The sequence below is a fragment of the Vigna unguiculata genome, chromosome 4 (assembly GCF_037176805.1).
Source record: "Vigna unguiculata cultivar grain cowpea cultivar isolate G323 ecotype 2 chromosome 4, ASM3717680v1, whole genome shotgun sequence".
Classification (NCBI taxonomy): domain Eukaryota; kingdom Viridiplantae; phylum Streptophyta; class Magnoliopsida; order Fabales; family Fabaceae; genus Vigna; species Vigna unguiculata.
In genome coordinates, this window is record NC_140795.1 from 16,716,084 (window position 1) to 16,777,286 (window position 61,203).

Consider the following 61,203-nt stretch of genomic DNA (forward strand, 5'->3'; position numbering starts at 1 on the left):
TTTTGACACTTAATTAAAGAGGGAACCGTCTTAAGACGGGCGTTGTGGGGTGCTAATACCTTCCCCACACGTAACCGACTCCCGAACCCAAAATTGGTTTCGAAGACCATTCTTTTAAGGTTTTTTCTATAGTTTTCCATAATAAACTATGGTGGCGACTCCTCTGTACTATTTAAAATTATTTTCGCCGTCTCGCCGCGATCTCGGTTGCAACAAATGGTGACTCCACTGGGAAAGTTTTGGAGAGTCGATCCTCTTGGTTAAGTGTGTGAAAAGTATGTTGTTTTTATATATTCGTTTTCCCCTTATTTTCGTTTTATTTCATGTATATTTATCTATCTTTGTTTGTCTTGATGCCATGTTTACTCTTTAATGTCCTCATATGATTATATTGTTTAAATTATTGAACCCTAGGGTAGAAGACAATTGTTATATCTGTCTAGGAATTTTCTGGTTATTTTGCATGTGTGGGTTTGGGTAGTCTTAGGTTGCTCCATTCACACACTACACATGGTAGGCTAGTGCATTCATTTTAATATTGGGGTCCTATACCCGGACTTGAGTTAGCCGTAAGGAGTGGAGGTCCAACAATTATTATGCTAGATCTCGGATCTACTTGACTATTGGGAAGACTTCATCTAGAGTTTGCTTCCTCTTGACATGCCACATCTGTTAGGTTGCCTATCGTTGTGGATTATGTCTTGAGGTTGACTTCAGCTCTAGAGGCCTGTGAGATAATTTAGAGCTATCTTTGGAAGAATCATATAAAAGCTCATAGACTAGAAAATAGATTTTCTCTACACCTTCTAAGACACAAAGGGAGCGTGCATTATTTCTTTATTTTTTTAATCTTTTCATTTTTATAGAATTAAGTAGTTAATTTTCAACTGTGTCATATTTGCATCAACGTATAAATAAGGGCCTCTCGAGGTGCATACATGCATTACATCCACATCTTGTTTTCATTCATGCATGGTACCATGCACATAGTTTTAAGGTAAATAACATTCACTTGACACGTAGCATGGATTCACTTTGGATTCATGTCACAATGTATAATGCATAATATTTATCCCATTGTTTTTTCATGCCACCTTGCATCGTACATGCCATACATACACTCACATGCATGTGTATAGGTAGTTTCCAAATTTGTAGCATCTTGCATTCTCATGTCACTTTGCATAACACATAACATGCATCAACATATCTTGAAAAGAAATTGCACTACAATAATTTTAAAAATCAATTGTTTCCCAATTTTTTAAATTCATGGAATCCTGCGAAAAGTGAAAAAAATAAGAGAAAATAAATTATTCTTTGGTCAAATCAGTTTGTTGAATAAATGGATAATTTTTATGAAAAGTGACACACTTTTGAAACTTTGCTCTAATTTGTGTACATGGAATTGCTAAAATTCACTTCCTTTCCCATCCCATTTCCCATCACCTTTCTCCAATAAACCTTTTCTTTGTATTCTATGGAGGATCATCATAAAGGGGCATGTGCCTTAAAATGAATTAAAATTGAAATAAGTCTTTGAACACAACAAAAAAGGAAAAAAATGAAGAAAAGTCTACTACACTGAAAACCCAAAAGGGCGGTCTAGGAAAAAAGTAAGACAACAAAAAAATAGAAAATAATACAAAAAGAAGTAAGGGCAAAGTACGGACAACCTCTAATGTGATTTTTTTTTCCTTTTGGATTAAAGCTTTTGAAATTAAAACAATCATGAATTGAAATGATGTGTGGCCATGTTTCTTTATCAAGAAAAAATGATATTCCTTTGTTACCCATTTTGAGCCTATAAAAAAATTAAAATTTCTTTTTAATTACCCTGAACAAGGGTCATCTTCCCACTAAAGTTAAAATGATGTTTGTATCTATTTCATTTGACTTGTAATTCACCAATAAAAACATAAAAAAGTTTGAAAAGACAAAAAAAATTGGTTATGCAAAAAAAAAAAGAGAAACAAGAGTTGGAAAGTGAAAAAAAGTGGTGAACAAAGGTAGTCAAATGAATTTTAGGTGCAACCTTAGATAAATACCTTTGTTTGAAATAACCTTTATACCATTTACTTTGAGCCTTCACTATCCATTTTTCATATCCCTTAGCCTTGGCTACAATACAAGCCTAATAAAGTCCACACAAATTAATGATTGGTTATTGTTTTTCGAAAACTTTAATTTAGAGGAAAATATTTTGTCAGATATCTTGAATTTGAACAATTATTGACTTTGATTGTCAAGATTACATTGGGGCAACTAGTATGAAGTCTCTCATTATTTTCAACATTCTCATGTTATCAACAACTGGGGCAAGCTCAAACACATTTTGCACCCTGAGACCAATCTACATCCTCAAATTGGGGCAAATTTTGAAGTCTCCATCTATTTTATCAATAATTGGGACAAGCCCAAACACACCTCATGTCCTGAAGTCAATTGATAACTATAAAATTGGGGAAACTCCTTAGTCAATTATCTCATCTAATCCCTTCCAAGAGATTTGGCAATTTCATGTATGTCACTCAAATAGTGTTCAAAAAGCAATGATACAGAAAAGAGCTTCTCAATAAACTGATTAGACCGAAGAATATTTTTCAAAAAAAAATCAAAATAGAAGGTTTCCATAAATATAAAAATAACAACAAATTGGGGATCAATTAAAGTAAGTTTGATACAATGTAAAAGGTGAAAAATACACAAGGGTATGTTTCATGCATAGATTCATTCACTTGTGTCAAAAAATAAAATTAACAAACAAAGGAACTTTCATCATGCATTCATACATTAATTCATACATCAAAGTTTCAACTGTGTTCATGTAAACAAAAAAAAAATCATCACATGTACATCATACACTAATATTGTTAGTTTTCAAAAAGAAAATTCATAAGTCGTGCCAACATTATCATTCACCATGCATGCTCGAAATAAACATAACAACATTATGACACATCATAATCAAAATTAAAAAAATAATAATAATACATAGCATGTGTCAGCATTTTTATGCACATATAATGTAAATGTTAAAGTCATAATAAGCATCAACATACTCATGCATTCATAAAAAGAAAATTCATACAAGGTGTTAGCATTTGCATGTATTCATACACATATCACATCAATCATCAAATAGAAAATATCCAAACACATGTTAGCAAAATTAGGCTCTATGTAGTATTTGGTTCAAAAAAAAAACAAAGCATATACATGCCAACATATTCATGCACATTTCATATTAGCATATTCATGCACATATCATAGCATATTCATGCATGCACAATCATATAAATGCTCAAAAAGAAAAATTCATAACATGTCTTAATCATCAGGCATCATAGTTCTTTTTATGAAATTAATATTTTTTTGTCACTTTTGGGATCAAAATCCTCTACATTCACATGAACGGTTGTCGAATCCTTCTGTTTCAAAATGAAGAAAATAAGAAAGATACAAAATTTTACTTCTTTAGTATTTCTCGGATTGATGGTCCTCTTCATTCATATATCCTCAAGCATAGCTTTGTCTAGCCCCCAAGCCCAGTTTCGCACTGGCCCTTAAGCCTAGCTTTGTCTAGCCCACAAGCCTAGTTTTTGCATTGGCCACTCAAGCCTAGTTTAGTCTGGCCCAAGCCCAGTTTTGCACTGGCCCCTAAAGCCCAGGTTAGTCTGGTCCAAGCCTAGTTTCGTCTAGCCCTTAATCCCAGTTTTGCACTAGCCCCAAGCCTAGTTTCGTCTAGCCCCTAAGCCCAATTTCACATTGGCCCCTAACCCTAGCTTTGTCTAGCCCCCTAAAGCCCAAATTTTATCTGGCCCCTAAGCTTAGCTTTGTCTATTCCACAAGCCCAATTTTCGCACTGAACACTTAAGCCCAGTTTAGTTTGGCCCAAACCCGGTTTCGCACTGGCCCCTAAAGCCCAGGTTAGTCTGGCCCAAGCCTAGTTTCGTCTAGCCCATAAGCCCAGTTTCGCACTAGCCCCCAAGCCTAGTTTCATCTAGCCCCTAAGCCCAGTTTCGCATTGGCCCCTAAGCCTAGCTTTGTCTAGCCCCCTAAAGCCCAGATTTATCTGGCCCCTCAAGCCCAGCTTAGTCTAGCCTAAGCCTAATTTCGCGTTGGCCCCTTAAGCCCAGTTTCATCTGGCCACCTCAAGCCCAGATTAGTTTGGCCCAAACCCAGTTTCGAACTGACCCCTAAGCCTAGCTTTGTCTAGCCAACAAGCCCAGTTTCATCTGGCCACCCCAAGCCTAGCTTTGTCTAGCCCCTAAGCCTAGTTTTGTCTAGCCCACAAGCCCAATTTTATCTGGCCACCCCAAGCCTAGCTTTGTCTAGCCCTCAGGCCTAGCTTTTTCTAGCCCCCAAGCCTAATGTCGCACTGGCCCCCTCAAGCCCAATTTAGTCTGGCCCAAGCCCAGTTCCGCACTAGCCCTTTTAGCCTAGTCTCACCTGGCCACCCCAAGCCTACCTTTGTCTAACCCGCAAGCCCAGCTTTGTCTAGCCCAAGCCCAGTTTATTTGGCCACCAAGCTTAGTTTTGTATAACTCTCAAGCCTAGTTTTGTCTAGCCCTCAAGCCCAGCATTATCTTGTTTTTGGTATTAGTCATCGTTTCTACGCCTTTCTATGTTGCCAAGCTTTCCACACATTGTTTTTGTGATAGTCAAGGTTTCTACACCTTGTCAAGGTTTCCACACCTTGTCAAGGTTTCCACGTCCTGTTTCTGTATAGGTAAGGTTTTTTCACTTTGTTGATGTGTTAATCATGGTTCCCACACAAATCCATTTGTCATATCTTGTTCTTCATGTTTCTAACCTGGGGCAACTTTTTGGGTTTCATTTTTTTCCCATCTAGAGTTTTAGCATACAGTGTTCACATAATCTATCAATAACAAAAATGAGTCTCTTTCATTCATGAGTTTTGTTTCTCACAAAATTCAATTCGACTTCCACATGTTGATTAGAACCCTCTTCACAAAAAGGTTACAAACTTTCATTTCAATATCAGCCCTCTACGAGGTAATGGTCGAGTTTAGGTTTTCTTTTGGCATATCGGCCCTCTGCGAGGCAATGGTCGAGCCTAGGTTTTCTTTTGGTATCTCGGCCCTCTGCGAGGCAATGGTCGAGCCCAGGTTTTCTTTTGGTATCTCGGCCCTCTGCGAGGCAATGTTTGAGCCCATATTTTCTTTTGGTATCTCGGCCCTCTACGAGGCAATGGTCGAGCCCAGGTTTTCCTTTGGTTATATCGGCCATCTGCGAGGCAATGGTCGAGTTCTCTTTTTTTTTTTCATTTTTTAAACCCGAACGAAATTAGTGTTTTTATCTTTACTTATCTTTTACTATGATAATATGAAATTTTCACTTTCATATTATCTAGTCAAATATAAGTAAAGAGGGGCAGCTGTCAACACCTAATTTCGTCCGGGTAAATGTATTTGTTTGGTTAAAGAAATAATAATAATAAAAATAATATATAATATAATAATAATAATAAAAAATAAAAAAATATGTTTTGATTGATGGTAGGTTTTTAAATTTTAATTCTACCATGGGAAAATAAGAAAAAAAAAAGAAAAAAACCAAGAGAAGGAGAATCTAATTTATTTTTAATTATCACACTCTTTTCATGAGCCCAAATGTTTTACATATTTTTACCCCACTGTTTGTTGTTTACATTTTTCACATGACATGTCAGAAAATGACGTTTCATAATATTAGGAGCGATATTTTTTATAATAATTTAAATAAATATCTTGCATTTACACTGGGAAGGTATTATTTTAATTAGAAGCAAATATTCCCGATAATAATGCTTTTAGAGAATGATACGATTTTAATATTTAGAAGAAAGTATTCTTGGTAATAATTAGAATCAATTATATGAATAATATGTTATGATTTGATTACGATCTTTATGTGACAGAAAATATGATTCTAGTAATTACAGACAATATTTCATTAATAATTATAATCAATACCGTGGATATTATGCAACGATTTAATAAGACCAATTCCTTCCCCATATATTTTATTATAATTAAAGACTAGGATCTCAATGCCCCAAGGGGCCTATATAAGCATAAAAATTTCTCTAATGCAAGGGACAAAACAAAAAAATCGAAAACCCCCTCTCTTTTTGTTGTTATAGAGCACACATACAAAAAGGGGTCACTTAAGGTAAATTTTCTTTGCTCCTAATGCTTTTCATGATTCTCTTATAACATCACATATATGATCATTTGAATTGTTGTATGATTAAATGTGTTCGGTGTTCTCATGTTAGATGATTTTGGGTTTATCATTGATGTGCTCAACCTTTCTCTTTTCCTTTGTTTTTTATCTGGGTAATTAAAAAGGTGTTTTTTCGTAGACTTTAATTCTCTAAAAAAAATAATAAATAAATAAATAAATAAAATAAAAAATTATATTTTCTTTTATATAAGTTGTGAATGTCATGTCAAGTCTCGCACTTGCTGGATAATCAAACACTCTTTTATAGCCTTTTAATTCTTTTTTTTTGAAAGAAAATTAGAAATAATAAAAAATTATAAAATTATAAAATAATCTTAAATATCATGTCAAATCTCGGATTTGCTTAATAACTAAATATTTATCATGTAGAATCTTGGGTTCTCTTGATATTAATAAAATATACATATACATAAAAATCTAGAAAATTAAAAAAAACAAAATAATAATATTAAACAACAATTTTGTTATAAAGAACTACGTTATCCTGATTTTTCAAATGAAAATATGTAGGAGCGAGGTACAATCCTCGTCGGGCCAAAACAATAAAAAAATAATTTTGTTTGAATCTTTAATATTTTTGTATGTGTTTTTTTATTTTGTTTGATTTTTTTGGGGAATAACAAATATTCTAAACATCAAAATTTTACTTTTCACACTTAATTAAAGAGGGAACCGTCTTAAGACAGGCGTTGTGGGGTGCTAATACCTTCCCCACACGTAACCGACTCCCGAACCCAAAATTAGTTTCGAAGACCATTCTTTTAAGGTTTTTTCTATAGTTTTCCATAATAAACTATGGTGGCGACTCCTCTGTACTATTTAAAATTATTTTTGTCATCCCGCCGCGATTTCGGTTGCGACAATAGGGAAAACAAGGATTTTGATACTTTAACAAAGTTTTTGTTAACAAACTTTGACAAAGTATTCACAAAACCTTTATCTTCTCTCTTTAAACCATAATAAATTATTTTAAAAAAATTGAGCTAATTGAGTGGGGACATGTGGACATTGTTAAAACTTTGTCAAAAAGTATCAAAAAAATTCTTTTTCAGAAAACAATTGGCTTTGAACAAAATGCATTTCCACATTTAGGAGAGATTGAAAGTGAGAGACTAAGAGTGAGAGAAAAAGAGTAAGAAGGGATTGGTTTGGAGGATGACTAGGGTTTAATAAAAAAAAGTGAAGAGTAGGTTTTGGAGGGAAATGAAAAGAGGGTAATAGAAGTTAGACACGTTCACACTTGAAGAAGCCACCTTCACTTTTTTCATATATATATATATATATATATATATATATATATATATATGGAAAATGATATATTGACAACCGTTATTTGACAATTTCTCTAACTACTTGACGTGACACTGTTTTTTCAATTTTAATTTATTTTTTTTGCACAATTTTCACGTTGGCCATGCTTGAGAGCGATAGAGAAAGGGAGGTTGATTTGTGACAGAAGTGGGTGAAGGGCAAGGAGAGAGAGGAGTGAAAGTCGTGAGAGAAGAGGAGAGCAGTTTGTTATTTCTCCATCCTCAGATTTGTTCTTCCTCCTTCCCCCAAGTTTTTTCTTCCTCCATCTCTGAAGTGTCTTCTTCGTCCATTCCCCTAAGTTTCTTCTTCCTCCATTCCCCAAGTTTTTTGTTCCTCTGTTTTCGAAGTTATTTTTCGACAGGGTTCGTCATTTTCCCGTTGGTGGAGCAAAAAAAGTATTGGGTTTACCCACTAGAACAAATTCGTGGTTTAAGGTTTAGGTTTGTGTCGAGGAGGCATTTTTGTTTCCCTTTTTGGAGAATATTTGATAAAGTGTGAATTTTTTTTGTAACAATATTGTTCAAGAGCGGAAGCGGAAGGTCAATTGTAGAAAATAATCACTCTAAAGCGGAATCTACAGGATTTGTGTTTCCAATTTATGTGCGAAGTAGTGGGTTCGTAAATGCAAACCTGCATTTTTCTGCATTACTTTCTAGTTAAAGGATTGATGTTTAAAAGTATCACTAAACTCTAGACATTCTAATAATTTGCACTTAAAAAATTTATTTGCAAGGCAAAGAAATATATCAAAAACAAAATAAGAACGACTAAAAAGGATATTCACACGTTTGTTGAAAGGATGTTCCATAATTTTATAAAATACAGAAAATATAATTTTTTATAATGTTTTAAGAATAAAAAATATATCTAACATTAGTTTTAATATCTCTAAAGTCAAAATAGCAAGCTAACAATCACATTTCAGCCAAAATGACGCCAACCAAGTCTTTCAGCCCGATCAATAGCAATTATAGCCATCCTACTTTCTGAAACGATAATAATTATTAATATGAATGTTAATCAAAAACCTCAAATAACTTTGTAAGTAATCGTGAAAGATCCCTTCACTGAAAGCATAATAAAAACTTTTTTGGACAACTCTATCAGTGTTACATTCTGTAAAAATTAAATAAAAGTGGATGCCAATTAAACACAACAATTTTGGTGATTGTGTGTGTGTGTGTGTTTGTGTCTCTGTGTATGTGTCTTTGTGTTTATGTCTCTATGTGTATTTGTCTTTGTGTTTATGTTTGTGTATCTTTGTCTATGGGTGTTTGCGTATCTATGTTTTTGTGTTTTTGTGTCTATTTACGTGTTTGTGTTTTTGTTTGCGTTTGTGTCTATATATGTATGTTTGTCTTGTCATTGTGTGTTTATGTTTGTTTATTTTTGTGTGTTTTTGTGTATAAATGGGGAATACAAGAAAACTCTTACAATGACTCAACACAAAAAGCTCTTACAAATACTCTACAAGATAGTTCTTACAATGGCTCAGAGAAAGATCTTAATCGCTCGACGAGAAAGCTCTTAGAATAACTCAGACAGAGTTCTTAATATGGCTTAAAAAGAGCTCTTATAATGGCTTGACAATAAAGTTCTTACAATGACTCAAAGAGAGCTATTATAATGGTTTAACAAGAGAACTCTTACAATGATAGAGTTTTCACAATGGTTCAAAGAGAACTATTACAATGAAAACAAAATATAGGTAATAGAGGTTATACCTTTATATATACATATAAGGGTATTTTGGACATTATACGTATTAATCAGAATAAAATTTTCAAAATTCACAAAAAAGATGAGTGCATATAGCCAAAAAGGTGGGTTGGCATGAAAGGATTTTTTATAGATGACTCTGTCGGCACTATTCAACTTAGAACTTCTTTTCAATTTTGTTCTATATTCCATTTCATTATGTAATCCTTTTTGTTAGTAGACTTTTCAACACAAGCGTTCCAATTGGTGTGATCAATGTACACTCAGCACATGATCCTATAATTTAGGAGTGGAAATTCCGTGTATGTAAGATGCACATGAATGAAAGAGAGAATATTGAACCTTAAACAATTCTTCTTGGTTTAACTTTCTCACTAACGTTTCTCCTATTTGAAAGGAGTCCCTAACTTTCTTCTTTATCAGAGTCTAGCAGCAACAAGATTATCCAGTAGATAAGAGAGAATAAGATTGAAACAATTTTAGTAAAAGAATCGATACTTGAAAGTTTTCATGGTAATTGTTGACTTCTTAAATTGCTAAAAAAAGGATAAGGTTGTGTTCTTAGGGGACCAGATTGTATTCCACAAATCTGCTGGATGGTTCTAATGCTAAGTAGTCGGGTGAGATCTCCTTGCTCCGATGGGACTCCGATGACGGCGCAGGTGTGCTTGCAAAAGACACTCCGATGCCTAAGTCAGTGTTGATGATGTCAGTGAATTCAGAGAATATTTAATGCGTAATCAATGCATAGAACAATGTGCTATTTATACCTTTTTACCTGTGGGTCCTACCTGAAATGGGCTTTCTGGCCCAACATTCCCTTTCTGGTCACTTTTGGATCCAGTGGTAAGGAGAGAAATTACCAGGAGGTCCTTCGAGGGTTGGTGGTAATCATTTGTGGGCTTCTATTGCCGGTTACCGTATACCTGTGGGGATGGATTCTATGTGGGCGGCATTCGATACTCGGTCATGAGGATCTCCATGAGTGGGCACTTCTCGTCTGCCTTAACCATCTAAGCGGTAGTTGGATTTAGGTTGCTTGCCTCTTGGACTTTAGTGTAAAACAGGTAGTCTAGGGAGGGGTACTTAGTGCAGGGTATGCAGCCCAGGGAACTGTTGGCAGCCGCATACTGCAGAGGAGGACTAATATAGGGTATGCGGCCCAAAGGGTTGCTGGTAACCGCATACTGCAGATGAGGACATCTAGTACAGGGTATGCGGCCCAGAGGGTTGCTGGTGGTCGCATACTCGTAGAGGGAGGTATCTAACGCAGAGTGTGGTTGTTGAGGGCCATATACTGTTAGGGGGTAGTATTCGGCATAAAGTATGCGGCCAGAGGTCTGCTGGGAACCATATACTTAGGTGGGTCATATACTTAGGTGTGGTTGGGACATGTTGCTTTCAAATATTTAAGTTTTCTAGTTCAAGCAAATCCGTCAAAGATTTTAAATCGAGGTTGCTAAGAGAATGTGCTATTAGCTTTTAACAAATCTTCAACTTCCTCACAAGTCTTATTGAGTGTTGTAAACAACTTTGGGATCAACTCTGGGTACCTGGGTTTCTCAGCTATGTTCTTGCTGTTATGTGAGTAGTTGGAGGAAAGGGAACGTGCTACTAGTCATTTAGCACGAAAATCTTCAAGAAATGCATTTGATAACTGTTATACCCTTGTACTCTTGCTATATCTATTAAATCTACACATTTGTTTAGCAAGAGTACTGATAAGTGGGATTAATTGTTTATATGTAATTGTTTAGCAAGAATATTATTGAGTGTTGTAAACAACTTTGGGATCAACTCTGGGTACCTGGGTTTCTCAGCTATGTTCTTGCTGTTATGTGAGTAGTTGGAGGAAAGGGAACGTGCTACTAGTCATTCAGCACGAAAATCTTCAAGAAATGCATTTGATAACTGTTATACCCTTGTATTCTTGCTATATCTATTAAATCTACACATTTGTTTAGCAAGAGTACTGATAAGTGGGATTAATTGTTTATATGTAATTGTTTAGCAAGAATCTGTATTCTCACTTCAATAGTCAAATTGAATAACTTTGACATCCTCCTATTTTCAAAATCGAAGTGATACTACTTTTGATAATAATATTAGTTTTGTATAAGTAAAACCAATAATGAATTATATAACCACAGAGGAACATAGATAAAAGGAAGGTGACAAAAGAGGGTATTTATCCTGATATGTACTTGACAATTGTAGGATATGCAAATGAATTTGCTGCATCATGATATGATTACCTTCTAGTCCGAGTAACCAAAGTGCTGCTGACAATAGTGTCAAGTAGATTATTATGGGATCAGATGTGAAAGATATACTACATGAAAGAGTTTACCATGCTCATGTTTCTGTATTTGTTTTTATGTTTTTGGTGATGTCTGTTGTGTTCTACATCAGTTTTGGTTGTCTTACTAGCATTTTCAGCATCAATAATGCATCTTGGTGGACTGCAAGATGATCTGGTCCAGATGGCATGACACGAGATTATGGTATGGCTGAATCATGAGTGAAGAACAAGTCTTGGTAGAGCCTGGGACCAAACATTTCATTTATTTAAAAGAAAAAAAAAAACATAAAACTTACCCAGCCTGCTATTGTGTACAAATAATACATTTATAAATTGTTGTAATAGGAACGAACAGAGAAAAGTGTATAATTGGTGCAATAGGAACGAACAGAGAAAAGCAGATATAAAACAAACAATAAGACTCTTCAACAAAAATCCTAAGTTTTTTTTCATTAAAGATCAAAGAATTTGTTTGAAGAATAAAATGTTTACAATGCTAATATACCAAATAAAACATTAGTTCTCTATCTAACAAAGTTACTTATTACAAATAACCACAACAGAGTTATTTACTGTCTTACTGATATATGTGATGCTACGTGATAACTTTTAAGGCCCAACATGGATAACTGATCTTCTCTTAGCATTCTCTACATGTGTAATTGCAACACAATGTCTCACGGCATTCCCATGGTCTTTTGATCATGAGTTTTTGTTGCAAATGATATCAATTTTGATCATGTGTTTTTTTTCAGGTGACATCAATTGTCCTTTTGGTCTTAAATATACACTTACCTCTTCTCATAGTCATTTTAACCAAAATTCATGAATTCCCCCACTTCAGTTCAATGGTGATATCTACATGTTGGATTTCCTCTCCCACCTGTTCTTGGTGTCAAGCCTACAAAATATTAATAACACATCAAATGATTATGAACCGCTCACATGGCAAAACAAACAAGAAAAATAACCATATATACACGGATAGAGCAGAATTACAATACTATAAAACACAACCAGTGACATGTGATGTCAACACACAGATTAACCACAACTACTAATGTGATAAGTTAACAACCTAATAGGCGTGATTCAGCTGGCAAGACAAACAGAGTTTGTGGGAAAGGACTTGAGATCAATTATAACAAAAACACAGTTTTGGGAGGGTCGAGGAGTATTCACTATAACAAAACTCCAGATCAAAATTGAAGATTAGTTTCATAATCAATCCAAAGAGCTTGAGAAAAGACCTCAAGCTTCCAACAGGAAGCTAAATGCCCTAGTTACGGTTGTTAACAAAAAAGTGACTAAATCTCGACAACTAGTCTCATAACCGACCAATGAATCAAAACCTATGGGAATATCTTAAAGTCTCACCTGGGTGCCAAAAGCCCTAATTACAATGATTATAGAAACAAACAAGGATTAGCTATTGCAAACTAAGATCTATGAACTAAAGTGTTATTATCGATACATACCCCCAATGCAATTTTCGCTTATTTGGCGCGGAAATCACAGGTATATCATCCTTTTCGTCTTCATTTCTAGAATCAATTTCTTCACAATCATTCCAGTAGCCTGATTCCTTGTGATCAACTTTTGAACCTTGAGCTACACTGTCTTGGCTACATAAATCATCACCATGTGACTTTTTGTTAGCCCCGTCTGCAGAACCATTGACAGAATTAGAATATCATAAACGAATGAACCATTACAATTAAGCGGGGATACAAAGAAAGAAACCTTTGGATTTTATTTTGAACTTTGATTTTGACTTCACTTGCAAGCGCTTCTTGTGTAGTTCCTATCACAATCCAATGTTCAGACAACGTTAACACCGGAGAACAGCAACAATCAAACGCAGTAGTAAAACTACACATACCCATGTTGAAAAATGTTTAAAAAATCTAAAATTATCAATAATTTTGAACGTGGGAAGTGTAAAGAATGACGAAAAGTGAATTGGATTGAAGAGGGTACTAACACGAAATTTTTCGAGCTGGTGCTGCGTGACGCCTTTAGGTTTGAAATTCGGTCGGAGGCAGGGTGTGGATGCGATTGCAGCTTCTCTTCTACGATCCTCTTCTTCTTTTTCCATTCTCTTTTCCTTTACATCACCTTTCGAATTGCTCTCTGAAATGCATATAAATGTATTAAATGTATTTGAATAAGAATACTCGTTCAGGATATTGGATTCAGATTTTAAAAAGATTATTTTGAAATAAAACTTTCATACGAATTTCTAAAGATAACACATCAATAAGAATAAGAATGTAAGGAATTATTTTCGTTGATAAAAATAAGATTGTAACTATTTACAAGGTTTACAAAAAATCCAATTTTAATAAATTTATGTTGATATTATAAAACTTTTAAAAATTTGAAAAGATTTTTGTTAAATAATTATTATATTGATTTGTTTATTACATCTCTATATTTTATATTTAAGAGTTTTAAGAAAAAAAAAGTGAACTTGAACCATAACACCTTATTCTAAAATTTAGAAGATGACTCTTATCACAATATTAATACTCTAAGCTACTAGATGTGTCTAAATACCAAACGGTCATGTCCAAAAAAGAAGTTCAATACAAAACCTTATGAGTGTCTACACAACAATAAACTCTTTGACGAAATTCATCATAAGGTTATTCATAACAAATACTTTATGCATAGTTGTAACTTTATTGTACATATAAAAATTTCCAATATGTTTTATTTCCAATTTTTATATCATTTGCTTTAACTTTTTGTTTTATTAGCTGATCTGAACTCTGTTTACTTTTTGGCCATAATTTTTTTCCGCGGAGTTTTTTTTTTTTATTCTAGTAGCATTGGATTGTATTTTTTTAGTTTTCAAATGAACATATGGTTTGCTGTATTTTGAGTTTTTTATTGATTTTTTTGAAATTGATAGATTTGTTCTATTTTTGTAGTTCTTGATGATTGTTTGTTAGAAAGGGTTGATGTTTTTAATTTTTAAAATTTTATTTTTTTTTTATTTTTGAATTACTTAAAAAATGGATGTCACACGTATGAATAGTCAGAGAAATACCAAAAATTAGAAAAGAAAATTGTTTTCAATATTTTTGAAAATGAGTGTCAATGGACAAACACAATAAAATAAAATAAAAACATTATTCATTTTTTTAAATTGTTTTATTTTTGTAATTTTTTTAATTTTCAAATATTTTGTTTTTTAAAATAAAACTAAAAAGAAAGAATTTAATTAAAAAGGAAAAAAGTGAAAAATAGAAATATGAAAGATTGAGTAATGAATGAGGTGCGTGAAATAAATGAAGTGTGTACAGTAAAATATGGGTTACAATCCAAATCAAACACACGAGAGTACAGGACTAATAAATATCAGGATACAACATGCCCAGAGATAACATATTAAACAGAGAGGTGGTTGGTTATCAAATATTAGGGTGCATGAAGAAAATAAAACAAGTCCAAAATAAATACATGACATAGTGGTGAAGAGTTAACAGAATATGGAGGTACGGGAAGAAAATAAAGAGGTCCAGCATAAAAATTGAAACAAATGGTGGTGCATGCGGTGTAGGACAGAGAGGTGCGACGAGCAAATCAGGTTCAGAAAGCAAACACAACAATCCAACCAAATAAAGGGGTGCATAGATTTAAAAAAGGGGGTGTGCGAGTAAAAGTGGGCTGAGCCCAACTCTTCAAACATTAAAAAATTAGGTTCCTCTTCAAACCCGAAGATCCTTTCTTCTCCAACGCAGAACCAGCCGCTACTGCACAACCAACGTCGCCGTCATCACCTCCGATCCATACCGGAGCCATCGCCACCCCCATGGCCGGCCAAGAGCATCGCCGGCGATGTCACCAACATTAGAGGTGCCGTCACCTCTTCGTTCTCCTTCTCGCGCGAGCCACACCAGGTTCTGGAGCTCGCCGCCGATCATCTCCGGACGGCCGGTATCGTCGCCGCTGCGGTGCTCGTGATCGAGACCGTCGCCGGCGCGGATGAGGACCTCGCGATTTCTATTATTTTTCGCTTTTTTTTTTCAACGTGCACGAGAGAGAGAAATGGAGTTGGTGGTTTGGAATGTGAAAAATGAAGCTTGGGCAGTGAATGTGATGAAAGGAAATGGAGATGGAATGCGAAGGAATTGGGATCTCACGTATGATGAAAACGTGAATGGGTTTTCTGTTTTTATTTGTTGCAGGAGAGGATGAATTTGGGGTTAGATGATGGTAGTGATTCTAGAGGGACGGTGGGTTCGGTGTTGGTGTGAATTAATTGTTTGTTTTCGATGCACACAAAAACTTCATGTGTTTATGAACGTGTATGATAACGAGCGTGAGTGAGTATAAACAAAATAATAGTGGGATGAACATCGCTCAACTCATGCATTCTTAAGCATCCGTATCAGACCATGGGCGAAGCTAACGAAGTTAAGAAGTTAGGGACACTTACCTTCTTGATGATGAAACCCAATACATCAATCACCTTCTTCCTTTTTGCAAAATCTCCCTCCTCTTGTTTCTCAGCCACCGCTACTGTGACTGCCATACGCTGCCATGCTACAATATCTAATATTTCCTTTTTTATGCCAAAACTTACAAACAGGGCAAAGCTTAAAAAAATAAACTCTTTTCATTGCCTGAATGAGGAAAAGGGGACAGTTGGAGCAGGAACTTTCACTTCTTTTTTCATTTTTTTTATATATTTTCTTATTATTAAAAAAAAGACAAAATAAATAGCAAATAAAAATAAAAAATAAAAAAATTATGATTAAAATAAAAGTAAAATAGGATGAAATAAAAATAAAATAAATAAAATATAAAAAACAAATTAAAGATAAGATAAGATAAAAAATAAAAATAGAAATATATATCTACCCTAAATTAAAGTTTACATTTTTTTTTATTTTTCTTTTATTTTCTTTAATTGTTTTCTAAGTAAAAAATAATAATTTTCATCCAAATAAAATTAGGTGTTGACACTTAGGAACCTGCACAAAGTCCACATTTAGAACCATTTTATTTTAAATTATAGAACATATATGTACATAGTCTACGTGTACTCTAAACATGGAAACTAAAATAGTTTGTTTAGTTTTTCGATTTGAGAAAGGACAATGATATTTTAATTTATTTTTTTTTGATCCATTTTTAATTTATTATTTTAATCATCATTAGATTATCACATCAAATTACTATAAAAAATCAAAATAGATGATCTAGTGATGATTGAAGTATTGAATTAAAAATGGGTCAAAAAAATGAGTTAAAATATATTTTTCTTTAAGAAATTATCTTTTCATCTCATTTTATCTCTTTTTCTCTCATTTTCGGAATTGCTTCTTTATTTCCTTCCCGTGTTCATGTTCTGTATCCATGGAAAACTAACTTTTGAAATCAATTCATAAAATCATGATCAAACCATTTGAATTGAGTACACATAGTAATTCATATATGTTCTGTATTGAATAATTAATATTCTTATTATATAATATCCAATTCAAAGTCATCTTTTAAATTAAGATTATATATTTTAATCTGTAAATAATGACAATAAAAAATTACTATAACGTAAAAATAGTTTTTTTTTTTATATATTTTATGGTTTTATTGATAAATTATATATTTTTTATAAGTTAAAAAAACATAAAAAATATCATTAAATTAACGTTAAAAAGATATAATGACATTATTAGAAGAGGTATATGTGTGATAAAATCTTCAAAGATAGTCTTGTCTTTGTTGCTATTTAATTGTTAGTTTTTTCGAAAAAAAAAATTGTTTTTATCTTTTATTGTTTTAAAATTTAAGATAATATATTTTTCACTTATACCCTCAGTTTAACTAAAAAGGAGAAACAAAAATTCAAATGAATAAACAAAATAGAATAACATGCAAATATATTCAAATGAAAATCTTAAAAAGATAAATAAATCAGTTTTATTGAAATAAAAAGGGAGTAATAAATTACTATGATGAATTTATGTAAAAGTAAGTCCTTGTTGTGTTGCTCCCTAGAAAGGCTAAGTGATATGTGGCTTCAATTTATTCATTCGACTTTTCAATATAGAAACTTTACTTAATTAATGTTTTGTCAGACATAATTAGTTAATGTCCTGATTAATGGTGTTTTGTAAATGAATGTCTTTTTTGAGACAATTATTTAAAGTTATGTTTAATCATTTTATTTGTAATTTAAGTTAATTTAAAATTAATAATTATAGTGATTAATTTCAACTTAATTAATGTGGCCAACAATAAAAAATTAAATTTTTATTAATTATTTTTTGTTAGCGGATATTATTGTTAGCGTATACGGATTAAGGTAATTAATATATATTAAATTTTATAAAAAATATATGTAAGTATATTATTAAATTAAATTTGACCTAATTATTATTAATGTAATTTTATTTTATTTAAAAGATAAAAATATTCATAATTGTTATATATGTGTTTTTATATATTTTTTTAACATTCATTAATAAAAATTAAAATATAATTAAATAATAAAATAAATATGTTTTAATGTTGTTAAAAATTAAATATAATTAAATATAAAGAAATTTAAATTAATAATACAACCATAAAAAAATAATGATAAATATTTACAAAATTTATAAAAAAGACAAAAATAAAATATTTTAGTAAAGACCTTCAAATTTCTAAAATTATTTTTTTATATCAGGATGTTATTGTTTAAAATTTTAAAAGAATGTTTTTATCTTTAAAAATTTATTATATACATTTATATTATATTAATTAATATATTTAATTATCTTAATTTTTAAATTGAAGAAATCGATACAAATTATTGATGTATTAGGATTCTCCTTGTTCTAATTCTGAAATTTATATTTCTCGTTTGACTTTTATGCATACAATTGTTCCTGGATATAGACCCGTCATCCCATACGGCTTCAAGGAAAAATATTTTTTAATAATATTCGTTAATTATATAGTTATTTATGAGTTAAAATTTATTCAAAAGTTTGTATTTATTCATCTTTTACTTTTTAATACATAAAAATAATTTGGGCTGAATAATGTGTTTCACAAAAATAAATTTTATATTTAATATAAATTTATTGATAAATATCGATTCATTGCAAAATAAGTATTATTATATTTTGTTTGTAGTACAGTAAAAAAAATCATTACTTTAGTATAAAGATTTTATTTATGTTACTTTTGTTCGAACTTATTGATAATCAAAGTGCTTAAATATGTATTTAATTTTTAATAATTATTACATATTTTTATTAAAATAAAATTAATGTTAAAACGCAATGATCTTGAAGGAATATTGTAAATTTAGAATTCTGAGTAGTTTTATAATTGAGTATTTTTCATGTTTGTTTGCCTTATTTTAAATGAAATTTTAAAAATTATAGCTGAATAATATTCACTATCCTAAATTAATTTGTCAAAATAATATTATATTCTTTTAATCAAATTATTAGTAAAAAATATATATATATAAATAAACAAACAACTAAAAAAATAAAGTCGAGGTTCTCACAACTAATATATATATATATATATATATATATATATATATATATATATATATATATATATATATATATATATAGATGCGCATGTAATTATCTTGATAATAGCTGGTGGGGAAAAGATACCAGGTGCTGCCGCTGTTTCACTTAACTTTTCTTACTAAAACAAGTTATTCAATGAAGTTATTACTGGCCTCTTAATTTAAGTTAATGTAAAATAGTTATTAGTAATACTCCTACATTTTTAAATAGCTGCATTGTAATATTATTGTACAGCTATATTAAAAATAACAATAAATATATTATTTTAAAATAATTTTATCAAAATAGTATTATTGTTTTATAGATATATAATAATAATAATAAAGATAAATAAATAAAAAGAAGAAAACTTTTGCTATCTAAATTTTATAATTATATTTTTAAAATTAATAAAATAAAAAATAAACTATGCTGACGAGCAAATATGTACACCACATTCATTGATGATTTTAAAATATGGATTATGTTACTGCTATATCATTGCTGTCGTCAATCAGTGTGGACAACGCATTCATTATCTTCCTTTCATATATTCTTATTATAGTTTATAGTTTTAAAATCTTAATTTATAACATTTGTGGAGAACGCATTCATTATCTTCTTTTCATATATTTGTGTTACGTTTATAGTTTTAAAATCTTAATTTATAACATTTGTTTTCAATATTCATTATCTTCTTTTCATATATTTATAATATTTTAAAATCTTAGTTGATAACATTTGTTTTCAATATTACAACTCGGTGATATACTTATAGTAATTGGCATCTAAATAAATTAAAATTCATAAAATAAATTTATTTATTTATTTTCAAATACATATTAAATGTAAATGAAAACTTTTGATTGTTTAGCAGATAAAATGAGAGAAAAATATTAAAGTAAAATTTGTTTATTTTATGTGATGATAAAATGATTTTTTTCTTTGAAAATATAAAATGATATTTATTTTGTTTTTACTTAGTATAATAGGAAAATCAAATAACACATCTTAACATCAACATCATTCACACATGCTTTTGAAAATAAAAAACATCTGCATCACACACTATTCTAAAAAATCACATCACCATCACATGACACCACGAAATGGTACCCTGTCAAATTAATTAAACTAAGACAAATCATCCACTGCATTTTCCCCCTCTGAGACTCTTCTCAGTTTCATTCTCTTTCTTAACTGTTCTGATTCCCTTCTTCTCCACCGTGGCTATGGAGGACCTAACACCGTTGTTAAGTGATTATGGGAGCCTCTTCCGTGAAGACACAGACTTTTACAACTGCATTGTGTTGGGCACCCTGTTGCCGCAGAGCGTGTGGACCCCACTGTCGCACTTCTTCCAGACATGGCTTCGGAACTACCTCGGCGGTGTCCTTCTCTACCTCCTCTCTGGTTTCATGTGGTGCTTCTACATTTACTATTGGAAACGTAACGTTTATCTGCCCAAAGGTTTTTCCTTTTTTCTCCTCTTCTCACCTTTATTCTTATTCTTCTGTGTTATTTCTCTGTGTCAACATCTTGTTTCTGTTTTCAATCACAATGGTTGGGTTTATGGTAAGGGACTAATCTTTTTTATTAAGGTTTGAATCTTGACTGAAAGAGATGTTTGTATTTAGTGTCTGACAAACATCATTGTATGCTAATGAGGATAAATGTATGCGGGGGACTAAAAGATTATGTTGTGTTTGGTTAAAGATAGTATATTTTAGCTTTGATATGAAATGGGTTTTCATTAGTTTTTTAATCTGGTTCCTTCTTGCTTTGGTAGTAACTTTTTTTAATCAAAAATAAAATTAGGGGATTTTGGAGTGTATCAGTGGGGAGTTAAAAATTTTGTTATGTCTGTTCATTTTTAAAAGATGGTATGCTTTGGCCTTGATATGAGATGTGATTTCATTAGTTTGTTACTCTGGTTCCGTCTTGCATGGTTTAGAAGAAAGGGTAAAAGATTATTTCTTTGGGTTTTGGTGTTCTGGCATTTGTTTTCATACCATTGTTACTTGTTTTGCGTTTTAGGATTATGGAGAGGAAAATTGGAGTTAAATTGGTTTTGGGTTTTCCAGTGCGATTTTCAGTGGTTATATTTTTTTAATAATTTATTTTAAGTGTTTAGTTGATTGTCTTTGGTGGATTATGCCTCTACAGTTATGCTGATGTACGTGATTCCCGCTTTTCCTTTTATAGATCTGTTCTTACTTTCGTGAATCATGTACTGTTCGGTGAACTGTATGATTGCATCTCCTAATTGATGTATTGTGCCTTCTAAGGATTGTTGGTGTTCTTGTTATGGTAGTAATTTGAGTGGACTTTTCCTATTTGTGTCTGTAATGTCTAATACATGTAACCATCTCACTCAGTGAGAAAAGGATTTTCTTGATGTCTATAATGGTTCAACGTCTTGGGAAAATGATGCGGAGAGTTATTTGTTTGGGGCAAAGCAAGGTTTTCAGTTTCAGTATCCATTAAGCAACCATCACAGACTTCTGTTCTTGTTCTGTAAAACTTCGCTGAACCAAATGTGATGCATGTTCTTGCAAGTTGTTACAACTCACTATACTATTGACATTCTGCAAAGTAAGGTTACAGAATTGACTGTATGCAGTGCTCGAATATTTTTGAAACTTGGACAGTTACTTTACCTTTTGAAATTACCACTCATCTTTATGCATTACTTAAGATGAATTTCATTGTTCTCTGCTATGATCTTTCCAAGAAGGAGACTGTTTTTGACGTATACAGGCTGTTTTCATCATTACAAATAACCTGTATGGTTTTAAACAACAGTATGCAAATGCATTTTTTGGTGTCCCTGGGACCACATTGTGACAGCAATTGTAGTCACATCAACCACATTTGTTTGCAACCTCTTTTACAATACTAAGGTTCAAAATGAAACTGTAGCTGTGACCACTGTCTAAAACATTGGGTTTTATCAGTTTGCAGCTCGAAGTTCTACAACAGGATCATACTGCCTCTACCACTGAATTGTTCTATACTTTACAGTCTAGTCAATCGGAAGATTGATGTTCATTCATTGTTTCATATATATATGAATTGACTAGATTCTCATTTAAATAGCCTAAAATGCAATTTTCTTTAGTTTTTCTTCCTATACTATAGTATACTTGCATGTAGTTTTTGTTGTTGTGCTTTTAATTGTAAGGTGCTTATAGGATCTTTTGTAACTTTCATTTCTTGATCTATTTAAATCTACCATTGCAGATGCTATTCCCTCTCAAAGAGCCATGCTGTTGCAAATTGGTGTTGCTATGAAAGCCATGCCTTGGTACACTTTGCTTCCAACTGTTTCAGAGTACCTAGTAGAAAATGGCTGGACAAAGTGCTATCCTAGATTATATCACGTTGGTTGGCTTGCATACGTTGTATATTTAGCTATTTATCTAGTTGTTGTAGAGTTTGGTATTTATTGGATGCACAGAGAGCTGCATGACATTAAACCACTTTACAAACATCTTCATGCTACTCATCACATCTACAATAAACAGAACACTCTCTCCCCTTTTGCTGGTAAGTACATTAAATATTCAACATTTAAACACTGCAGTCGTAGTTATGTCAAGCTAAAAACTCTTTTCAGATAATTATAATCCCTCACAAGAAGATAATTCATAATGTCTTTAAAATTAAGTCTATTATTGTGTTATTTCCTAAATTATGTGTATGCTGTGGTAGATGATACTGATTTTAAGGGTTGGAGTTTGATAAGGATCACAGTATGTGACTATTACTGAGTTTTACTGGTGAACCTTGAAGTTAATCATTCATAATGCACCTTTATCACGTGGACTGAGTTTGGCATGATATTTTTCACATGGCTCAAAATCATCACTAGCTCTAAAATGAAGGTAGTCGTTCTGAAACCAAGATAGTTGTATTTTGAATTGTATGTCACAAGTATATCACCGACTTAGAATATCTGTTTCATCTTTTCTAAGACACTCATGAAATACAGACATATAATTAAAGGAAGGACACTGACCAGAAACAGAGAGATTCAGTAAATATTTTTGTTGAGGATTTAAATCCATGAACAGAAACCAATCATATAGATAAGAGCTGAGTATATACGTAAATAGAGACAAAAATGTGTACATCTGTAGGAATCAAGGTTCTTACTTATATCCCATTTCATGTGACTTGTTTTGTCAACCAGTTTATTGTGGATATACTTCCCAAAATTGGGGTGATGGTTCAAGGTATTGTTATCTGTTGGCTTTAATAAGAAGTCCTAGGATTCGTTATATAACTTTCAAAACTTGCTATGCCACTTCTCACGTTTTAGCCATCATACACCAAGTGTTTAGTAGTAATACTGTCTTTTTCTGGAATCTTGATCTTGTCTGTTTCTAGTATTACTGTCTTTTTCTGCAAGCTGACAAGGTAAACTTTTGTAACATTCCAAGCAGTTGTTGGTACACTATTTTGGTGGTTGATAGATGAGCACTTTAACAGTCCTGATGCTACTCTAGTAAAGACATGCTATTCTAGTAACAAAACCATTAATTTAATATAGTTTATGTGAGTTACTTTTTGTCTCCCTACAAATGAGTATGACTCACTTTCATTGCTAGAAGCAGCTTTCCAATTTTGGTACCACTGTATATGGATGTTACTCTTTTTATTCATGTTCTAGTCTGATTCTTTATTTGTTCTACCATTTGTCTCTCTTATTGTCCTTTTGATCTTTAGATATTACCAATTTTTGTCCGTAACATTCAGACCAGATGAAGGGTGTACTGACTTTTTCCCCATGTATCTCAGGTTTGGCGTTTCACCCTCTTGATGGGATTCTTCAGGCATTACCACATATGCTTTCTTTGTTTTTCATTCCAACCCATTTTACTACACATTTAGTTCTGATTTTCCTTGAGGGTGTTTGGACTGCAAATATTCATGACTGCATTCATGGAAAGTTGTGGCCTGTGATGGGTGCTGGTTACCACACCATTCACCACACTACATATCGGCACAACTATGGCCATTATACCATTTGGATGGATTGGATGTTTGGGACTCTTCGCGACCCGGAGGAGGAAGATGGCAAGGCAAAGTGATGAACTACAGAGTAGCATTGATGAACAGTCCTTGGTTATCTTGTTTGGATTGTCGAAATCTGGTTCCTTGCATGTAAAGCTCAAATGTGTTCTGTATTTTTGTGGTCTGCGTCACAAGGTAATTTTATGTTAGAGAGACAAGGTAGAGAGGGTTAAAAGTGGAGCTTCCCTGTCTCTGATTTTATTGTTAGTGTATGTGGTTTAGGTCTTTTTCTTTCTCAGATTGTGTGGTAGAGATTGAGATGGTAATGCTGTTTTCTCCATGTATGAGAATTGGTCAAACTACTAATACTTGGATTTGTTTCACTTTCTTTCTCCCTTCTATGATTCTATGTTGAAATGAAGTGCAAGAAAACCATTCCTTCAAACTGGATTCTGTCATGCCTGTCTTTGGTCTGCGGAAATCGTTATTGACCAATCTAGCCATAATTTTTAAGATGGACAAAATATTATATTCAAATTAAACATAATGTAATGTTTCTCGAGAATTTGGCTCGATACTTGTTCGAATCAAATAAACTTGATTTGTGGATTCTTCTAATGGGACTAGTACACAATTTGATTTTCAATCTAAATAATAGAGTACATAATATAGGATTCAACGAAAAAAGTTTATTTGTAAATCATTTATATCTTGAATCAATTTTATCAACACATCTAATTCATTGTATTGCCTTATGCAAATATTAATTAACAATTGATGCATTGCTTCCAACAAATAGATCTTTAGAAAGCCTTATATAATCCTAAAATCTTAATACTTGAAGTCTTAACTTGCTTTTCATAAAATAAATCATAATGTTGAGGATGAAAGTAAATTAAAGTAGTAGCGTTTGAAACTAAATATTGCAAGAAAGTAAAATACTGCGAAAAACGTGAACTCACAGGAAAAATAAATGAACTATGAACTAGACAGGTAAAAATTTAAGAAAAGTTAATGCCAAAAAAAAAAAATAATTATCATGGACAAAACAAGAATTGATAAAATAAATCAATTAAAGTGGTAACTCAAATCGCTATAATCTTTACTCGAGTTGTTATTATCTTGTTTGCGACATTCTTATAGTGTTATTATTGTAAACATAATTTGTCACACGCTTTGAACACAAATAACATTTATATTTCCTATTCCTTTTGATAGTTAAGCCAAAAAGAAGATAAAAGAAAATTTACATAATGATTAGGATTACTCTCTAAAACCGTCCATGTTTGCATCATTTATGTTCATTCCATATTTACAACATTACTTCTATTTACCATTCCCTTCGATTCATGTAACTTCTCCTTTCATCTTGTTTCGTGAAAGCTTTTATTGATAAACTTTTAGTTTTTCTCCTTCTCGATCATTCCCCGACTCCTTAATTGTCCTCCATTAACTTGATCATTTCTCGATTTTCTATACCATCTCTCCATACTTTGCATAACTATTAATTTCTAGATATTCTACACAATTATTCATTTCTTGATATTCTATACATCCATCCATTTTTTATTGATCTTTCCCTCGAGTTCTTCATTTCTTTCAATTCCTCCATTTCTTTCATTTTCCTTTGGCTCAATTGTTTTTTCTCGACATCATATCCTTAACAAAATGCCCCAAGAGAATTTTAATTCATGACTTCAATGAAAAATATTCTTTTGATCCTCATCGAAATCTCGAAAATGAGTTAACGCTTTACATTCCTTAAACCTACACACACATATGCATTGTAACCAGAAACATCACGTCCACATGTTTGTTCACTAATCCCACATTAAAGTCCATTCACCAAGCCAATATGAGTGTAACCATCATTTCAAACAAATATTTAATATTCATTTTGTGGGCCTACCTTTTAGGCCCAATATAAGTTTTGAATTTTCTAGGAGCCTTTAAGAGCCTTTTCATTCCCTCTTCCAAGCTTTACGTTTTCTCTTGCTCAAGTTCATTCCTTCACTCACATTCCTTCCTCAGATTTCCCCTTTCTCTTCATTTAAGAGAACCACTTATCCTTTCTTCTAATCACTCAATTAGACTAATCTAAGAAACCCCACAATCCCTCCTGATGTGATCCCAACAAGGCTTATAGCTTGGGTCAACGCCTAGGTCCAAATCATGCTCAAGGCCCAATACATGGCCCACATTCATCTTCAAGCCCAAGCCCATCAAGAGGCCCAATAACAAGGAGCATGCTCAAAAAGATCCAATTAGGCTTCATTCAAGATAGCCTAAACCCACTTGGGCTTCTCTCACTCTTCACATTGGCCAAAGAAGATATGAAGATTTGAAGAGGTGTATCAAAGAGCAATAGAATAGCAATAAGATTGACCCATTGTTTAGGCCTTGCTTTCTAGAATAATAAGTCAAACAATGAGTAGTTCAATTGATAAAATTGGGCTTGACTAAGCCCAATAGGAGATTTGGCCATGAGCTATCAAAAGAGCCAAGGTGGACTAAGTGGAAGTCAACACTTCTTCCTACACCTTATGGATCCAAAGCATCCAAGGGTTAGGAATGCTTCCTCCTTTTCCAAGGCATCATCCAATGGCCAAGATCAAGCCTCCTTCTCCAAGCTTGATCTAAGGGCCAAGATCAAGGCCCACTCCATCTAATGGCTCTCCTTTCTCGTGTGTAAATGGCTTCATATAAAAGCCAAAATTTCACTCATTTATAGACACTCTTGAAATTTTATGCAATAGATGCAACTTGAGTTGAGAGCACTCCTCCCTCTATTGCCTTTGAGAGTCACCACTTTCTAGAGATTTTCTCTCTCTCCCTCTAGCCACCTTCCTTAGGCTAGCATAGATTAGGAAATCCTATCACCTCTTTCACCTTCCATTGCTTGCAAGTGCCTTCCAACTTGCCTCCATTCCTTCATCCATTTCCGCTGCCCATGGAGCTCTTCATGCACCTTTGGAGCTCCACCACCTCCTTTCCCCCTTTAATCTACTAGTTTTGTAGAACTAAACGATAAACTATTTGGCCTAGTTCAGGGCATGGAAGAAGAACCTAAAAAGATTTATGAGACACGGGTATTGATCCCTTACTTTATAGGGACCTTCTTTGTGCTTTCAATTGCCTTACTAAAGGTTCTCCCCTTCTCCAACATTTTACCAATTTCCCTCCTTCTGAAGAAACCAAACTTATCAACCAAAATCTAGAAATACGTATTGATTTCTACACCCAATCTAGTAAGATATATCAAACTAGACCTTTTGCTAAAAAACTACCTTATATCAAATGGTTAGATAGGGTTAGTGCTACGTCTGGAACCCACTTGAAGAAAATTAGAATTTTTTATCTGCTCCAACTCTCTCCATCTTATCTGAACTTATCGATGTTTACAGTGGTTATCCATTTGTGGAACAAAGAATTGAATGCCATGAGCTACTGATAACACTGTCGTTGACGCGATTAAATTAATACTACTTATCTATAACAACTTCAATATTGTTAAGAAAGTAGTCAACAAAATAGAAATGGTAAAGTAACCTAAAGTCGTTTCCCAATGAACACGAAATTGATTTCTAACAAATTAGTACTTATAAAAACTATACAAAAGAGTTAGTCAAATAAAATAATAAAAATATAAGAGGATTAAGATGAACAAAGAAAGAAATAAAATTGAAAAGATAAAAAGAGATAAATACAATAGTAAAGAAAATAGGTTGATTCCACTAATTTTTGTAAAATAGGATTCATCATTGGTTTCCTAAAGATTATTGTTATTGATTTCTTGTTTAAGATTTCAAATTAATCAATGTAATTTCTCAATTAATTTGTTGGCGTCCTCACTTTTACAAAGTAACTTCTCAATAAAAAAGCAATAACTTTGTAGATTATTCATAGTTAATTTAACCAAAGTAACATCTTAATTAAATATTACTAATCCTAATCATGTCTATTCTTTTACCTATTATATCTAGTAAAAAGATAATTAACCAAAGTAACTTCTTGATTAATTCTAATCAAAGTTTTCACCTTTAATCAAAGTAACTTCTCAATTATTAGAAAAACCTCATTCAATCATATGAAAGTTTATAAATTTAATCAAAGTAACTTCTCAATTAAAATTTAAAAATCCTTGGACTCATATGATTGTTATGTTATGTAGATTTAACACTGTGCTAACTTGCTACAATGTAAAAATCATTATTTTTACTAGATTAAGATCCAAAAGACATAGATGAAAATAAATCACAACTAGAATCATAAAAACAAACAAATTTATTCATCTAAACTCAAAATCCAATTAAGAAATTATAGTGAAACTAACCCTTGAAGCTTAACACTCCATGAAATCAAAATAAAAGAAAAATAGAGTAAAAGAGTGAAGAGAGAGAGAGAGAGAGAGAGAGAGAAATTAGGACCCCCTAAAGGGTTTCCTACTCTGAAGTTCCGAGCTTATTTTCCTGCTTCCCTTTGGTCTCTTTATATAGGACTTGAATTGAGCTTTTCTATTGTTGAAATCACTCAAATATCTTTTAAAATAAAGATAAATATCATTTATCTTTATCGTTGTTATGAATATCTAAAAATATTTGGAGAGATAAACTATTTGACAAATATAGTTGATTGACAATTTCTTATATAATTAAATAAATAAATTACTTAAAGAAATTTGATAAATTATCACCAACTGCTATTTGCATTAATTTTCCAAATCACACATTTGCAATCTCCTCCAATTATCTTCTAAATAATCGAATATCTTTAAGATATATTTGTTTGCTGTGGAGATCTAAAAAGATTTAAGAAAATCTTGTATATTTAAAAAGATTCGATAGTTATTATCTTTTGATATTTTATGATATAATTAAATAAGATAATTATTTAAAAATATTATCTTTTGTGATTTTGATAATTTCTATTCTTGGATTTGTCTTTAAGGTGTCGTGAAGTTTTAATCAATTTATTTTCACACCTCCAAGAGTTCAACTTAGCTGCAGCTGCATTAACACACCTCAAAATATCCAAAGAACATTTATTAAACTAAAAAGCTATTTTTAACATGATTTTGTATCTCATGCACAATAAACTCTATTGTAAGAAATCCAAATTAAATCAATCTTTTAATCACAAAAATTCAATTAAATTCCCAAATCTAAACATTAAATGAGGGCATAAATATGAACTCATAAACTACCTTGTGGGCTTTATGTTTCTACCCCTTCAATGTTGTTGTCATCATTGGCCTTAAACTCGTGGGTCAAAAATACCATTTATCTACCTTCCCTCATGACATTGATATGAAGGCGAAGGTTTGATGGGAAAAGAATTCACATGAGAATTTTTTGATTGAACACTTTGTTGATGATCTCAACATCATGGTTACCCCTAAGGAACACGTGGCTTTCTTGGAATATTGGTTATGCACCCATGTTTTTGTCATAGAAAAATCCAAATTTCTCCTTTTTTTTTCAACATGGCTTATCTTCTCCATACCCGACCCCCACCCACTTGAATAGCCAAGTTACTCGTAGCCCATGTATATACTTCCTTTGCTGAAGTCTTCGATCATTTTGGTTCATCGAAACCTCACAACAATTTTTCTGCATCATTATGGTCCATTCATCTTTTGTTGGTTTCAGTTTTTGAACAAACTTTTGGCACAAGCAAGCTTGAAGCAAAGCATTGATATATCCAAGTGCATGAAGATCATATGTGTTTGATGAAGATTGATGTGGATCCACTTGAAGATTATGCTTTTAGTGTGTGAAATCTGAAAATAATTTGTTAAATGTAATGTTTTAGTGTTATATAATGTTGGTAGTGTATATGACATAAATTAGATGTCTTGTTAGCCTTAGTGTGATGTGATCCCAACAAGCCCAAGCTCAAGTGCATCAACAATCCCAAGCCCACATCAAGGCCCAATCACTAGAAGCATGATGAGGAAGTTTCACATGGGCCTCTCATAAGATGATCAAGTCAATCATGGACGTTTTACATTATTTACACGGGTTAAAGAAATATCTAAAATATGAGTTGATGCATGAAGGAAGTAGTCTATTTTTAAATTGGGCCATTGTTTAGGCTTTGCTTTCAATAAAATAATCTAGAACACTTTGGATCAATTGGGTCGAGCCCAATTTACTATTTTGGTCGAGAATGGTTTTCTCTACACTTGGAGGCAAGCAAGCTAAGCATAAGCAAAGGAAAGAGAATGTGATAGTAGCATGGAGCGTGTGATTTTGGCAAGGAGAGTGTGACATGCCACTTGGCATCATCAAGGCTCATCTTCTACATCACATGGTCTCCAATCAAGCTTCTCCCCCAAGCTACATTTGCATTACATCTTTGTTGCATTTTCTTTTCATTTGGCCGGCCATGTTGCCTATATATAGAGCCATTCCAATATTGTAATGGTTACTCTTGAATTGCTAATAGATTCTAGGGTTGAGATCACTCCACCTTTTATTAATTTGAGAGCATACATGACTATCCTTCTCCTTCATTTCCTCTAGCCACCTTCCATACCATAACACCATTTATACTCTTCATCTTCACCAAAAACCTCCATTGCCGAGAGTATTTCATGGTTTTATCTTCATTTCCGCTGCACTTCATCTCCTTCTTGGTGTCTTCCATAGATTTCCTTCAACTTCTCCATCAAGGATGTCCATCATAATGTGTCTCTTTTAAACTGTTAAAAATGTAACAGGTTAAAAGGCTTGTAGTATATAGTGTTTGGCATGAATGGATTCAGTTAGTTGAATTATTTTTTAATCGACTAATTTCACTTAAGTCAAGTGACATTAGCTAATTATATGGAAAATTCAATCGACCGATTTCACTTAAACCAGGCTATAAATGTTGTGTTTTAGAGAGCAGAGTTACGTTTTTGAGTTTTTGAGTGCAAAATCTTGTCATTCTTCTCTGGAAAACTATCTCTCTCTCTCTCTACAATACACAACTGCAACTCGTTGTTTGAAGATCTTGGTTGATCTTGGAGGCATCTTGGTTTGTGAGTAGCTTGAAGAACAAATGTATGGTTGGCTAGGGACAACCACCATCAGGTTTAGATGTTCTCGTGCCTTTGGTTGGTTGCCTGATGTGATTTCAAGTTTATAGGTGTTATGCTTGCAGGGTAGTTGTCTAGATTTTTATGCGAGTCAAAAATCTTGTGTGGTTCTTTGTTCAAAACTCTAATCTTGGTGTTTGATTTGTAAAACTTTTGAATATAGTGGAAACCAGGCTCATGTTGTCCTAGAGAAATGGACGTAGCTCTGTGATTGAGTGAACCAGTATAAAAACTTGTGCAATTCTCTTTCCCTTTTCTCACTCACTTTGAATCACTTTAAAATCTCCAGAAAATCAAGTAATCCACTCTTTGTTGTGTTTTAATGCATTCTTGTGTAATCTGAGGCTGTATAAGAGTTAGATATATTGATTGTAAAAAGTCTTGTATGTAAAAGATTGTTGTTTGAATTAAATATGCGAATTCTGTATTCTGCATAGATTCCTAGTATTTTAGTCGATTGATTTGTCTTTTTAATTGATTGTTTTATAGCTCACGAACAAATTAGTCTGCTATTTTTATTTTTTAACCGATTGAAAGTGTTATGGTCTACTACTTTTACATCCTAACTTTCCAGTCTATTTGATTCAATTGAAAAGAGTTTTAAGTTTTCAAAAAAGTTTTAAATAGTCAATTCAACCCCCCTTCTAAATTACAATTGCAAAACTAACAATTGGTTTCAGAGCAAGGTTCTTGAAAGATATTCAAGTTTGATAAAAAATCTTTTGAAATCGCTGAAAATAAACTCCCTTTTGTTGAAGGTGCCTCTATTTGTAACACCCTAGGTGGATATTACTAGATAAAGCAAGTATCATATAATTTCTTTGGAATTAAAATAATATATCAAGTTCCCAAGCACGGGAAAAATTAAAATTTATATCGATGAAGTTCCAATACATTGAATCCTCCTTATTACAAATCCATAATAAAGAAAAACATTATAAATGATGTGGAGGAGAGAGTAAAACAAAGACATAAAGCATAAAGTAAAAGGCATAAAACAAGTGTACCTATGTTCCTTTGGTCTCCTTTGTTTTTAGCACACTTTGGCCACTTTTTGGAGACATATGAGACATATTCTTTGTCTCCTTTTGTTCTAGAACGAAATTAGCCTTGCACACACCATAGTTGGCTCTTTTGTCTCTCATTTTTGTAACCTTATTTGACCTAGTTTCTAGAAGCTAGGGTTAGGTTTTTGTAGAGACATCCTTAGGTATCTTTTATTTGCTTAGAGGCCCCTAAACTCTTCTATATAAGGGGTGCTCTTAGACATGTAAAAGGGTTGAACATTTTGAATTAAAAACACTCTTGTGTCTCAACCATTTGTGAGAGTTTCCTCCCTTGGGAGTGAATACTTTTAAGCCTTATCTTGCATAGCAAGTGGCGGCACACATCCACTCATCTTCAAGGTTGCCATGGCTTCTAGCCTAGTCTTGTAGTGGCGTGCTTCTCACATTTTTACCATTTCTTTCCTTTCCATTTTATGTTTTCTTCTTCTTTTAATTGTTCTTGGTTTTCTATGGTTTATGTGCCTTCCATTTCCTTTTTGTTTTGAATCAATCCATCATCTTCTTCTCTTGAGCTTTGTGAAAGGAACCTTCACATCTAGATAGCTTGCTATCTTAATGTCCAGTGGGGATTTCGCTTAGCTTTCTTAATCAACTCACACCATATTCAATAATCTTAAAAAGGAACAAGATAATCCTTCATCATTTGGTATCTAGAGCTTAGGTTATCTTGAATATGGTGTTTTTCATGTTCTAACCTTGTCTTGTGTAGCTATCTTTGAATGGTCCACATAAAAACAATGTTGGCAGAAACTGTTCACGATTTTAAAAGATTAAACTGCACCTGCTCAGTGGTCCAAAAATTACGTTCTGGATGTCAAAAGAAAGCTCTGTGAGTCTAGTTTTTAACAAAAAAAGAACCAATGCATGTGGAGTTCTGTGGAGAGAGTTATGATTGAAATAGTGAGCAAAGGTCAGAACTGCCGAGATCACCGCGAATCAACGTTTTTCAGGTTATGTTGGGCAGTTTTGGCTATTGTTTTTGTTACTCTTCTTACTCCTAAATGTGGTTGGATAACATGTCTTTTGATGCTTAGTCTTTGAGCCTCAAATCCATGAGTTTAAATGCATGATAGCTACATGTTTGTGTCTTTGTGTATGTCATGTTGAGTCTTTAAATGTGTCTAACTTTTGCTTGACTCTCTTGTCATATGCTTCTTTGAATTTTCTTGTTCTTGTTTCTAAGTTTTTGAACTATTGCATGAGATCTATGCCTTGTGTTGTTGTATGCTCCTTGAAATTGATTTTGACCTAATTTTAAGGAACTAAGTGTTCAAGACACCCTAAAACATCCTTCTCATCATTTTAAGTACCTAGTTTTGAAAAGAAAAAGTGTTTTCAAGACCAAAAACAGTTTGACCGAGAGTTTTTACAATGCTTGGTGAATCCATTTGGCAATTTTTACTAGGTGTTATGCTACCAAATTTTATACTTGGATTTCGGGTGATATTGGCAAATTAGTTCCATGTTTTGACTTGGTTATGATCTTTCATGGTGTATGCATGATTTGAGGTATAATCTTGGCTTGTTCAAATGCTTTCCATAAAGTCCTTAAAAGTGCTTTTCATTGTTTTAGTCTTGTTAAAAGTTTTGTCTCAAACTTTTCTTCTTTAGAGTTTAGCTTTCCTTGTTTTTGTGCTTTTCTTGCTATGTGATGTTGTTCCCATGGAAGTCACACATATCTTACTAGTAGGCCATGGCAATTTGATAAATAAACTTTACATGATGGCCATAACAACCAATACATTTTCTTCAAAAATGGGAAAAAGATAACTTTACTACCTCTATCACCTCAAGAAGTTAATAAGGATAGAAATATAATAAGGAAAGATAAAGAAGAAAAAGAAAAGGGGCAAGCTTTCACCAAGGTGTTACTTGCCTACAAAAAAATTCTTCCAAAGCAAGATGTGCATCACCCTTCCTTCTCTTCCCAAGCCAAAAAGGAAGGCCCAAAACACAAGCAAGAGAGGAAGAATAGTTTAGAAAATAAAGATGGCCTAACCAAAGTTAGGGGTAATACCCTTATAAAGGATGGAAAAAGAGCTCATAAAAGGGAGGCGCAAATCCTCCCCCAAATCAAGTCAAGCTCCATCTACAAAGGCTTAAAGAATTTGTGGTCAAATTCTCTCCAAGGAGGGGAGGATGATGAAGGATTGACCCCAACCAAGGATGGAGGCACATGCTTAAGAAGACTAAGCATGTTTAGAAAGGAAGTTCACTAATCCTTCATCTCTTTCATTTGTGTTTGTTATTTTTGATTCCCTAAGTTGACTTAGTTGAATCAACTTTAGTTGACTTGTTGACCTTTGACTAGGTTTGACTTGTTGACTATAGTTGACTTGACTTAAGCCAACATGCTAATCTATGTTTATTTGCTTTGTAGGTTAATTAGAAGTAAGAAAGCAATTCTAGGTGGCGCATGGTGATTGGGGAGCATAAATGATGTGGAGGAGAGAGTAAAACAAAGACATAAAGCATAAAGTAAAAGGCATAAAACAAGTGTACCTATGTTCCTTTGGTCTCCTTTGTTTTTAGCACACTTTGACCACTTTTTGGAGACATATGAGACATATTCTTTGTCTCCTTTTGTTCTAGAACGAAATTAGCCTTGCACACACTATAGTTGGCTCTTTTGTCTCTCATTTTTGTAACCTTATTTGATCTAGTTTCTAGAAGCTAGGGTTAGGTTTTTATAGAGACATCCTTAGGTATCTTTTATTTGCTTAGAGGCCCCTAAACTCTTCTATATAAGGGGTGCTTTGAGACATGTAAAAGGGTTGAACATTTTGAATTAAAAACACTCTTGTGTCTCAACCATTTGTGAGAGTTTCCTCCCTTGGGAGTGAATACTTTTAAGCCTTATCTTGCATAGCAAGTGGCGACACACATCCACTCATCTTCAAGGTTGCCATGGCTTCTAGCCTAGTCTTGTAGTGGCGTGCTTCTCACATTTTTACCATTTCTTTCCTTTCCATTTTATGTTTTCTTCTTCTTTTAATTGTTCTTGGTTTTCTATGGTTTATGTGCCTTCCATTTCCTCTTTGTTTTGAATCAATCCATCATCTTCTTCTCTTGAGCTTTGTGAAAGGAACCTTCACATCTAGATAGCTTGCTATCTTAATGTCTAGTGGAGATTTCGCTTAGCTTTCTTAATCAACTCACACCATATTCAATAATCTTAAAAAGGAACAAGATAATCCTTCATCCATTTTATTTCTAAACACCCATTCAGTACCAATCACATTCATTGCATCAGTTTTAGGAACAAAAGACCACACATCATTTCTTGTGAATTGATTGAGCTTATATTGCATAGCAACAACCCAATTACTATCACCTAATGAATTGAAAAATATATTTGTCAACTTAAAATATTTAAATTCGATCAAATTTCAATTCGGTCGACTCAACCGAATTCGACCAAATTTCTGATGGTATAAACTCTGTCGAATTCGACCAAGGTCGACTCGGCCAAATTTGATCGAGGTTGACTAGGCCAAATTTGGTAGAAATTATGACAGATCCTACTCAATTGAATTTCGTGCAATTTCGGCCAAGCCTAACTCCGTCGAATTTAGCCACTTTTGCTCAAGGACGACTCAAGAAAAATCAACCAAATTTTGGTTGGGTTCGACTCGATCGAATTTCGATCGGGGTCAACTCGACCAAATTTCGATTGGGTATGACTAAGCTAAATTTTGACAACTTTTGATTGGGGTCAATTCGGCCGAATTTTGGACGACGCCGTCTCGGCGAAATTTTGGTTGGGGTAAATTTGATCAAATATGGCGAACTTCGGCCAAATTTTGACTGGTGCTGACTTGATCAAATTTTGAAAAATTTTGACAGTGTCAACTTGATCAAATTTAGTGGAGTTTCGGACGAGTTCGTCTCGACTGATTTTGTGTGAATTTCTCTTTGGACTGATTAGGTCAAATTTAGCCAAAATTGTGGTCAACTAGAATTCAACCAAGGTCAACTCAGGAAAATTTGGACAAATTTCGGACATGTCTTACTCAACAGAGTTTGACCAAGTCCAACTGCGATCGCATTTGGCCATATTTTTTGTTCGGGACAACTTGGTTGATGTTGGCTGAATTTCATTAGAGGTGAACTTGATCGAATGCAACCTAATTTTGGACGATTCCGTCTCGGTTGAATTTTTGCCAGAATCAACTCGGCCAAGTTAGGTCAAGTCGGTCCTTGTCAAAATTTGGCTATACTCGGCTCCTACCAAATTTTGATTGAGTTGGCTTCGGCGAAATTTGGTCGACTTGGCCCTGGCAAAAAAAATTGGTCAAACTAGGCTAAGTCGACCCCAAGCGAAATTTGTCTGAATTTGGCCGAATTGGTCTTGGTTGATAGTTGGTCTAGTGAGCCTCGACCTTCTTTTATCCTGACCAATGAGAAATTTCACAACTTGTGGAATTTCAATTTCCTTCTTCTTTTAGGGAATTTCAATGCTATTATTTTAGTTATTTGAAATACCTTCTTAAAATTCATCAATTTCAATTTTCTTTTACATTGTGTTTGGATGGAGCATTTCAACAATGTTTAGAAATTGAAATGCTTTGCATTAAAATTGCTTGCAATTAAATTCCATTTATTTTTTAAATTATTTGTTTGGATAAGGAAATTAAAATACCTTACATTTTAATTTCTTGTTTGGAAAAAAATTTTGAATTTATTGTGAGATAAAATTTAATTTTAACAATATTTATTTTAGGCATAATTATGTTTTGAGTTCATGATAAATTTGGAAACCCGACGACACGAACGGGTTCGACGACCCGGACGGACCTGACGACCTGGACGAGTCCGACAACTCGGACAGGCCTTCCAAACCGTCGGGCCCGTTTGGGTCATCGGGCTTGACGGTTTGGAAGGGCTGTTGGACCCGTCCAGGTTGTCAAGCCCGTCCGGGTCGTCGGGCTCGAAGTTTTGGAAGGGCCCGTTCGGGTCGTCAGGCAGTCTGTGTCATAGGGCCCGTCCGGGTCGTCAGGCTCATCTAGATCATCGAGCCCATATGGATCGTCAGGCCCGTTCGGGTTGTCGGATCCGTTTGGATTTTCAGGCCCTTTAGATTATTGGTCTTGTCTGGATAGTCTGCCTCGTCCGAGTTGTCGGGCCCGTTCTGGTCGTAAGACCTATCTGGGTTGTCGGGCCCGTTCGGGTCGACGAACAAACCTGTCTGGATCATCGAGGCCATTCAAGTCGTCGGACCCATCTGGGTCATCAGGCCCGTTTGGGTCGTCGGGCCTATTTGGATCGTTGAGCCCATTCGGGTCGTTGGCCCTGTTTGTGTCATCAGTCCTACCAAAGAGTCTAGAATGTGAGGTTGAGTGAGAATAATTTCAATATTTTGAGGGTATTTGAATTTCTACTAATTTAGCTAATTGAAATCCCTCAAAAAAATGTTTGCATTTGAAATGCTTTTTAATTTCTGTATCCAAACAAAACATTTCATTACAAAGCAATCTAAATTCTTCAAAAAAATGAATTACTTCATTAAAATACTCTATCCAAACACACTCTTAATTCCTTTCAAATTCTATCATTTACTTCAAAGAAGTTCAAATTATCCAAATAAATGAATTACTCTCTTAAATTGTCTCATCCAAACACACTATTAGAGAAATCATGTATACCGTTATGGAAACAGTTAACAAAAATCAAGATTCTTTTTAAAGTCCAAAACACTAAAGGTAAAAACCATTTTAAAAACATATTTCCCTAAGCATTTACCCAATTTTCCTTCTTTGCGTGTGGACAAAAGACCAAGAGGGGGTTGCGTTGGTTTAATTAATAAAAATTAACACTTGAATTTTTTTTCCAAAATTTACCGTTTAAATTAAAGATTCTATTTTTTTTAAAGCAACTAGAGATTAATAAAGGGAGTAGGAAAGAAGATGAACACAAAGTATTTTTACTAGTTTGGATCAAAAAGACCCTACGTCCAGGTGTTAATCTCTTAAACAAGGAGATTAACTAAATCACTAAAAAAACCACAATACAATCAAATAAGAGAGATAAAGAGTTTAGAAAACACTTCTCTTGAAGACATAAGAGATGAATAACACTTCATTTGAACCACACAGAGGATGAACAAATTTCCTAGCAACAACAACAACACTTAATCCCCCAAGAACCCACTTGATGAAATTTATGGCTCTACCCACACTAGGTTTTCAAAAGCCCCTTTTCAAAATTAGTCACATAGTTTCTTTGCAGTCACATAATTAAACTTCAGATTCTCAAAAAGGTTATTTTTGAAATTGGCTAAGAGCTCTATAAATAGATTTTTGAAAACTAGGTAAAAAAGCTGAAAAGACAAGTTCTAACTACTAGAGTTTAATCGATCATCACTTATGATAACTGATTATTCCAGATTTAAAAAAAATATTATTTCTCATTGATAATCAGGATAATGGATTATTCTAGAGAATTTTCTAAAAGCTAAAGAAAACTTATGATAATACATTATCATTAGTGATAATCGATTATTATGATAATCAATTATCATGGTGTGTTTTGTAAAACTAAAAATGTTCCCTAAGAGATAAAGTACTAGCTTTTGTTTTATGAAATACTAAGCTAACTTAAACATACTAAATACATCAATAACTTATTACAAGAGGCTTTAAACCATAACACTCTATTCTTCCAATATTTTCTTGAAGTTCCTTTTCAATGACATCATCATCAAAAATCTTGCAACAAGATACATTTACTTGTTTTGCCAACTCTTGTCCCTTTCCATCTATGGCGAGTGGTCACGATCACAATTTTAATATTTTGACCAATGTTTTCCATTTTTAGTGTCTTACTAACATAGCTTGCAACTCGATTTTCCTACTGTACCTAAATCAACCAACTCCAAATCTCATAACCTATATGGGAGAGCCACCAACTATCGAGGTTGTGTCATAAAAAAACATAAAAGAAAAAGAAGGCTTCCACCATTTTACCCATAAAAGTATGTTAAATGTTTCTTTATTCTATTTCTTTTGATTTTATAGTACATGTACTTATCTTTAATATTATTTGTTAAAAAAAATCAAGGTTGATGACTCAACTTCAACTCAACAAGTTTCAACACCCAAGATTAGGACCTCATCCTAAACTTCATTTGATAATTTTGCTAATTAACCTTAATAACTCTTATTTTATTCATTTAGAAAGTCTTCGAGGCTGCTCAGTCAAGGAAACTCACACACACCCATCCACCCCCACACACACAGACACAAACACAGACATAGACACAAATTATGTTTTGGTTTAATCAGCTAATGAGATCTAGTTTAGTTTTATTTTAAGTTGTAATAATAGCTCAATTGTAACTTAGTCATCAGCCTTTAGGAGAAATAAGATGCATAATTGAATGCTTTTTTGTGGCTTTTGGGTTGCCACAATTTAGTTACAATCAGTCATTAAGTAGTGGGATCATTAATAGCTTTAAGTGGGATGTAATTGAAATTTATGTGCCTTTCGTAATTCCAATGGTTAAAAGTTCTATATAAGTTGAATCATTTTATCAATGAAGACAAAATTGATTTTTATTTAGAAATATTATAGTTCTTCTCATCTATCTTAGTGAGAAGAGTGATTCTTCTAAATTTTTGAGTGGTTCAAGAATCCCTTGGCTGTATCAAAGGACTTCCCTATCCTTTGTGTGATGCCTTTCTTGGAAATAGTGATTATTTCCTTCCACCTTTTCATATTCACCTTTTCTTCTTTCTTCACCCAAATTCAGAAAAGAACTCATTTTGCCCATATTTATCTTATAATCATAACTCTCGTTCCACTCACCCAAAATTTCTGTTTGTTAAGCCAAAATTATGGTCAAAACGTGAACTTTCAGCCCATTTTGAAATCACATCAATTGGAGTTCTACAACCCATGGGACTGACGTTTCTACCATACTGGCTAGATTGAAACTTCAACCTTTTTTTCTAATCCACATTTTAACAAATTTTCAAATTTCCTAAAGGTTATAACCCTAAAAATCCAAAGTCAAGTCATTGTGCAAATGGGTTCACATCAATAGTCCTTACTCATGCTGCCGAACCTCCATTCTATGTGAGGCTTGTGATTTTCACATGTTTCAAAAGACCCATCATAGGAAATAGTGTTGTTTTTGAAAGTTGAGCTGCACTTTTGTGTCTATGTTACCCTTTGTTTCTAAACATGTTGAATCTTTTAAACAAATATAGAATTTGCATCGAATAAAAATTAAATTAAAAAACTATATTGAATAATTGTTATAAATATATGAATTTTTTTTTTAACATCGTTGTCCGAGTGCCGGTTCTCTCTATCTCTTTTTGCCCCGGTCAACATCACCAATTTTCCGGCAATCCCAAAGACAACAACGTCCAACATGAATGAACCGGATTGGAAGGAATATCCATCAATCAAAATTTGAATGCTAATTATTGTCGAAAAATTAAGAGTTTGGAGAACTTGAACCCTAGTGGCGTTATTTTCAGAACTTGAATTTGGAATTTGGTGGTATTTTTTTTTTTTGGACTTGTCAGAATTATGACTTGTCAGTATTGTCAACTAGCGCATAATGGTGACTCAATTATTTCATATTTTTATTTTAAAATATGAAATAATCTGAAATGAGTCAACCAAAAAAAATTTAGCAATATTTTTATTTTATTGGGTATTTTAAGGTTGTAAGCACATGGAAAGGTGCTTGTGTAAATTTTTCGTGAAAATATTATTTACTTAAATTATTCAAAATTCTACTCAATTAATATGTTAAAATAATAATTAGTTGATAAGTAATATAACATTACCGTGCTTTAAAAAGTTGATTGGCATGCATGTTAGTTTATAAGGATAGAAGAATATTTAATTATTAAGAATCAAATATAGCAATGTATAAGTACCTAAATTGATTAAAAAGGAACAAAAGCAATACATTGGTAGTTTTTGTAATTTAAACTATATATTATTTTTCTAAATTGCCATCATTTGCTAACACTTAAAAATCCAATGATGTTGTTAATCTTCTTTTGCCTAGAACCAAAAATACTAGTGCAAGATGAAGTGCAAAGAACCAGGTGCATTCAACATGGCATTAAAATTTAAGTCTTAGAGTAAAAATACAACACTATAAATGTTTTTTATTAGGCGCTTAAATTCTATAAGCTTAGAGTTAAAAAAAAAACATGAAGTAGTGTCTAAAAGACATTGATCAATTCATGATGCTTGTGATTCGTCTAACGACCAATTAAACGACATACCAAGTTCTATTTCATTTGATAAGTAAGTGAAGATCAATCAAACAACAAGTAGAGACCAAAATTTCAAGCTGACACACATGAATAATAATCTAAAACTTAAGTATGAAGATGTAAAGAATATCTACATCATCATTTGTCAAGAGATTCACAACCATGTTCAAAAAACTATTTAAATATCTCTAAGGATTTGAGAGAAAGCTTAAACATCCATCAACAAACTTTAACTGACACATGCATGTAAACTCTATCCAAGCTATCTACACAATATGGTGTGCACTTTTATCACTTAAAGAAGCAAAAAAGATATGCAACTAAGGAAGATAAGTATTGGCAACTATAATAAAAATTATGCAAAGAAGAGAAGAAAATTTAATGTTGCATGAAGTGCATTCAATACTTTTCTACACCAAAGTTGAATAGATGCTTGCATGAAGAAAAAGACACTCAAGTGAGTTAAAAGCTTCTCAATAGGCAAAAAAGGGCTTATAGTGGAATCTCATCTCAATCTTATATAATGTCTCTCATAGAAGAAGACAAGAACAAGAGAGATAATTTTACAAGTGCCAAAACTATGTTGAAAATTTTTGTGCCTAAAAGCTTTGTAAGAACACTATATATGTTTTTATTAGCAAACTATTTGAGAGAGGTTAATTATTGTGTACCTTAAAAGACACTTCTCTCTCTAGTGAGGTGAAACCATGATCTACTGATCTCTCAAACCTTATTTTTGTATAAGTCAAGAGTGACTTTTCAAAAGAACGCATAAATGAGTAGAAGTGGCTTGGGAAAAGAATACTTGAACGAGACCAGTTAAGAATGATTAGGAGAAAAAGGAATACTCGTGTAAAGTTAATAGTGGCTTGAAAAAAAAATTATTTGAGCTAGAAGAGTCTTTAGAAAGAATACTTATGTGTGCTCCACAACTTGGGTCTGCCTAATGGAACTTAATTTGTTGGTAAATAACTGAATGTAGTATATGTGATAAGACAAACCAGTATAAAAATATTGGATATCTTTTCTTTCCTTTAAAATTTTATATTGCATGTTATTATAATTACTTAAACCAACTAAAGAAGGAAGGAAAAACGTAAATCCAAACTTGAAAAATTGTTTTACACAATACTTAAGTCCATCTTTGTATCATGTGATATTTCTTGCACAAACAATACAAGCTAAACACTAAAAAATAAAATAAAATACAATTTAACCCTTTGCTCTTGTGTTATTTTTTTTTATTTTTCATGGTTGGTATCAAAGCTCAACCTCTAAAGGTTGAGTGGTTGATAGTGTTAGAGGAAAATATCCACATATGGCAAGCATGGAAAACCACAATTGATCGCAAAAGAAGCAATTGTCTCCAAACCTCTTGCATTCCTAAGAAGACTTTCCTTATTAGAAAGACAAAAGGGAGATGTACATCAAGTCCTGATGAGATGCCTCTAGTCAAGGGACCTACAGGGCTATAACTAGGCGGATACAAGAAGATACAAGACAAGATCACGCCCCTTGGATCTTGGCTTGAAGAACAAGAATGATTCTTAGCCTTTAGATGTGATGACCAACCTTAGTCAAACCATGAAGCAAAGGAGCCTCCTTGTCTTGATAATCTCGGCCATGTGTGAAGAGAATTGGGCCGAGCCCAATTTTAACCCATCCTATGTTCCTTTCATGTCTTATATATTATTGGAAAGCAAAGCCCAAACAATGGCCCAATTTAAATTTACATTACTAGATTTACATGCACTTCTTCAAGTCTTTGTGATCTCTTTGGCCCATGTAAAGAATGTGAGAAGCCCATTGATTTTGTGATCATCTAATGGGAGGCCCTTTTGAATCTTTTTCATCATTGATCTTGTAATTGGGCCTTTTAATGGGCTTGGGCTTGGGCTTGAAGGTGCAATTGGGCTTGGTGGGGTCACATCATCCCCTCCCCCTTGAAGAGGATTTGCCCTCAAATCTTGGTTGTCATGCTCATCAGCTATAGTACCTGTAAAAGGAACTAAGTCAGTGATATTAAAAGTAGGATGCACACCATATTCAGCTGGAAGATCTAATTGATAAGCATTATTGTTGATCTTCTTTATGATTTGGAATGGACCATCACCATGGAGACTAAGTTTGGATTTTCGTAATTGAGGAAATCTTTCCTTCCTTAGATGAAGCCAAACTAAGTCACCCTCATTGAATGACCAAACTCTCTTACCCTTGTTTTTAGAGTTGGCAATCTTTTCCATTTGAGCTTGAATTTGACTTTTAACCTTCTCATGAAAATCTTTGATAAATTGAGACTTAGAACCCCCTTCTTTATGAACAAAGTCAAAAGAAGATGGAAAAGGTAGCAAGTCTAGAGGAGTGAGAGGGTTAAAGCCATAGACAACCTCAAAAGGTGAGAGTTTGGTAGTGCTATGGACCACTCTATTGTAGGCAAACTCAATGTGTGGAAGATACTCATCCCAAGATATATGGTTCCCCTTAAGCACAACCCTAAGTAATGTGGAGAGGGATTTATTGACTACCTCTGTTTGCCCATCAGTTTGAGGGTGACAGGAAGTAGAAAAAGAAAGTTTAGTTCCAAGCCTAGACCACAAGGTCCTCCAAAAGTGGCTAAGAAACTTAGTATCCCTATCAGACACAATTTTTTTGGGTAAGCCATGAAGATGAACCACTTCTCTAAAGAACAACTTTGCAATGTGGCTTGCATCATCGACTTTGTGGCATGGAATAAAATGTGCCATTTTCGAAAACTGGTCCACAACCACAAAAATCAAATCAACACCCCTAGAATTCCTTGGAAGCCCTAGGACAAAGTCCATGCTAATATCCTCCCAAGGGGTGGAAGCCACAAGCAAAGGAGTATACATCCCAACAGACATTGCGCTAGACTTAGCATGCAAACAAGTCAAACAACTAGTGCAATATTTTTGAATATCACGTTTCATGTGGGGCCAAAAGAATTTTTCTTTAAGCATGGCCAACGTTTTGGCGACCCCAAAATGTCCCATAAGTCCCCCCTCATGCATCTCAATGATTAAAAGTTTACGATGAGAACCACATGGAACACATAGGCAGGCTTCTTTGAAAAGATATCCATTTGAGACATAGAAGACGCCTTGGGACTTATTTAAACAATTAGAATAAATAGGGGCAAAAAAGGGACCTTGACTATAAAACTCACATATATTGTCAGATCCAAGAATTTGAGATCCAAGTTTGGCTAAAATAGTATATCTTCCAGAAAGTGCATCAGCCACAACATTGGATTTCCCTTTCTTGTATTTGATGATATAAGGGAATTGTTCTAGAAATTCAACCCACTTTGCATGCATCTTGTTGAGCTTGTGCTGGCTTTTCAAATACTTGAGAGTTTCATGATCAGTGTGAATTATAAACTCTTTAGACACAAGATAGTGTTCCCAAGTATGAAGAGCTCGCACAAGAGCATACAACTCTTTGTCATAGGTGGGGTAATTACGAGAAGGGCCATTGAGTTTTTCATTGAAATAAGTAATTGGATGGCCTTCTTGTAATAAAACCGCACCTACTCCAACCCCAGAAGCATCACATTCTAGCTCAAAAGTTTTCTCAAAGTTTGGAAGAGCTAGAACTGGTGCTTGGGTGAGTTTAGCCTTAATATCCTCAAAGGCTTGTTGTTGCTTATCACCCCACACAAAAGGTGTGTCTTTCTTAACAAGTTCATTGAGGGGTGAGGCAATTATGGAAAAGTGGGGTACAAACCGTCTATAGAAGCTAGCTAGCCCATGAAAGCTACGGATGTCCCCTACATTCTTTGGCACAGGCCATTCTTGGATGGCTTTGATTTTGTCGAGGTCAACATGTACCCCACTTTTATTGACCATAAACCCAAGAAAGATGACACTCTCTACACAGAAAGTGCACTTGTCTATGTTGGCATAAAGTTGATGGTCTCGAAGGAGAGACAAGACTACCCTAAGGTGTCCTAGATGAACTTTGAAGCTGTGGCTATAAATTAAAATGTCATCAAAATAAACAACCACAAACTTCCCCAAACAATCACGTAGGACATGATTCATTAGTCGCATGAATGTGCTAGGAGCATTGGTTAGGCCAAAAGGCATGACTAATCATTCATATAGACCAAATTTAGTTTTGAAAGCGGTTTTTCACTCATCACCTTTGGCAATTCGAATTTGGTGATAACCACTTTTAAGGTCTATTTTTGAAAATATTTTGGCCCCATGCAATTCATCCAACATATCTAGTCTAGGGATGGGGTGTCTATACTTTATGGTAATGTTGTTGATGACCCTACAATCACAAAAGATTTCCCTTGAGTAACAAACCTAGGAGGTTGCTCCATATAGATTTTTTCTTGCAAATCACCATTGAGGAAAATATTTTTAACATCCAATTCATAAAGAGGCCATTGTGGAAGAGCAGCCATGGCGATAAATAAATGAACAGAAGCCATCTTTGCCATAGGGGAAAAGGTATCTCCATAATCCAACCCAAAAATTTGAGTATAACCTTTGGCCATAAGATAAGCTTTGAGGCGATCAATAGTACCATCTGGTCCAACTTTGATAGCAAACACTCACCTACAACCAACAATAGATTTCCTATATGGTAATGGGACCAATTTCCAAGTTCCACTATTATGAAGAGCACCTAGTTCATTTGTCATGGCCTGATACCAACCAGAATGGGCTAAAGCTTCATGGACAGTTTTGAAATGCTCACAAAAGAAATAGAGGAAATACATGAATAAAAACATAATGATAGTCAATGATAACCCAAAGCAATATAATGGGGAGATGGATTATAAAAAGGTAGAATGCATACCTTTTCGGAGAGCAATAGGAAGTTCAAACTCAGGTGTCAAAGTCGAAGGAGACAAAGTAGTTGACACTTGATTGGAGTCACATGCTGGTGGTTGTGATCAGTTTCAGGGACTATAAACCTAAAGGGATGGTGGAGAAGAAGTTGACTATGGAGTAGGAACTGATGAAGAAGAAGACATAGTAAGAGGGTCACAAAAAACATGAACATTAAATGTACTAGGAGTGTTGACAGGATTGGATGGAGACAAAGGTTAAGATTGACTCTTAAAACAAAGAGAGAATTCATCAAAGGTGACATCTGCAGACACAAAACACTAATTAAGAGAAGGAGAAAAACATTTGTATCCTTTTTGTGATCTTGTAAACCATAAGAAAACACATTTATGTGATTTAGGAGAAAGCTTGTCAAGACCAAGACTGAAATTATGAGCAAAACATGTAGACCAAAAAAATATTAAAGGTAAGGGATGAAGAGGTTTATGAGTGAATAAAATGGAATGAGGTATGTTATTATCTAAAATCGAAGAAGGCATGCGATTAACGAGATAAAATGTTGTAAGAATAATATCACCGCAAAAATGTTCAGGAACCTCTCCATGAATTAAAAAAGTTTGAGTTGTTTCAATAAGATGTATATTTTTACGTTCACCCCAAAAATAATTCAAAACGAATATTCATCAAAAATAGCCAAGTATATATGAAATAATCATCAATGTAAGTAAGAAAGTATTGAAAACCTAGAGTAGACTTAACGCGGCTAGGTCTCCAAATGTCAGAGTGAACCACGACAAAAGAGAACGAAGCATCATGTGTGACACTAAATGGAAAAGAAGTACGACTATGCTTACCTAATTGACACGAATCACACACCAAACGAGACAACTTGGATAAGGCAGGGCAAGCTGCTATAACATGGCAAGGCTTGGATGACCTAACTGAGCATGAAGAAGAGAGCGAGACTCCATAACTACACCAACATGTGTAGAGGGACGAAGATGATAAAGACCATGAGACTCACATCATGTGCACTTGTTTCAAACTTTGATCTTGTAAACACACAAAATTGTTTGTAAAAGAAACAACACAATCAAGAGAACGAGTTAGAAGACTGATAGAGAACAGGTTAAAAGGAGACCAGGGACATGAAGAACATTTTCAATGGTTAAAGAAGGGAAAAGTTTAACAATGCCAAAACCTTGAGATGATACTCTAGAGCCATAAACTAGTGTAACAAAAGGTAAAGGATTAGGAACAGATAAAGAAGAGAACAAATATTTGTTACCAGTAATATAATTCGTGGCTCTTGAATAAAAAACCCAATGACCAGGAGAAGAAGATTGTGTTATACCAGCAAAAGATGTACTTGTGTGTGCGATAGACACAACAGAACTAGAAGATTGTTGATCCTTATACCATTTAAGAAATTTCTAGAACATAGTAGGTGTATCAGATGAAATAGAAGAAGGAGGATCCCCAACAAATGAAGGTGGGGAAAGATTGGCCTAAACAATTGCAACAGATTGAGAAGGGCGACATATAATGCATAACACTTGTAAATCTTATGACCTAGCTTGCCATAATGTTCACACTTACAACGCCTTTTTCCCTATTTGCGAGGACGAGTACAGTCATCACGGTGATATGCCATAATAAATCAAATACAAAACAAAAAATGCGAATCACACAACAGAAGCAACGAATAAAGCAGATCCTAATATTATATGATTGCAAATTCTTTAAAATGGCATAAAGAACATGAGGTAAAACTTTCGAAAATGCCTCAAAGTAGAAAACAATTGCAAAATTGCAATCACGTGAAATCTGAAAAATTGCAAAAAAGGCTTAGGGCTTGAGGCTTAGGGCTTAGGAAAGAGGAACTAGTGCAAGAATCCATTCTCAATCATAAAATTTGCGAAAGATACTTAGGGCTTAGGGCTAAAGCCTATGGGTTTAGGAAGGATCCCTTCTCAATCATGGACTGTTGAGGGCACTTGATACCATGTTAAGGAGTGAATCGAACACACCCCCCTCACGCTAAGGTATGTACATCTCATGCGTAGGTCTAGAAATGGGTGGATAGGCTTTTAATTATAGCTCTAATACCATGTTGAATATAGAGAAAATATGGTTTGAGATTAATCTCCCTTATGTATAAATCACACATAGGGTAATATATTTATAATAGAGAGATGTACAACTAAAACCTAAGACAAAATGTGAGATTTGAAAAATTAAAGCTGGGTAGTAAAAATGAAATTAAATCTAGTTGTGACATGCTTTGCGGTAGAACATGCTTAAAAAGTTGTCAGCTTGATAAAGCATTGATTCAAGGCAAACAACACAATTTTAGTGAATCAATTTTAGAGAATTTTTTTTTTTGGAAGAAAATTCAGTACATAGATTCTCGAAGAGTAGGAAAAACTCAATCGAAGGCATACGAGACAAGAATCAAACAATCATAAAGAAAAAAAACACATGAGAGATAAGTAGAAGACGCTTATTGTAACATCCTTGTTGGATATTACTTAATAAAATAATAAATTTGAATAAACCTCAAATCATCCGATATTATTATTCCCAAAATCGCGAGAATATAAAATTCATTCATAATTCTTAAATTCAAATTCATAAATCCTAGTGTAATTATTACAAGTTCAAAATTCAAAGCCAACTAAAAGATAAATAGTGCAATTACAAATGTCTCATAAAATTTCCCCAAGATAGTCCTTTCTCCATCTATAAGCATCTCCAGCATCACCTGGAACATCATCTACTTTCGTGTGGCAAGTCAGACGATCATCGCTAAACACAAACAAAAAGGGTGAGCTCAAATCAACATAAACACACAAATTTAGTATTATAGACACCCCACCTAAAAATACTCTAACTCATCATCATGCTCATTTTGAAACCCTTGTTGTCCAAGGTGTTCTGAATCATCGTCTCAGTACCTAAACGAGACAAAACCCTCCATTCTTATCATGCACTTACTTGACCATGGCCTTAGGATATATCATGTTTCCACGAACCTACCTACTCGTGGTCCAACCTCTAAGAACCTCCTCGCTCATAGTCTAACTCTACGGACCTCCCTTCCCGTAGTCTAACACGCGTGATCCATCCAACTACAAACCTCCTCACTCATAGCAACTCCTAAGTGTGAGCACAAAACATACAAACCTCTCTGTTTGTATCCTCACATGAGAGTATCATTAATATGAACCTCTCACCCATATTAATCACGTGTTCCATCACCAATCACAAACCCACCTGTATGTGATATTGTCAAGACATTTCAAACATGCAATATGCAACAAAAATAATACATTATCCCTACGTTATCGCCTAGTGTTGCCTAAGCGCCACCAGGATAAATTCGTTGTAGACCGCTTGGCAGGCACACCTCACCTTCAAGCGTCAAGCTTTCCAGACCTACTACTTTAGTAGCTATCGCCTGGCGGTTCACTCCTCATCATCAGGAGCTACACGCTTCAAGGACTTCCCTGTTTTCTCCTATCGCTTGGCAGTCCAATCCACAACACCAAGCTCTACACCAATAAGGTAATTTGACCTATTTAAATACTTCTGAATAGATTCTAGCATACTCTAATCATCAAATGCACACCCTAAAGCACTCATATATTCATAATTTTAAACCCATGGCACCAGTTGAGTTTGGTCAATAATGCACATTGCATATATGAGTCAAAAACACAACAAATAATCATGCCTATAATCAAATGAACCACAACAGTACATATAAAACTTTCTTTTACATCAAAAACTTCAACTAACTCAGGTTAGTTGTATCACAGGTTCCAAATTCATGAATTGTTCACTCCATATTGCAAATCTATACAATTGAACATAGTACCATATTCATTAAACCCATGGGAAACCCCTATGACCCCAAATCGTGACCCCCAAACAACCCACAAAAAAAAAACTTCTAAAAAGGGCTATCACCTGGCGGTAATCAGGAACCGCCATGGAGTGCTTTAGTTGGGGGAAATTTTTCTAGATCCCTTGCACTTGCGAGAAGCCTAAAACCCCTAAAAATTTTGACCCAACCATTCAAATAGCACGAGTTCAAAAAATCATGTTTTCCAACATACATACATGTTCAATATTATCATCTGAATACACAACTATCACATTCTTACATATTCCTGCAATTCTTGATCCATCCCCAAAATCCTCATTGGATCCTTGAAAACCCAAAACTCTAAATTCACCATATTAATATCAATTAAAAGCAACTGATAACATCATTCATTCACACAAGGATGGAGAACTTTACAAGAAGCACAAAACGTTGCAAAAAAAATCCAGCCTAAACACAGAAACCAACAAATCAATATCGCGTCGCCTGACGGATCTTCATCGCCGCTAGGCGATTCATAGCAGAACTCAGAAATCTCGGTCAAACATGTTGTGTCGCCTGGCGGATCTTCATTGTCGCCATACGATTTCTGGATAGAAGCCTAGAAACTACAAAAAAACAATGTAAAAGAAAGGAAATTTCATGCATCTTAGCCCTGGTATAACACGAAACACAACATACAATTAAAATAAGTAGGAGCAGCTCCCGTTACCTTTGCCTTTACCAATAAACTAGAGCTATATCCACTCCTTAGGTCACTAATTTGGTGCTCTCACAAGACTTTCTCAGTTGCCAAAATAATAATTTAAAAATAAAAACGTATAATAAAACGTATAAAGGAATTATTTAGCACTAGCTAAGATTCGAACTCACAACCTTCCACTACCATGCACACTCACCAAACCAACAAGCTATCACATGTTTCATGCCATTTTATGCACATAAAGAAATATCAATGCACATCACACACTCATGCGTACTTGGAAAACAATTAATTAATTAATCACACTAATGGCATACATAGGACTTAAACCTAAGTCCTCACAAATAACCAAGTGCTAGCCAAGATTCAAACTCATAACTTTCCACTACTATGCACACTCACCAAGCAAACAAGCCAACAATTAATTAATTAATTTATCACACTAATGGCATACACAAAACTTGAACCCAAGTGCTCTCAACCACTTGAGTTAGTATTGTTCCTTATTATAATTGACCCAATTAATTCCATTAAATGTGTCTCCAATCCCCCTTTATTGGTAAATTTAATATTTATTTATATTTAATTTTTTCCAGGTCTTGCACTTTTCATTCGTAAACATCCAAGCACGAACCAAGTGCTCTGAATACATAGACCAAGGCTTTGCGGTCGAACTCTTGACAGATCTATCGAAGAAGATCGACAAACGCAGTGGAATAGATGAGATCTTGTGGCACTCGCAACAAAAGACCAAGTCTCTTTCCCGTTCCAACTAAGGAACCTCGAAACACTCATGGTGTCGGAAAACCTTGCAGAAGAAAACTCCACTATTAGGTTAGGGTGAGCTCTTAGAAAGGGGGAAAACCACACTTTATTCATTAAAGTTAAATGTTTACAAAGATGGCTCGCTTCATTATATAGAGGAAGAAACAACCTTACATCTAGAAAAGGAAAATAATTTAGAGCTAAGATCATCCTAACGGCTAGAAGGAGGAGGCCACTCGAGGGGGACCCTGTCAACTAAGGTTGGTTAACTTAAAGATGAATAAAAAAAACCCTAAAAACCAAATGAGTGAAGGTCGCGAGGATGGAAAGCTTCGAACAAGAGTTATGCATTTGAAGCAAGGAAAGGTAACCCTAGGCGTTCCTTCATACAACATATGGGTTAGGTTTAAGTTGAGGCCTAGTAGAAGATGCTAGAAGATGTTTGATGAATATGTGACTCTTGAAAGATGTTGGAAGATGTTGGAAGATGTTGAATACAGGTTGAATTAGGCTTCAGGCCCAATGCCGACGCAAGCAGGAATGCTGAAGACATTGGTTGCAGGTTGGTTGTTGGGAAAAGCTAGAGCTCGTGATCCAAATGCTATGGATCTTTTGTGCATCCACTTCATCATGCCTTCTCGATTTCTTGTCCCAAACATAATACAAAGACAAATTGAAAAACACCAAAAAGAACTTAGGCCTAAAATACAAGCCTACAAAATACTAATTACACCAAACAAAATACTAATCCTATACAATGCTACATTTATTGAATTATATAAATACATGAAAAGATAAATAGGCATGGCTACTGGCTCATGCAGAAAGCCTCTTAGGGTTGTTGGCAAAAGAAGGAAAGCCTAGAGATTTTGAATGATGACCAAGGAAGATTGAAGACAATTTTTAATGTTTAAAGTTATCATATAAAATGAGTTAATTGTTCTTGTAAAGTAGTTTTAATTAACTTAGAATCAGCAACATAAACTTCATATCTTTGGGTTCTCTCATTTTTGGAAAATCTATAGTGATAATCGATTATCACTTTATTTTTCGAAAACCTACTAGAATAATCGATTATCTCCTAGAATAAACGATTATCCTATTCAATTTTTTTAGGAAACCTACTGGAATAATCGATTATCCTTGGTAGTTGGAACATGTCTGTTCAGTTTTTAACCTAACTTTCAAAATCCCTATTTAAAGAACGACAGTTCAACTTTGAAATTACATTTTTGAGAGCCAGAGTCTTAGTGTTGTGTTTGCAAAGAAGTTCTCTGAGTGTTCTCAAAAGAGCTTTGAAAAGCCTAGTGTGGGCAGAGCGATAACTTTTCCTAATAGGGTTTCTAGGAGATTGAGTGTTGTTGTTGTTGTTGCTAGGAAAGCTAGGTCAAGGTCTCTGTGTGATTCAGAGAAAGTTACTTTCATCTCTTATGTCTTCAAGAGAGGTGTTTTCTTTTCCCTACTAGCTTGATTATCTGTGTGTAATCTGTTATTATTATTGATTGAGTTAATCTCTTTGATTAAAGATATTAACAACTAGATGTAGGATCTTTTGATCTAAACTAGTATAAATACTTGTGTCAAATATTCTTCCCTATCTCTTTATTGTATCTATTGTTGCATTTAAAGGAACTAATATTAAATTAATCAGTAAAATTTTAGAAAAATTTTAAGGTATTAATTTTAATATTAAAAACCTATTCAATCCCCTCTTGGTTTTTGTCCAAACGTTAACCATTCCATTGCACGATTTCTACAAAGGTGATTTCCATCATTCCTTCTCTTCAAAAATAAAATAGAAGAACAAAAGCACAAACAAGAGAGGAAGAGTGGAGATATCCTTAGAAAAGATGGAGAGAGATCTCATGGGAGGGAAGCGCAATCACTTCCTCAACTTAAGTCAAGCTCCATCAACAAAAGCATCTAGAATTTATGGTAAAATTCTTTCCAAGGAAGGAGGATAATAGGACCTTAACCCCTACCAAGGATGGCGACACATGCTTAGGGAGAATAAGCATGTTTAGAAAATGAGTCTTCTAGTCCTTAATCCCTTTCATTGTTTTCTATTTCCTTTGTTTGAGTTTCCCTAACTTTACTTTTGTTGACTTGACGTTGGTTGACTTGTTGACCTCTAACTTGTGTTGACTATAGTTGACTTTACCTAATTGACATGTTAATCCTTCTTTTCTTTGTTTGGTTTTTAGGGTGAGCTTAATTAGTATATAAGGAACACTAATTGGAGTGGATTAGGACTTGTCAACATGGCAAAGCATAAAGCATAAAGCATAAAACATGTGTGATGTGGAGGACAGAGGAAAGCATAAAGCACATGTACCATGTGGTTCTCCATTTCCTTGGCCGAAATTGATGAGAAGATGCCACCTTGTCTACTCCAGGTTTGTCACCTTATGCATTAAGTTTAACCTAGTTTCTAGAAGTTAGGGTTTGCAAAGACATCCCTCTAGCTCACAAGGGGTGCTCCTAGTCTTGTAAAAGGGTTGATAAATTTGAAGTTAAACATTGTTTTTTTGTTCAAATGTGAGCTCTTCCTCCTCTAGAGTGAAACCTCAAGCCTTATCTTGAGCTAGCTCAAGTGGTGGCATAACACCACTTATCTTCAAGGATTGGTTGCTTTGGCCCTCCTTGTAGTGGCATGCTTCATCTCACCATTTACATCTTCTTGTCTTTCATTTCAAGTGTTTTTCCATCTATCAATTTGGTTTTATGTTACACTTGTCCTTTGGTTTTGTTTTCTTGTTTAATTGGTTCCTCCCCTTCTCTTAAACCTATTGAAGTGCACTTTCACATCTAGATAACTTGTTATCTTAATGTCTAGTGGAAATTTTCACTAGGTTTTCTTAAATAACTTATCACCATATTCAAAAATCTAAAATGAAACATCAATATGCTACATCATGCATTGATAAAATTTTCTTTAAAAATTGTGAAGGTCTTTTTTTTATCATTGCCCCATTTGAAGTTCACACACTTTTTCACCAACTCTATATGTGAAAGTTCATTTCCAAGGCTCTAAAGAAGGAGAGAAATTCAATTAGAAGAAACTAAAAATAAGACCCCAAACACAATATAGTATGCACATAGAATTAAAGATAAAAGTAGCCAAAATGAAGAAAAGATGAAGTAAAATATGGAAGACATGAAAGGGAAAGGGGGAAGCAAGTGAAGCACGCCACTTGAGGGGGGCACTATGGCTTACCAACCTAAGATAAGTGGGGATGTTGCAACTTGAACTCTAGTCTAGAGATAAGGCTAGAGAAGATGGCACTAAAAAAGAGAGCACTCTCATAACAATGGTCAAATATATGTGTACAAAATCCAAAATATCCAAACCTCTTATAAGTCTAGAAGAGCCCCTTTTATAAGTGGCGGAAGGAGGTCTCTGTGAAAAAACACAAATCTAAAGACTAAGTAGCAAATACATGGAAATTTTTTCTAGAAACTAGGTCATTAAAAGGAGACTCTTTTAGGTGTGTGGGGATTAACCTAGATTTCCCACCAAAGCTCTTATGTGGCACCTTTGACCTTCTAAAATGGAGGATCAGTCCTTGCTCTTCGAGCTCTCTTCATATACACCTCCTATGTGTGGTTCCAAGGTTGAGTCTCTCCTCTATTCCAAATAGTATTATCCTACTCCAAAATGGTCCTAACTTATTCTACAAAGCAAACAACAAAATAAGATGGTCAATAAGTCAACTTAAGTCAACTCAACAAAAGGCAACTCAACTCAAGTTAACAAAAGAAAAGTTAAAACAAAACTAAACCACCATAAAAAAACGATTTAGAAGATTCCATTCTAAACTTCTTTATTCTTCCTAAGCATGTGCCTTCATCCTTGGTAGGGGTTAGGGGCTCATCAACTAGGTACATTGGTCAAGCCAAAAGGCATGACTAACCACTCATACAATCCAAACTTAGTCTTCAAGGTTATTCACCATTCATCAAGCAAGTCATCTAATCTAGAAATGGGATGTTTATACTTTTGTGGGATAAGAATCACAAGCATTACTCTAAGACTCATGCTATGTTGCACCCACCCTTTTTACATTAACTCTCCCACTTGCTTCCTCAAGGTTAGTCCTATAACCCGTTCTATTAGGCAAGGATGAGCCATGTATGAAATCAATTTGATACTCAATCCTTCTTAGAAGTGGAACCCCTTTGTAGGATCTTGAATCACATCTTGGAACTCATCTAAGACTAAGGACAAGTCTCTAGGACAACTTAAGGTTGAACTATGAAAGGATGGAGATGATCCACTAGGATAAGATGCATACACACTCTTGTAGGCAAGCATTACCTTTTTTACTCCTTTGTGGGAGATTTAGATGTTTTTCTTCTTAGCGTCCTTTGCTTGGCCTTGTGCCTCTTCCTCTTTGTTTTTTTTTCATTTTAAGTTGATTCTCACTAACCACTTGAGGAGTGAGAGGAACCAATGTGATCTTTTTTACTTGAAAATTGAAAGTAAAATCGTTGGAATGGCCATCATGAAAGATTTGATTATCAAATTACCATGACCTTCCTTGTAAAATGTGGGTTGCTTCCTTAGGCATAACATCAGAAAGGATTTCTTCTTGATCATTTCCTATTAAGAAGTTAATGAGGACCTTTTATTCATTTTTATTTCACCTTCCTCACTAAGCCATGATAGCTTATATGGCTTGGCATAAGGGATATTTTTCAAGCCAGGCTTCTCCACTACCCTTGTGCTATCTACATTCACACAACTTCCTCCATCAATTATGAGTGGACACACTTTATTATTTATTAGGCACCTTGTATGAAAAATGTTTTCTCTTATAAAGGACTAAAGTTCCTTGAAACTTGTCTTAGCATCAACCTAACAATCAATAAGTATCTTTCACCACTTGCTTTGAATTCATCTTCACTTGAAGAGGAAAATGAGTGGGAAGAGGATTCTCTAGAAGGAGAAGGGGGAAAGAGTGTTCACTCTCAACCTCTCCTTTAGCATTTGGCGTCATGGTTATTTTGGTAGGACAATTAGAAGATGTGCTTATACCATAAACATTTGAAACAATAAGTGGAGCTTGACCTTTGTACACTAGAAAAGTTAGGAATGGAGTTGAAGTTCTAGGTGAATTGACCCTATATGGTGGATCTTGGAGACACTTGGATGGTTGTTTATCATGTTTCTCTTTTTATTTTCCCTTCCATGAAATAAAATAGTAGACATTGTATGAACTACTCCTCTTGCTCCCATATTTTTTCTTTTCAATTGTGATTCAATTTTGAGAACAAATTTAGCTACCTTGGCTTCATCACTTTCATCATGAAAATCACCTTAAGTAGCAAAGACTCAAGCAAATTTGAGTAATCATTCACACACATTGACCCTTGTTGAAACCTTTGTAGCTTCAAAACGATGTCCCTCCTATAATAGGAGGGCACAAATCTAGCGCGAATATGTCCTTTAATGTACATCCAAAAAGCTACTGGTGGCCTTTGGTAAGCATTCATACAAAGTTGATGCCACCAAGTCATGACATAACCCTCAAACTATACCACTACATGATGAACTTGTTCTTGATCAACTTGTTCATTATCCCGTACATAATGAGCCTCTAACCCCTACCAAGGATGGAGGCACAAGCATAGGGAAAATAAGCTTGTTTAGGAGAAAAAATTCTTCACCTTTATTTTATTTGGTTTAGTTTTTCTTCTTTTTGTCTTAGAATAAAATCTACACTCAGGAATTACTCCTTTGTGTTTGTAGGATTACTATTAGATAGCCATAGGTTGCTAAGGGGCACACATAGATAGATCAAGAAGGTCCTAAGGAGCTTAGCCCAACATGTTAGGGACTGCATTCGAAGAGGAGAGAATCTTGGTTGACATTCTATATGGTAAAAAACATGGGAGAAAGCTTTAGAGAGTAAGGCACTCTTGGAGAGCAAGGAAAAAAAATCATAGGTTGCCTAATAGTGATGACTCATTATTTTCCCATATTCCATTGTTTATTTGTGCTCATCTTTATGGATGTTTAATGCTTAATTATATATCTTTAGTGCATTTTCATCAATTGGGCTTCATTGGGCCATTATTTCAAATTTTGATTAATTTGGCATTAATTGGTCTAATTTTCTTTCTAATTATTTTATAGGTATTTTTGTGAAACAGTTTTGGAGCATGGACATTGATGTGGAAATGACATGGACATAAATGGCAATGATGTAGGAATGACGTGACAACTCTCTTTTCACCTTAAGATTATCATCCAAGCTCTAAAATTGTTTCACAAAATACTTAAAAATAATTAGAAACAAAAATTAGACCATATAATGTCAAATTAATCAAAATTCGGAATAATAGCCCAATAAAGCCCAATGGATGAAAATGCACTAAAAATAGACAATTAAGCACCAAACATCCATCAAGATGAACACAAAAAGGCAATGAAATAAAGGAAAAATAATGACTCATCTGCGGGAAGGCTGTCGTTGAGAAGGCTATGTAGAGGGTTGCCCCGTCCAAGTAGAAAGGGAAGGGTAAGGATAGGAAGAAACTAAGGTTTCTTGCCAAGGGTGGGAAACTAGTTTCTATTTCTAACACCTCAGATCTCGACGACCTTTAGGGCCTTGCTGTTTGGATGCGAAAAGGTGTGGATATTAACTTAAATGAGCATGGTTGGACTTGGTAGAGGCGGTAGAACTGCGTACTATAATGAAAACTTTACTAGAGTTTCACGCTCGGTCTTTGGTGATGGATCGGAGGGTAGATAATTTGTTACAAAGAGAGCTAACCGATGAGTTAAAATACACTAGCCCTATTCAACTAGTTTAGGTAGTTAGGTTTGAGAGAAGATGGACCTGATTGAAATATCTTGCCTGCTTTTTGACAAAAATCCATGTGTATCTTATTATGTTGGTAGATAAGTATGGTGGTGGTTAAACGGGGAAAGTTGGGGAATGATCCATAGAACTAGTGGTATTTAGAAGACCTTCAAAGGCATAGATAATGTTACCTACCGTGTAGGGGATCAATACTTGGGTTTCACAGATTTTCTTGCATTCTTCCTTCAAGCCAAGAACTGGTGCAAAGAGTTGTCCATTAAGCTCAACCAAACTAGTTATTGAGAGTGGGGTAAAAGAGGTATTTTGAAAGGAAGAAGTCGTTGAAGTAATGTGGGAAGTAAAAGCAAAAGTTAGGAAGAATTTCATTGGTTCATTTTAGACTTTTGAATATGGCGATGAGTTGCTTAAGGAAACCTAGTGAAAAATCCCACTAGACATTAAGATAGCAAGCTATTTAGATGTTAAGGTGCATTTCAAAAGGCTCCAAGAGAATGAGAGTAATGGGTTGATTTAAGAAACAAAAACAAATGGACAAGATATCATAAAATCCGAATTGAAACAAGAGAAATGAGTTATAAAATGGAAAGCATAGAAGATCATAATGATGTAAAGAAGCACGCCACTCATAGGGGGGCCATATAGCTAACCATCCCTATAGAGGAGTGATGGAGTCGCCACTTGAGATGCAAGATAAGCAAAGGAGAACCTTCACTCCTAGGAGAAAGGCCTCACGATTTTTGTGCGGTTGAAATACTAGTGTATAAACTCAAAATGATAAATTATTTTATAACCTAAAGATCACCCCTTATATAAACAGTTTTAGGGGCCTTTAGGAAATAAGCACAAAGTTCAAAAGGGCTAACTAGCAAATAGAAAACCCTACGTTCTAGAAACATCTCCTAAAAGGTAGCACAAACTTGCACGGCGATGGGAAACCCTAAAGGAAATTCGGCCAAGCTTTCCAAAATGAGACAAGGAATGTCTCTAAAAAAGGCCAAAAGGTGTTAAAGACAAAAGGAGACAAAAGGTACAAGATGCTTTTACTTTATGCTTTCCTCTCTCCTCCATCTAAGCTACACATCATCTCCATCATCCATTAAGATTACGCCACATATCTCATGCTTTAATTAAACCTACAAAACATATAAGGTCATGTTGGCTTAAGTCAAGTCAACTCTAGTCAACAAGTCAAATCTAGTCAAAGGTCAACAAGTCAACCAAGGTTGAGTCAATTAAGTCAAATTAGGGAAATTCAAACATAATGAAAAATAATAAAAGGAATGAAAGATTACTGAACTTCCTTTTTAAACATGTTTAGTCTTCTTTAGAAGGTCCCTCCATCCTTGGTTAGGGTCAATCTTTTATCGAAGACCTCCAAAGGCATAGGTAACATCACCCACTGTGTATGGGATCAATACTTGGGTTTCATAGATTTTCTTGGATTCTTCCTTCAAGCCAAGAATTGGTGCAAAGAGTTGTCCATTAAGCTCAACCATGTCAGTTGTTGAGAGTGGGGTAAAAAGGTAATTTAAAAGGAAGAAGCCATTGAAGTAATCACTAGTGCAAAATAAGCTTTTTATACCTACATTATTATACCTATTCAAATCCATCAGGTATAAAACGAGAGGCAGATGATAATTTTGTAAATAATATGAGATCTTTTATGCCAATTATACTTTCAACCAGTATAAAAATTGATACAATGACATTTTTCAATATTAAAAAAAACTTTATATACTGGTTATAATTAGAATTGGTATAAATTTTGTATATATATATATATATATATATATATATATTATATTTTTTAATTTTTTAAAAAAATATTATACTTGTTGACCTTGGAACCGGTACAGTATGTTTCTCATTTTCCATTTCTTTCCTTCGTTCCCTTTCTCTTTTCCTTAACACGGTTCTTCTTTCTTCCAACATAGTTCATTGTTTTGTCGTTCCCGCTTCCCAACACTCATCGTCACTGTGCGAAGTCACTGTCATCGTCACCGTGCGAAGTCGCCATTGCCGTCACCGTGCAAAGTCGAAGTCGCCGTCACCGTGCGAAGTCGCCACCACCGTGCGAAGTCGCCGTCACCGTGCGAAGTCGCCTCGTCACGGTCGCGTGTTGTTTTTGTGCTCTGCGTCTGCTAGCATCATTGTCGCATTGTGTTATCTTCGTTGTCGAAATACCTGGTCTCCTAGTCTGTCGCCCTCACCGTCCATTTTCTCCATTTGAAGGTCAACATTTGAACCCTAACCACAGATTACTCTTATTTTATTGAATGACTCATACTGATATTTAGAATATATCGATTTACTCTGAATTTAAGATATGTGTTTGGATTATTTCCTATTATTGCTAAATTTGTTGTATCCTTGCATCTCTTGTCCAATTTGTACTTTGTAGTTTCTTAGTGACAATTTACAGTTCACATTACCCTACTTATCTACTATGAAGAGAATAGGATGTAATTTTCGTTCATGTCTTTTTGTACTAAGAACTTAATGAACTCTTTATTTCTAAGGCACAAAATGGAGGGAGGAGATTTTGCCCCCTCATTGTTTCCTCTCCTTTCCTCCCTTCTGAATCTACGCTGGAGCTAAATCTTAAATTTGCTTTGCTACTTCCTGAATTTATGCTGAATGGTTATGCTGTATCAGGAAAATCAGAGACAGA

The 61,203-nt window shown here is 34.1% G+C and overlaps 2 protein-coding genes across 2 annotated transcripts; one reads left to right on the forward strand and one right to left on the reverse strand.

Moving 5' to 3' along the window:
* Positions 1-12,008: 12,008 nt before the first annotated feature.
* LOC114181962 (uncharacterized) lies at positions 12,009-16,190 on the reverse strand. The gene is made up of 5 exons (XM_028068667.2): positions 16,032-16,190; positions 13,569-13,717; positions 13,328-13,388; positions 13,063-13,249; positions 12,009-12,485 (listed from the first exon to the last, which is right to left on the reverse strand). Exons 2-5 carry the CDS (start codon positions 13,680-13,682, stop codon positions 12,443-12,445), a joined length of 405 nt encoding a protein of 134 aa, XP_027924468.1. The 5' UTR covers positions 13,683-13,717; positions 16,032-16,190; the 3' UTR covers positions 12,009-12,442.
* Positions 16,191-20,206: 4,016 nt separating this feature from the next.
* LOC114181961 (delta(7)-sterol-C5(6)-desaturase-like) lies at positions 20,207-24,515 on the forward strand. Its single transcript, XM_028068666.2, has 3 exons — positions 20,207-20,583; positions 22,357-22,662; positions 23,917-24,515. Exons 1-3 carry the CDS (start codon positions 20,346-20,348, stop codon positions 24,207-24,209), a joined length of 837 nt encoding a protein of 278 aa, XP_027924467.1. The 5' UTR covers positions 20,207-20,345; the 3' UTR covers positions 24,210-24,515.
* Positions 24,516-61,203: the final 36,688 nt, after the last annotated feature.

Bases quoted from the DNA above. Each gene is read 5' to 3' on its own strand.
- LOC114181961 (XM_028068666.2), top strand. From the start codon at position 20,346: ATGGAGGACCTAACACCGTTGTTAAGTGATTATGGGAGCCTCTTCCGT. The intron at 20,584-22,356 runs GTTTTTCCTTTT...CTACCATTGCAG, and splicing joins TAACGTTTATCTGCCCAAAG to ATGCTATTCCCTCTCAAAGA. The intron at 22,663-23,916 runs GTAAGTACATTA...CATGTATCTCAG, and splicing joins CACTCTCTCCCCTTTTGCTG to GTTTGGCGTTTCACCCTCTT.
- LOC114181962 (XM_028068667.2), bottom strand. From the start codon at position 13,682: ATGGAAAAAGAAGAAGAGGATCGTAGAAGAGAAGCTGCAATCGCATCC. The intron at 13,389-13,568 runs GTTAGTACCCTC...GGATTGTGATAG, and splicing joins ACCAGCTCGAAAAATTTCGT to GAACTACACAAGAAGCGCTT. The intron at 13,250-13,327 runs GTTTCTTTCTTT...ATGGTTCTGCAG, and splicing joins GTTCAAAATAAAATCCAAAG to ACGGGGCTAACAAAAAGTCA.